Source organism: Neoarius graeffei, chromosome 1, assembly GCF_027579695.1.
Source record: "Neoarius graeffei isolate fNeoGra1 chromosome 1, fNeoGra1.pri, whole genome shotgun sequence".
Lineage (NCBI taxonomy): Eukaryota > Metazoa > Chordata > Actinopteri > Siluriformes > Ariidae > Neoarius > Neoarius graeffei.
In genome coordinates, this window is record NC_083569.1 from 121,952,358 (window position 1) to 122,024,446 (window position 72,089).

The 72,089-nt window shown below is 42.8% G+C and overlaps 1 protein-coding gene across 1 annotated transcript; it reads right to left on the minus strand.

The window, feature by feature from the left end:
• Positions 1 to 322: 322 nt before the first annotated feature.
• Positions 323 to 54,981, minus strand: abhd3 (abhydrolase domain containing 3, phospholipase). The gene is made up of 9 exons (XM_060916094.1): positions 54,661 to 54,981; positions 44,409 to 44,572; positions 21,937 to 22,119; positions 14,173 to 14,218; positions 10,972 to 11,084; positions 4,675 to 4,848; positions 3,220 to 3,268; positions 2,964 to 3,129; positions 323 to 1,140 (listed from the first exon to the last, which is right to left on the minus strand). The coding sequence occupies exons 1-9, from the start codon at positions 54,823 to 54,825 to the stop codon at positions 956 to 958; spliced, it is 1,245 nt and encodes a 414-aa protein (XP_060772077.1). The 5' UTR covers positions 54,826 to 54,981; the 3' UTR covers positions 323 to 955.
• Positions 54,982 to 72,089: the final 17,108 nt, after the last annotated feature.

The window sequence follows — 72,089 nt, forward strand, 5'->3', positions numbered from 1 at the left end:
CTTCAATTAAATCTTCATTGCTGTCAGTAATTAAAAGAATATTCTTGAGGAATTTCCCAAAATGCTGCTTACTGATAGATTTACGTTGGATTTTATACAGAAAATGGCTTTCAAATTTTTTTCTCATGGAGTACTTTCTTGATTAACCAATAAATAATTGATTATTATGTAAATGAGACATGGCTGCTTTTACCTCATTTACACAAATAAACCTCGAATGAAAATATGAATTTGTGAAGGAATTAAAATATTAAAGTAAGGACTTGTTACAATATTAGCAATCAGCTGAAGTGAAACTCTTACTACTGATTTTATTCGCCTGTAGCATCTCGCCCTCTGAGGTTTTTAATAAATCTTGAAAAGCCATGTACTATGGTCTGATATGTGATCTCAGGGCGTTTTCACACGTACAGTTCCTTTGTTCTGGTCTGAACCAACTGATGAGTTTGTAAACTTGAAGTGTTTTCCATTTGGTTTGGTTTTTTTTCACACGTACACCTTGTCCACCAACAGGGAACGGGTTCTTGACCCGGTTCTGTTCAGGATTCTTTGAACCTTGGTGCCAGCGAGCGAACCGGCCCATGTTTTCACCAGTTTTGATCAGAACCGTTGTAATCAAGAAGGCGTCATGAATGGAGGGCGCGGCACAATTCACAACAGTAGTAGTAAGATGGCGGTGTACATTGATCACCTCTGATCACCTGAATTAAGAGTCTCTCACACATACACACACACACACACACATACACACACGGGCATGTACGTATCTACATATCTCAACAAAGAAATAATAAAGAGTGAAAGAAATGGATGAAAGAAGAGGCCGAGTGATCTGAATCCACGAGCGATGTTGTGATCAGATAAACAACCAAAAGTCTTGATCAGAAAATGTAGCTGTTGTTGTTTTTTGCCCCTGGGTGTAGGGGGCACTGTAGCTAAGCGGGTTGTCGCTGTATTAGCTTGATAGGTCCATTAGCGTGCTTCCATTTTCAACAACCGCCTTGACGAACTGCCGAAAAACTCGGTCCATGTAGGTGCTGTGACGTGGCCAGAAGCCCTCCAAAAATCCAATATGGCCACCATGGCATGTGATGAGGAGCGCCAGATTTGGGTTCTGCTTCACTGCTTCAACAGGGATGGCTGTGAAACACAGAAATTAAGGTACACTGATAAAGTAGAGGTGATTTTATTTCCTATAACAGTATGTCCCCAAGTGTGTTATTCCTCTGATACCTCAGCAGTGAGACGTCAGAAGTCTTAAAGGGCTGATGACACGAACATGACTCTATGCAATTTCTTAAATAAACTATACAACATGGCAAACATGTTAGATTTCTGTTATAATTACGTGAAAAGAAGCTGTTGTTACGCAAATATCCAACTTTTAATTGCACAGCGCAAGAAAACTGGGTCCGTGGCTCGCGGCCATGTTGTGACGTCAGCGGAAGAACACGCTGCGGTTCACTGGCTGTTCTACTCATAGACATCCTATGGTTCTACTCTGGTTCTACTCAATGGAAATGGCGCATGAAAACGCCGGTGAACTCTCTAGTGCTAGCTCTTCCTCTTCTGGGAGTCTAGAAGTGTGTTGATCTCTTCCGAATAGAATCTATGATAGCCTACCCTCTTTACCCTTTGCCTCTCGTTGCTAGGCGGCAGTTACATGAAAGCCGCAAGCTTTCACAAGCAAATACATGACTGATATCACGCCGACTTTATGATTACATTTATGATTATCATGTAGAATCTATAGCTCTACGTACCTTTATCTTATGTCGTTTCACAACACATGTTCTGACAGGAGGACTGTCTTTGGATCCGGCGTAGCTACTAGTAGACCCCCTCCGGAATACTGCAGTGTTGCCAGATTGGGAGGTTTCCCGCCCAGTTGGGCAGTTTCAAGTGCATTTTGGTGGGTTTTGAACATATTTTGGGCTGGAAAACTTCAGCAGTATCTGGCAACAGATACTGCTGACGTTTTCCAGCCCAAAATATGTTCAAAACCCACCAAAAAATGCACTTGAAACCGCCCAACTGGGCGGGAAACCTCCCAATCTGGCAACACTGTGTAGGCACTGCTGATGGTAGTAACACACATTTGTGCTGAACTGCACACCCAAGAGATTCTTTTAAGCTGGGAAGGGTGTCAAAACAATCCAAATCGAAGTGTTCAGAGCACAGGACAGATGTTGGTGAGGGCTCCCACTTGTCACAAGTGCGCCTGACTTGCTTCACCCACTTCGCATGCAGCTCGGGATCTCTGGGAAACTTGAATAAACTTACCCCATCCTTGTGGGTTTTGGAGCAAAAGCCGTCAACACAACGCGAAGGCATAATAACTATATATATAATAATGTCTAATAAAAATACTAATAATGATAAACTGAACACCTGTCGCATCAACAACAAACTGGTAAGTTAGGAGGAAGGTTCTTTTGCTGACGTCATATAGCTCCTCCTCCTCATTCGTCTCCTGGGTGCTGCAGCCCCGTCAAATTTGCCCAAATAGCCACGTTTATCATCATAACTTGTAAAATAGGCGCCTTCGTGAATTAATATATGGATCATCGGGAATTACTTTTTATGTTATAAAACATTGCCAAAGATGTCAAAAACGCGTCATCAGCACTTTAAAGCTACAGCTTCACCTCTGACTGTTACACAGCACTGACACTGGAGACTCCTTCCATAAATGTTCCATAAACATCTCCTTAATTTATGAAAACATCACCATATCAACAATTACAGGGTTTTTTTCATCTGTTTGTGTTTAAGTGAGCTGTTGCTATAGAAACCATAACATCTTCAAATGAGCCCATTGATATAAACCTGTGCTACTGTCAGAGCTGCTGTTCTAGAAAACTAATCAACACCTTCTGACCAATCACAATCCACAATTCAAAAAAATGCCAAGGAAAGGCTTTGCATTTCAGACTCAAACGAGAGATTTGTCATTTCCTTACCGTGATTTGGTGAGAAAACATCGTCTGCTGCGTTGAGACACAACATGGGCACCTGCACAGACTTGAGCTTGTGGATGGGGCTGGCGTCTCTGTAGTAATCGTCGTTAGTCGGGTAGCCGAACATTTTTGACGTGAAACGTTCATCGAACTCTCGGATGGTTTTCGCCTGAAACACAGGGAGAAAATACCATGCTAAAAAGCATAGGATTGTTTGGTTTGATTATTTGCTGTACCGAGAAAGAAAAGCACATTTTACCTTCATCACATGGTCTATATCATAATTCCTTTCGAGAACAGGCCTGTGTCTGTAAAAAATATTAGCACTGTCAGAAGATAAGCTTTGCTATACTGATTATAAACTCTCGAGACACTCTACAGCTACAGAACATTCAGATTATTTCTGGTCTGAAGATTTAAAGCTAGCTAACTAATTAGCATCTGGAATCTCCATGATGAAGAATCAAAGGTACTATATGTAAGAACGTTCATTTGTCAAAGCTTGAGTTCATTTTCAAGCAGGAATTCGGATGAGCGGATTGTGCTCTGTATTACACAAAGCTAGGCTAAGATGATGATAATAATAATAATAATATTTGTGGGGCGGCACAGTGGTGTAGTGGTTAGCGCTGTCGCCTCACAGCAAGAAGGTCCGGGTTCGAGCCCCGTGGCCGGCAAGGGCCTTTCTGTGCGGAGTTTGCATGTTCTCCCCATGTCCGCGTGGGTTTCCTCCGGGTGCTCCGGTTTCCCCCACAGTCCAAAGACATGCAGGTTAGGTTGACTGGTGGCTCTAAATTGACCGTAGGTGTGAATGTGAGTGTGAATGGTTGTCTGTGTCTATGTGTCAGCCCTGTGATGACCTGGCGACTTGTCCAGGGTGTACCCCGCCTTTCACCCGTAGTCAGCTGGGATAGGATCCAGCTTGCCTGCGACCCTGTAGAACAGGATAAAGCAGCTAGAGATAATGAGATGAGATGAGATGAGATGAGATGAGATGAGGTGAGATAATAATAACTAGAAAGTGCATTCTCTGATGAGAAATGCGGAGTATTGTGCAGAAGCAGCTAACAGCTAAACAGCTAGCATGCATGCTAACGTTAACATGCTAACAGCAACCATGCTAACATGCTAATGCTAACATTCTAATGCTAAATGCTAATAGATGACATGCCACTATGCTAACATGCTAACAGCCAGCATGCTAAAATCCTAATAGCTAGCATGCTAACAGCAAGCATGCTAATATGCTAGTTCTAATATGCTAACACCTAACATGTTAACAGCTAGCATGATAACGTGCTCATGGCTAACATGTTGTGTATGTGTGTCCATGCACACGCACGTGTGTGTGTGTGTGACGGTGATTTGGCCTGAGGTGCCGTATGAAGTTTGGTGGATGTGTGGTTAAGTGTTACTGAGCAGAACTCTATTCATTTGAATGGGGCCAAAAATGAATGGAAGTGTATGGAGCAAAAAAGGGACGTGTGAAACCCATGGAAAAGATGATTGCAGATCTCAGATGAGGGGCTGGATATGTGGGGGGACTTGGCCTGAGACATCATGTGAAGTTTCATGAAGCTTGGTCATTCGGTTAAAAAAAAAGTTGGTTTGGGTCTCTATCTCGAAAACTGTGGGAGAAGAAACGGTCCAAAAATCTGGCAGAATAATAATAATAATAAAACAAAAGAAGAATACTAATAATCTTGAGGTGCACCGGTGTACGGAGGCCTGAAGGCAGCTGGTGAGGTAGGAGTTGAAAAGAAAGCGATCGAGAGGTTTCTCCAGGGAAGCGGTGCACTCAAATACGTCCCAGCCAGCTGAGAACACGACCACACCCTTCAGGCACGTAGCATGACCTTTACGCCCCAGATAGTTCGCCAGCATCATCCTGCAGAGAAACGACAACAATGTGAGTACGCTGAAAATCACAGAAACCAGTTCACAGAAATGCAGCTTATGTTTCATTCAAAAGATTTGTTCATTTTGTTCATTCTTTCAGTTGGCTAACACTTCTGAAAAGATCGATATGTTGTAGTTTGTTCGCCTGCAGTTAATTCCTTAAAATCACTCAACGACTTTTGTCGTTCAGTTGCCATTTTTGATTGACATGTCAGTGAGCCAGTCATTCTTCAGTTTTTGGCTGTGAGGAGTTGGGAGGAGCACAAGTGCTTTTAGACAGTAGAAAAACAAAGTGTCAGATGAATGAATCAGTGATCAGTACATTTATTCAGGTTGCCATCTCTCGAGTTACACTGTACGATTAAATTGCAAGTAAGTTTTTCAGTTCTAGCTGAGTGGCATTTAGTTAACTGTTAGCCATCATATAGTAAGATAATTTAGGCAGTTTTGCTTGAAAAATGATGCTCACTCCATTTAACAATTTTGTTCGCTAAATCTTTACTTATACACACACATCCTCTGTCCATTGACTAATGATGATGACTGCTTCATTAGGATGCACAGAAAAGCAGATGAGCTGCGAGGCCCATACCAGAGTGACAGAGTCACCCACAGCGGTGGCACGAATGGCCCAGCCGAGCCACCATGGAATGCCTGGCCTCATGAACTCTCGTGTACTATTCTTCTCTCCTAGACAAGCACCTTGCACGGTAAGGTAAGACAAATGATGTCGTGTCCCCATCATGTTGTCTCTCTGGACCTCCAGACCTGATGCCGAGTGGTGCACAAAAGTACCACAGACCTGACGGGTATGGAAGTTGCCCCGCAGTGACAACTGACTTGCTGAGTGATGCCATTTGCTGGCCATTTGAGTGGCTCTTCCGCATGCCATCAGGTGGTGCGCCATTGACCCTGTTGGGTTCATCTGCCACATTGCACCGAAAAGCGCCCTGTTGCCAGCGCCTTATTGGTGATGTACTATTTAACCCAAGACCGACTAGTGGCCTAGTGGTAGCGTGTCCGCCTCTCGATTGGGAGCTCGTGAGTTCTATTCACGGTCGGGTCATACCAAAGACCATCAAAAAATGGTACCCACTACAATCTGGCAAGGCATGCTGCAATACAGATGTGCATGGGGAGTTAAACTCTCGTGGTTACCAGAGGACTAGCCCCCCACTGTAACCCTAGCTATGTGAGAGGCCGAGGGCTATGGAAACGGAGATCGGCGCCGCCCGATGCGCCACCATACAGGTTGGGCCTGGTTAGTACTTGAGTGGGAGACTGCCTAGGAATACCAGGTACTGTAAGGCGTGGGAAGGACTTTAACTTTTTTTTTTTTTAACTATTTAACCCATAGCTGGAACCCAGGCAGGTGCTACCACTCCAGGTCAGAGCGGACCTGGGAGCAATGGTGATTAAGGGATAACTCCACTTTCCCCAATATTCAAGTCCTCCTGGACCTGAGACTCCCCACCGGTTGCAGTTTAAAATCAGACCCAGGATTAATATGGCAAATTGAACAGTCATAGTAGTATAAAATAATATCAAATATTAAAAATTATTTTTAAAAAATTATCACAAAGAAAAGTAATTTATGCATCAAATAAGAATGCCTTAAATTTGCCTTTAAAAGTGTCAATGGATAGAGTGTTTCTTATAGATAGATGTAAATTGTTCCACAACATAGGTGTATATATAGAAAATGCATGAGAACCATTGGGTCTTAGTACTAAACCCAAGTCTTGATTGACATCAGTTATCGTTAGCATTAGATCGTAGAACTCTGGCTTAAGTAGAGTGAGTGAATCAGCCAGGTACCCAGGTGCCATACCATTTAGGACCTTGTAAGTGGTCAGCAAAATCTTGTAGGTGATGCACTTGCGTACAGTGAAGAGCCTGTAGAATTGGTGTGATATGGTCAGACTTCTTAGATTTGGTGATGAGACGAGCGGAAGAGTTCTGAATACGCTGAAGTTTTGAAATATCCTTGTCTGGTAGACCATATAGGAGGCTGCTGCAGTAATCCAGTTCTGTGGCTATAAAGGCATGGATCAGTTTTTCTGTGCTCGGCAGGTCGAGATAGTTGCAGATACTCCTGATGTCCTTGAGCGCAAAGGATGCTTGATCCCCATCTTTATTCAACATCTAGTTTTATTTTTAAAGCCAAAAATAAACTTTGTTCGCCGATCACGGCAAGTGTCCTGTGCATTTTAATTCAAAATAAAACATTATAACAACAATTTATCCATTTTAAAAGTTGCAATATTGCTAAACCAGGCTTATCTGGGTGTGGCCATTTGCACTGAAATCGGAGATCTGCTTGTAATGTTTCTTCCACACTAGTACACCATTTCCCCTAGTAACACAGAGCCAATGACTCCGAAATTTTCTGTAATTTTTTTTCTGTAGTTTTCTGCGCAAACATGGAAAATGTTCCTGAAAAAAAAATTCAGCTGGATATATATGTTTGTACCAGAATATGAACCCATGGAGTAGGAAAAAAAAACAGTGAAGGTGATTCCAGAGACACCAGAAGTGATGAATTGCAGCCATTTCTCCACTTGTTCCTTCACAGTAATCTCCTTTATAGGATTGGGGATGGCAAAAAAAATTCCTTCTCCAATGTTGAGGCTTATTTTTGCACCCAAACGTTTGACACTCGGCATCTTCAGGGTTGTTTACAACAATTTAGAAGCGATGTATCCACTAGATCTCAGCCTCGGTAAGTCATGTAATGCGTAAGTGACATCACAATCTCGGATTCTCTCGTGTTATTTGTACTCAGAGCGTGATATCTGAATCTCGGAGACAGTCAGATGGCAGCGCACAGGGAGGTTTTATTTACAACCCCGATTCCAAAAAAGTTGGGACAAAGTACAAATTGTAAATAAAAACGGAATGCAATAATTTACAAATCTCAAAAACTGATATTGTATTCACAATAGAACATAGACAACATATCAAATGTTGAAAGTGAGACATTTTGAAATTTCATGCCAAATATTGGCTCATTTGAAATTTCATGACAGCAACACATCTCAAAAAAGTTGGGACAGGGGCAATAAGAGGCTGGAAAAGTTAAAGGTACAAAAAAAGAACAGCTGGAGGACCAAATTGCAACTCATTAGGTCAATTGGCAATAGGTCATTAACATGACTGGGCATAAAAAGAGCATCTTGGAGTGGCAGCGGCTCTCAGAAGTAAAGATGGGAAGAGGATCACCAATCCCCCTAATTCTGCGCCGACAAATAGTGGAGCAATATCAGAAAGGAGTTCGACAGTGTAAAACTGCAAAGAGTTTGAACATATCATCATCTACAGTGCATAATATCATCAAAAGATTCAGAGAATCTGGAAGAATCTCTGTGCGTAAGGGTCAAGGCCGGAAAACCATACTGGGTGCCCATGATCTTCGGGCCCTTAGACGGCACTGCATCACATACAGGCATGCTTCTGTATTGGAAATCACAAAATGGGCTCAGGAATATTTCCAGAGAACATTATCTGTGAACACAATTCACCGTGCCATCCGCCGTTGCCAGCTAAAACTCTATAGTTCAAAGAAGAAGCCGTATCTAAACATGATCCAGAAGCGCAGACGTCTTCTCTGGGCCAAGACTCATTTAAAATGGACTGTGGCAAAGTGGAAAACTGTTCTGTGGTCAGACGAATCAAAATTTGAAGTTCTTTATGGAAATCAGGGACGCCGTGTCATTCGGACTAAAGAGGAGAAGGACGACCCGAGTTGTTATCAGCGCTCAGTTCAGAAGCCTGCATCTCTGATGGTATGGGGTTGCATTAGTGCGTGTGGCATGGGCAGCTTACACATCTGGAAAGACACCATCAATGCTGAAAGGTATATCCAGGGTCTAGAGCAACATATGCTCCCATCCAGACGACGTCTCTTTCAGGGAAGACCTTGCATTTTCCAGCATGACAATGCCAAACCACATACTGCATCAATTACAGCATCATGGCTGCGTAGAAGAAGGGTCCGGGTACTGAACTGGCCAGCCTGCAGTCCAGATCTTTCACCCATAGAAAACATTTGGCGCATCATAAAACGGAAGATACGACAAAAAAGCCCTAAGACAGTTGAGCAACTAGAATCCTACATTAGACAAGAATGGGTTAACATTCCTATCCCTAAACTTGAGCAACTTGTCTCCTCAGTCCCCAGACGTTTACAGACTGTTGTAAAGAGAAAAGGGGATGTCTCTCAGTGGGAAACATGGCCTTGTCCCAACTTTTTTGAGATGTGTTGTCATGAAATTTAAAATCACCTAATTTTTCTCTTTAAATGATACATTTTCTCAGTTTAAACATTTGATATGTCATCTATGTTCTATTCTGAATAAAATATGGAATTTTGAAACTTCCACATCATTGCATTCCGTTTTTATTTACAATTTGTACTTTGTCCCAACTTTTTTGGAATCGGGGTTGTAAAAAGAAAGTCTGTACGCAGTATACAGGTACAAATATGAACAAATGAATAATGGAACATGTATGGATATTATCTGTCAGTATAAAGGAGTTTATTTTGGGAGGGGGGGTTGTTTGGCTTTAAGGCAAGACATGTCACTGCAGGTCACGTCAATCATTTTCTAGATGAATTGTATCTTGTCTTCTCAACATGTTGTCTCTTAAAATGTAGTAATAAAATATCAGAAGTCCACAGAAAAAGTATTCAGAGTGATGAAGAATGAAGAAGTGCATCTTTTTTTGTGCTCTATTTTTACTTTACATTACTATTCTCTGTTCTTCACTGTACAGCACTTTGGGGCGGCTCCTGTCGTTTATTAAATGTGCTTTAGAAATTGCTTACTTACTTAAGGCGGCCTCAGCCAAGCTGCACGCCTTGAAGACCAATCTCTGTGGCTGCTGCTTTATGTCCCGGGGCGCCCTCATGCCTGTGTTACCTTCTGGCTCTCCCCTTTTAGTTATGCTGTCATAGTTAGTTTTGCCAGAGTCCCTGCTTGCACTCAGCACAAAATGTATCCTGTTCCTACTTATCAGGTGACATTGGGCATACCTAACAACATCTCCCCCCCCCCCGAGTTACATCTCAATCCTGAGATCGAGATGCTGAACCTCTTCTGCTCCTCGGACCTGCCTGATCCATCCTGATGCCCTACGTCTGGTCAGAGTCTCATTGCATTGCTCCTGTGGAGGACGGCCCCATGAGGACAGTTGAAAGTCACACCTGGAGGACGCTCTGGACTCTTACAGTAATGCTTTTATGGCTGAGGACTACAGTTGACTTGCTAACTTTAGGACTGCAGTTGTCATGAACAGTTTTGCACTCAAGTTTCCATCAATGAAGAGTTTATAACATCAACGAAACTGACTTCATGTTAAAACTGTTAAAAATGTTATAATCACATTGTCTGTTATCACCCAAATGAGGATGGGTTCCCTTTTGAGTCTGGTTCCTCTCGAGGTTTCTTCCTCATGTCGTCTGAGGGAGTTGCCACCGTCACCACAGGCTTCATCATTGGGGATAGATTAGGGATAAAATTAGCTCATGTTTAAAGTCATTAAAATTCTGTAAAGCTGCTTTGCGAAAATGTGTATTGTTAAAAGCGCCGTACAAATAAACTTGACTTGAACTTGACTTGACTAAGGTGCTACTGATCCTGGAGAACTGGAATAGTTCAACTGCCTTCAGAAAAAGCAGGCTACAACATAAAAAAAAAAAAGAATAAATGTCCGCATATCAGCTACGTCTTGCCTTAGCCTCTTGCAGCACTCCATATTCCCTCCAGAAGTGCACTAAATAGATAATATAATGGGTTCCACACCCTGTGTGCTCTTATGGATGTCTAATTTGGGATTTAGCGCCCTGACTCCCTATAGAGGTGCACTACATCGCTGCATAGGTTATGAAATACACTCTTTATAGTGCACTTGGCGTCTAATTTGGGACTGAGCTCACTTATCCTAAACAGAAGGGCACGCCAGTGAAATAACAGCGACAGCACGAGTTGTAGTGTCAAAATTACGTCATTTGTATTGTATATTAATTGTTTTAAAGACTACGGCGTAATGTAGAACTGAGGAGTGTGTGTGTGTGTGTGTGTGTGTGTGTGTGTGTGTGATGTATCTTTACCCTCCCATAGAGACTCCAGCAGCCATGATGGGAGATGTTGGGTAAGTGTTATTGACGTGTTCAATCACTGTCTCCAGATCCTCCGTGTTCGCCGCACAGTACGTCCGGGGAGTCTGTAGAGTGCGCGTGCGCACACACACACACAAACACACACACATGGGACTGGCCTCAGTTCCAAAGCAAAACACTCCCAGTGGGATTACTTAGCATGTTATATTCACTCACACGCCTAACTACAGTTGTGTGTTCAGCTCCAAAGGACTGGAAGAATCCTGATCTTACACTCACTAATACACACCAACACACACTCCCATTTGGGCCTCATGAAGCATGTGTTAGTGAGACACGTCCTGCTTCTGGTGAGGGATAGTCCACTTTCTTTTAATTTTAGCTGGGCAGCTAATTAAACACACATGTTAACCATATTAAACACGTAGCTAGGTTTTGTTTTGCTGTGATACACACCAGCACTGTTGAGATCTGGATTGTCATTGGTCACAGGGATCTGTACAGCAGGACTTTAATACTCCATTAATAATAAAGATTTTAAAAATGTGTGCAATTAATAGTATATTCCACGAAATCGAGTCGTACATGAGTTGATAGGCGATGAGGTGCGCAGCACCGAGTTGTCTAATCCATGTACGACGAGATTGAGTGGAATAACTGTTTTATTCTATCCACATTCACTGGATTTTGAGAAACAGAGCACTTTTATTTTTACTTTTTTGCAAATTTGATCAATAAAACCTTTATACAGAATGTCTGACGAAATCATTTCCGCTTAGAAGGTAAACAAACCGGCGAAATGACAGGAGCAATTTTTGTGGAAAATGTGATAATAATAATTCTTGAAAAATCGAAAAAAGATATGTTCTTACCATCAAATACTTTTATTCCATATATATATATATATATTTGTATTTTTGGAGGTTGAGTTTTGTTTTCGAGTAGAGTTTTTATTTCGTCCTCGGTTGGTTTAGCAACACGTGCCGCCATTTTGTTTTTCTCTACTCATGGTATACAGTGGGGCAAAAAAGTATTTAGTCAGCCACCAATTGTGCAAGTTCTCCCACTTAAAAAGATGACAGAGGCCTGTAATTTTCATCATAGGTACACTTCAACTATGAGAGACAGAATGGGGGGAAAGAATCCAGGAAATCACATTGTAGGATTTTTAAAGAATTTATTTGCAAATTATGGTGGAAAATAAGTATTTGGTCAATAACAAAAGTTCATCTCAATACTTTGTTATATACCCTTTGTTGGCAACGTTTTCTGTAAGTCTTCACAAGGTTTTCACACACTGTTGCTGGTATTTTGGCCCATTCCTCCATGCAGATCTCCTCTAGAGCAGTGATGTTTTGGGGCTGTCGCTGGGCAACACGGACTTTCAACTCCCTCCAAAGATTTTCTATGGGGTTGAGATCTGGAGACTGGCTAGGCCACTCCAGGACCTTGAAATGCTTCGTACGAAGCCACTCCTTCGTTGCCCGGGCGGTATGTTTGGGATCATTGTCATGCTGAAAGACCCAGCCACGTTTCATCTTCAATGCCCTTGCTGATGGAAGGAGGTTTTCACTCAAAATCTCACGATACATGGCCCCATTCATTCTTTCCTTTACACGGATCAGTCGTCCTGGTCCCTTTGCAGAAAAACAGCCCCAAAGCATGATGTTTCCACCCCCATGCTTCACAGTAGGTATGGTGTTCTTTGGATGCAACTCAGCATTCTTTCTCCTCCAAACATGACAAGTTGAGTTTTTACCAAAAAGTTCTATTTAAGTTTCATCTGACCATATGACATTCTCCCAATCCTCTTCTGGATCATCCAAATGCTCTCTAGCAAACTTCAGATGGGCCTGGACATGTACTGGCTTAAGCAGGGGGACACGTCTGGCACTGCAGGATTTGAGTCCCTGGCGGTGTAGTGTGTTACTGATGGTAGCCTTTGTTACTTTGGTCCCAGCTCTCTGCAGGTCATTCACTAGGTCCCCCCATGTGGTTCTGGGATTTTTGCTCACCGTTCTTGTGATCATTTTGACCCCACGGGGTGAGATCTTGCGTGGAGCCCCAGATCGAGGGAGATTATCAGTGGTCTTGTATGTCTTCCATTTTCTAATAATTGCTCCCACAGTTGATTTCTTCACACCAAGCTGCTTACCTATTGCAGATTCAGTCTTCCCAGCCTGGTGCAGGTCTACAATTTTGTTTCTGGTGTCCTTTGACAGCTCTTTGGTCTTGGCCATAGTGGAGTTTGGAGTGTGACTGTTTGAGGTTGTGGACAGGTGTCTTTTATACTGATAACGAGTTCAAACAGGTGCCATTAATACAGGTAACGAGTGGAGGACAGAGGAGCCTCTTAAAGAAGAAATTACAGGTCTGTGAGAGCCAGAAATCTTGCTTGTTTGTAGGTGACCAAATACTTATTTTACCGAGGAATTTACCAATTAATTCATTAAAAATCCTACAATGTGATTTCCTGGATTCTTTCCCCCCATTCTGTCTCTCATAGTTGAAGTGTACCTATGATGAAAATTACAGGCCTCTCTCATCTTTTTAAGTGGGAGAACTTGCACAATTGGTGGCTGACTAAATACTTTTTTGCCCCACTGTATGAGCTGTTAGCCTAGTAGTAGAGTAGCCAATCAGAGCATGCGATTGTTCATATCCAGTAAATGTGGAGAGAATAAATGTTGATATGATGTGAAGAGATGCCTGTTTGTGTCACATTTGTGGAAGGCGTCTCCAGAGTCAGTGCTTTGTAACAGTTAAAGGTAAAGCTTGAAGGTTTAACTTTAAACTCTGCGCCATCTTCAGGATGGCTGCTTTTTTTTTGTATTAAGAGAGAGAAAAAAGAGGCTGATGACGGAACCACTGTTTATAGCTGCAATAACGTAAGTGAGAACATGTTTGATGAAAAATGTATGTTATTTTCATAAACAAATAAATCGTAATCGTTAGTAAGCTGCTGTAGTGCAAGAGCAATAAAACTGTCAGGGACGTGCTGTGATGGGGAAACAATCAGCTTTACGTAGCTAGCCGAGTTCTTATATTGTGTAATTAGCATCGGTATTTTGTTCAAATCAGTGAGGTGAAGCATTAAAGGAACACTAAATGTGTCTCTTGTGCTCTGTGTTTGGCAGCAAAACATGAAAATTCTAACCACAGACCCAGAGGAAGAGGAAGTTGTATTCTTACCAGCAGTTTCTCACCAGAGACGCCTCGGTTGTTGAACACAACACATCTGAAAAACATTGAGTCAGCATTCAAACATCTCCACAAAACCACACACACACACACACACACACACACACACACACACACACCTACGCTTTCCGGAAGTCTCCACCCTTTCTTCAAATGTTAAGACACAAATCTGCACATCTCATCAAGGTGAATGTGTGTGTGTATGTGTGTGTGTGTGTTTTCAAATTGAAAATGAGAAAACAGATATACACATATATATACAGTATATATACTCACTGGCCACTTTATTAGGAACACCCATCCATCCACCTGCTGTTTGATGCAGTTCTCTAATCAGCCGATCCCTTGAGAGCAGCATAATGCATCAAATCATGCAGATACAAATCAAGAGCTTCAATTAATCTTCACTTCAAACATCAGAACGGGAAAAACTGTGATCTCAAAGTGTGACTTTCTTTCACTGTGGTATGGGTGTTGGTTTGAGCCAGATGGACTGGTTTGAGTATTTCAGAAGCTGCTGATCTCCTGGGGTTTTCACACACAACAGTCTCTCGAGTTTACACAGAATGGTGCGGAAAACAAAAAAAAACATTGGGTGAGCGGCAGTTCTGTGGGTGGAAACAAACTCCTTGTTGATAAGAGAGAATCAGAGGGAAATGTCCAGATTGGTTTGAGCTTTTTGGCCAGGAAGGATAGAGTAACTCATATAATCACTCTTTACAACCGTGGTGAGCAGAAAAGCATCTCAGCATGCAACAGCAGAAGAACACATTGGGTTCCACTCCTGCAGCCAAGAACAGGGATCTGAGAATCAAGAACAAGTTCCTATTAAAGTGGCCGCTGAGTATATGTGTGTGCGTGTGCGTGTGTGTGTGTGATGAAAAACAAAGGAGAAATATGACAGTTTTTGTTATTATTTTAAAGGCATAAACTGTTAAATCTTTTTTTTTTTATTTTGAAACAAACAGTGAATAACAGAGCATGCAATTATTTGTTATTTATCATGAAGCTGGAGCAGATTATACAACCCCAATTCCACAAAAGCTAGGACACTGTGCAAAACATAAATTCTACTGAATACAATACAAAGACAAGATATTTAATGTTCAAACTGATAAACTTTGTTTTTGTTTTTTTTTGTAAATATACAAATTACACAGGGGCGGCACGGTGGTGTAGTGGTTAGCGCTGTCGCCTCACAGCAAGAAGGTCCGGGTTCGAGCCCCGTGGCCGGCGAGGGCCTTTCTGTGCAGAGTTTGCATGTTCTCCCTGTGTCTGCGTGGGTTTCCTCCGGGTGCTCCGGTTTCCCCCACAGTCCAAAGACATGCAGGTTAGGTTAACTGGTGACTCTAAAGTGAGTGTGAATGGTTGTCTGTTGCCTCTTTTCCACCAAATCAGTTCCAGGGCTGGTTCGGGGCCAGTGCTGGTGCTGGTTCACAACTCGTTCAACTTGCGAGCCAGCTGAGAACCAGTTTGCTTTTCCATCGCTCGCGGTGCTAAGGGAAGCCGCGTCATTACGTCGCTGTATACGTCAGTTACGTCGCTACGTTTGCATAAACCTTGGCGCGAATATCGAAGCAAAAACAACACGGAAGAAGCAGCAGCAATAATAATAATAATGGATGACTTCACGTTTGTACAGCTGCTGCTTCTTGTCACTTAAAAATGGCGATCTTTCACGGTCTTGTTATTGTTGTTGGTCTTAACAACTCCGCCCCCCCGCTGACATAAGCGGTTCTTTCCTCTGGCCCAGCAGAGAGTTGGTGCTAGCCTGGAACCGGTTTTTCTGGCCCCAGAGCCAGTTCTTTGTCAGTGGAAACAGAAAACCCGGTTCCAAACTAAGCACTGGCCCCGAACCAGCCCTGGAACTGCTTTGGTGGAAAAGGGGCATCTGTCTATGTGTCGGCCCTGTGATGACCTGGCGACTTGTCCAGGGTGTACCCCGCCTTTCGCCCGTAGTCAGCTGGGATAGGCTCCAGCTCGCCTGTGACCCTGTAGAACAGGATAAAGCGGCTAGAGATAATGAGATGAGATGACAAATTATACAGAAATAATAGCCCATCTCTAACTTGTCTTTTATTTCTAAGATTCTTGAGCGTATAGTGGCCCTGCAGCTCCAAGACCACCTTACATCATGTGGCTTGTGGGAAGAGTTTCAGTCTGGTTTTAGAGTGAAGCATAGTACTGAAACAGCCTTGGTCAAAGTGGTTAATGATCTACTTATTGCTGCAGACTCTGGCCATTTTAGCATTCTTTTATTACTGGACCTGACAGCTGCGTTGGACACGGTTTGTCATAATATACTGCTCACTCGATTTGAGACACTTTTGGGTATTACGGGCACTGCACTTTCTTGGTTTAGGTCATATCTCACGGGTAGGGAACAGTTTGTTACTATCGGTGATTTCCGGTCCCATAGTTTGCCCCTTGCTCATGGTGTACCACAAGGTTCTGTCCTAGGCCCCCTGCTCTTCACTATTTATACTCTCCCCCTTGGCCATATCCTCTGCCAGCATAATCTTCATTTCCACAGTTATGCTGATGATACACAAATTTACATCCACACCAAGCCCTCACATCCACTCCCACTTTCTGACCTGGCTGCCTGCCTTCATGACATTAGCAATTGAATGACTTGTAACTTTCTTAAACTCAACCATGATAAGACAGAAGCCATACTCATTGCCACTCCCACCCTCCTTAAAAAGATAAACCACTCTCAGTTCTCCATCCCAGGCTACTTTACCACCACCTCATCTGAAGTGAAGAACCTTGGTGTCATTATTGACTCATCACTGTTTTTTGAATCCCACATAAAACAGGTCACAAAAACAGCATTCTTTCATCTGAAAACCATCTCTAAACTCCGATCTTCTCTCACCCTTGCCACTGCAGAAACTCTCATCCATGCTTTCATAACCTCAAGACTGGACTATTGCAATGCCCTTCTTACTGGTCTTCCAGCCAAATCAATAAACAGATTACAACATATCCAGAACTCTGCAGCAAGACTTCTTACCCACACCAGACCATGGCAACACATCACGCCTGTCCTTCACCAACTCCACTGGCTTCCTGTTCAGTCACGCATTCAATTCAAAATCCTCCTACTCGTCTTTAAGGCACAGCATAATCTAGCACCCCCTTATCTCACTCATCTCCTCTCCCCATACCAGCCCACACGCACCCTACGCTCCACGGACACACACCTCCTTGTCACCCCCTCTACTCGTCTTCATTCCATGGGTGACAGGGCTTTCAGTGTAGCTGGGCCTAAACTCTGGAATTCTCTCCCCCTCTCATTGCGGCAGTGTACCTCTCTCTCTTCTTTTAAGGCACAATTAAAAACCCACCTTTTTACTCTTGCTTTTTCCTTTTAATAGATACTTTTTTTTTAAATCGGTTTTATTATTTTAGTGTCAGAATGGTCCAGCTATTTTATTGTTTTATGTTTTTTATTGATAGTTTACTTGTTATATATTTCTGTCTTGCTTCGTTTTATTCATCTTATTTTTCATTATTTCTAATTGTTTATAATTGCTTGATTTTATTTTTACACTTTTATTGTTAAGTGTCCTTGAGTACCCTGAAAGGCGCTTTAAATAAAATTTATTATTATTATTATTATTATTATTAGAAATATACAGAATGTGATGCCTGCAGCATCACAACCAAAAAGTTGTGACAGGGTGTGTTTCCCGCCGTGTTACATCACCTTTTCTTTTATAGGGTTATGCCGTCGGAACAAAAATTCTTCGTATATTCCAGGATATTCGAAGTGCATTCTAAAAATTCTGACTGCATTCTGAGTGCATTCCAAACATGGGGGCCCATTCTTGTGGCCGGCCCAAATGGTTTGCTCATGCTCAAAACATTCGAGGTGCATTCGAACGGCTTTGAAGTGTATTCTAACTGCATTCTGACTGCATTCTAAATATTCTTATAGCATTCCAACAGCATTTGAAACATTCTGATCACATTCGAGGGAAAAATCAAAATGGCAAGCCACTTCAAATCCTGCCAGAATGTCCCGAATGTGTCTCGAATGAGCCGGAATGCCGTCGGAATGAAAATTCTTCGTATGTTCCGGGATATTCGAAGTACATTCTTAGTATTCGAACTGCATTCTCTTTGAATTCTTAGATGTTCGAAACATATTCGGCGGCTATTCCGGGAGTGTTCTGACTGCATTTGAGGTGAGTTCGTACAGCATTCGAGGCACCTTCCGACCAGACTTCGGGTGGTATTCAGGCAGCAATCAAACCGCACTCGTACAGCATTCGAAGTGCATTCTTAATATTCTTACTGCATTCTAACAGCATTCTAGGTATTCCTACTGTGTTCCAACTACATTTGAACTGCATTTGAAAGCTAATACACTAATAATGTGCAAGAATCATTCGAGGTGGATTCGAAGCACATTCTAAGTATTCGAACGGCATTCTTGCAAAGCTGTAAGAATGTTGGTCAGTTTGAAATTCCTGCCCGAATATGGCACAAATTTTGAAAAAATTTTCATCCCGGCTGGTTCTGCTTGATTCCTGCTAATTCCGAATACGTGTGACGGGGCCTTAACAACACTCAGTAAGTGTTTGGGAACTGAGGACACTAACTGTTAAAGAGTTGAAAGTAAAATTCTTTCCCATTCTTGTTTGATACACGACTTCAGTTGCTCAACAATCCAGGCTCTACGTGGTCATTTTTTGCATTTCATAACGCGCCACACATTTTCAATAGGAGGCAGGCAGGCCAGTTTAGTGCCTGCACTCTTTTACGACTGTATCATTTTACTAACATTGCATTCCGTTTTTATTTATATTTTACACAGCATCCCAACTTTTTTGGGATCAGGGTTGTATAAAGTGCACAGAGGTCAACATTCGCGTCATTTATAGGGTGACCAGATTTCCCTAGTCTGAAACCGAGACACTTTTGTGCGCGACCATGCTCGTGCACGCACACCTTTTTTTTTTACGTAAACGTGACACTCAGAGAGGTGCTCTTATCATTTTGTTGAAGCTCACATTTATCAACATCTCACATGAAATAAAACAAACAGGCATTTTGTTATCTAGTAGCATAGTGGTATACAGATCAGTTAAATTATGGTCAGACAACAGATGTTGTAATGGCTGAGAATAGGCCAGGCTATGTCCATAGGCCAAATTTAAACGGATTTATTTCACCTGTTTGTGAGAACACCAAGAAGAATGCATATGCACATGTAGGCTATATCTCTAAAATTGTATGCACTATAGCATGAACTTAAAAAGTAGATATGTGACCTCAACATAGCCTCGGTCAGAATCAACTTTACTAACCATTCCCCACAACTGAATGAATAAAGCAAGAAGATGTGGACAAAAGTGAACACTTTAATGGAAGGTGCAACAAGCTGTTCAACACAGCAATATGGCCAAACTGTCAGAATGGTGTGTTAAACAGAAACAAAAAAGAGACAAGTGATTTGAGAATATACACTACGGAAGCCGAGAGAGGCCCTTCATATAATCCTTTTTTTTATTCACCTTGTTATCCCGAGATAACGACATAATTAATTCAGGATCTCGAGAAAACAACACAACTAATTCGAGATCTCGAGAAAACAAAACCGTTATTCCGAGATCTCGAGAAAACAAAACTGTTATTTCGAGATATCGAGTAAACAGCTGAGAAATGGTTCATTCAGGTGCGCCAAGAGACTTGTGATATGCTGACTTTGGGGCTATTTCTCATTCTGTATAGACGCAACTTTGGTCATTAGAATGTCTGGAATAATCGATCACCTAATAAGGCAATATTTTGATCAGGGGTTGACACAGGGAGAGATTGCATTAAGTCTTTTAATAAGGGATCATTTCAAAATTAGTCCGCGGCACCTCCGCCGAAGACTGGCCCGGCTTCGTCTCTACCGACGGAGATACAGTGATCCAGCTGAGATCATGAAATAATTGTTTTGTTTTCTCAAGATCACGGAATAATTGTTTTGTTTTCTCGAGATCTCTAATTAGTTGTGTTGTTTTCTCGAGATCCTGAATTAATTATGTCGTTATCTCGGGATAACAAGGTGAATAAAAAAAGATTATATGAAGGGCCTCTCGCGGCTTCCGTAAATATCCACTCAAACAAAACAGCAGTAAAGGAGGAGAGGGGCGACAGCCCGAGGAAAGCCCCCACAGGAGCGCACAGCATTTGCAGCATAGGCTACCCAACTCAGTACAAGAACAAAGCACTTACAGTGTGTGCAGTCGGCTTCATGCGCATTGTTCTGCACCTCTCGGAGGAAGGGGTAGGTGCCCTGTAAACCTTTGGAAAAGGTACATTTTCTTTTCGGCATAATTGCTGCGGCATTACTGCTGCTAGCTGCTAGACAAAGAACATTCGCGCCAGTTAATGTTTATTTTATTGTTGCATGGCAACACGTTCTGTTGTCTGGAATAATGTGGCTAAATAAACACCCATGCCACAGGGCCAGGGGGCAGTAACCAGGAAAGTTTCCGATTCCTGTCAATTCATCAAAATATATAGTAAATGCAGACATTTCTCCGCTAATGATTCCCACGCTGCTCAGTCGCAAACGTCGCGAGTGGCGAAAACCGGGACATATCCGTGTCCCGACAGACTTTTGTCGGGACTCGGGACACACAACCCCAAATCGGGACTGTCCCGGTAAAACCGGGACGTCTGGTCACCCTAGTCATTTAGCATGTGTGTTTCTTTGCTGCAGTATGAAGTCGAGTGTTAATCCATTAAGCACTGCTGACAGACTCCAGCTACAAGATGCTGAGTGGACATGAACCACCACCCCATAAGTCAAAAATCCCTCTGTCTGTGTGTTAATCATGGTGTGTGAAGGGCAGTACTGCTCTGAGAAAAGAGCTGATCTAGTACACTGCTCTGTCTCTCTCTCTCTTTATCTTTATCATTAATAAAGCAGTAAAATAATTAATATTAATACTGTTCATCAGTTCTTCATGAATCAATACAGAAAAGCACTCATGTCTGAACACAATATACATGCAAATAATAGAAACTGAACTTTGTTAAACAAAAGCGTACATTTTGTCCACAGCAACATGCGAGACACCAAAAAACTAGGTTGCTCCTCCATATGCAACCCAGAACCCTTTCTTGGAATCTGAGACCCCTATATTTGGAAGAGAACCCTATTAATATCAGTAGTTTGGAGTTTGTACCACACCCTTACCCAGTTAATACACACTCTTAGAAAATAAAGGGTTCTTGAAGCGTTCTAAAGGGGAATAAATAATAAAGTGCTTTCACAGTCATAACGTAGGGCAATATAAACACACAGTAAATACAAGAGAGGTGGTTTATATTGCAGTGTATTCTTAGATGAAAAAAAAACAGGCCAAGTTCAGACATGAATTAAAAAGTGGCTTTACGTACATTGAAGAAAATGTGACGAAGTGCCCTAATGGCTACCTTTCAAATGGAAAAAAAAAATTGTTATGCAATGATTTTCCCTTACGTGTGAGAAAATGTGATGACGTGCCCACTAGGGTACCCTTCCAAATGATGCAGTGCCCTATAGGCTCTCATAGAAATGAGGAAATGAGATGAAGTGCCCTATAGGTGAGGAAATGTCTCCTAGGTGCCTCTAGAGTAGAAAAACATGCCCTCCTGGTACCACTAGTTTTTTAGCCCACAGTGGGTAGGAGGTGCCCGTTTCATTTTCCTGCCCCTTAGACTGGCTGTGTCTACCCCTGGGGTCGGTGTTCGGCTGTAACCCACCTGTATCCGAGCTCTCGGCTCTGCTGCACCATGTGCAGGATGTAGGACTCGCGGCTGGTTCCAGTCAAGCCGGGTAGGAGCAGGACAGTGGGGCGAGTGGACGAGTCAGGGTGAGAGAGGCTGTCTTCATTATCAAACCAGTCCAGAGATATCTGACCTCCATCTGGTGCTCTGATAAGCTCACTGCCACCCACACACACACACACACACACACACACACACATTTTTATGTAACACAGTGCAAATCTGCCACACAGAATATTCATCACGGAAGATACCGTGTTACATAAAACAGCCTTCTCGTTTGCGCTGAGCATCGAACCCTGATCTGTATGGAACCTTGAAAACACACAAAATAGCTCAGCTGAATATTTCTTAATTATCAAACCCAAATGAGTCAATCGGGACCCTGCCTGAATCTTTGAACTCTGCATTCATAACTCATTCCCAGATAATTACAATAAGCACAAATAAGAGTAAACATAAGTGTTCAACTGTGTCTGGAAATTTGCTTTAAAGCTGAGTTAATCATGGTAGAAATATTTAGCTTGAAACAAATGCAAAATAGGGGCGGCACGGTGGTGTAGTGGTTAGCGCTGTCGCCTCACAGCAAGAAGGTCCGGGTTCGAGCCCCGTGGCCGGCGAGGGCCTTTCTGTGCGGAGTTTGCATGTTCTCCCCGTGTCCGCGTGGGTTTCCTCCGGGTGCTCCGGTTTCCCCCACAGTCCAAAGACATGCAGGTTAGGTTAATCATGGTAGAAATATTTAAAATAGAAAAGATGTGAATGGTTGTCTGTGTCTATGTGTCAGCCCTGTGATGACCTGGCGACTTGTCCAGGGTGTACCCCGCCTTTCGCCCGTAGTCAGCTGGGATAGGATCCAGCTTGCCTGCGACCCTGTAGAACAGGATAAAGCGGCTAGAGATAATGAGATGAGATGAGAAATGCAAAATAAATTTTCATATTCTGGAATTAGACATTGCCTTCGGCTCTATGAAAGGATCATGAGCGTCATGACAAGACGAACAGCTTGCCACTGCTGTCACTGGCACCGTAAACATATTTTCCACTGACTCACTCAGAAGAGGTGTGATCTCAGCTCATTCCTGGTTTAGGAATGATTTTCTTTGATTGAAATGCCTGAGAGAAGGGCAGGAGGATATTGCACACATGATTACTTCCTTAACCCTGTTTAACGGCTTAGAGTTTGTCTCCATCTCTGAAGGTTTGGAAGGCTGTGTTCCAAATCGAGTGTTGTCTTGCTCAACATCCAGACAGTGGCTTTTTTTTTTTGTACTATTAAAAGTGGAACACGCCAGCTCTAGAAATTCATCAGGAAAAAAAAAGATACACAAAACACGAGACTCCCGAGTGGCATAGCTGTCTAAAGTTTTGACCTGGAATACAAGAAAACAGAATTATCCCTGCTTTCTGAGTGGAGAAGGACGGCCTTGTTTCTCATCCTCATCCACTGCCACTAACATCATCACATCTGTCACTTCAGTTGCCCTAAGACATCTCACAAGCAGCATCTTTTGCACTTAATCCCCACAAAAAGGCCATTCATTCTGTCATTAGAAAGACATTGCAGAAATATGTCTGAAAATTATGTCATGAATCTATCTATCTATCTATCTATCTATCTATCTATCTATCTATCTATCTATCTATCTATCTATCTATCTATCTATCTATCTATCCTACCACTGCTATGCTGATGACACCCAACTGTTTCTCTCTTTTCTTCCTTCTGACACACAGATCTCTGCTCACATCTCTGCTTGCTTGCATGACATCCAGAGCTGGATGGACAACCATCACCTGAAGCAAGGCAAAGCAAGGCAAGGCAAGGCAAGGCAAGTTTATTTATATAGCACATTTCATACACAATGGCAGTTCAATGTGCTTTACAGAAGTAAAAACAAAAACAGTAAACAATAGAGAAATAAAATTACATAAAATAATTTTATTTTTATTCTAAAACAATTAATTAAAAGAATTAAAAGAAAATAATAAGAATTAAATAATAGTAGAAATAAAATAATAAAATGAAGTAGAAGTTCAAATAGGAGGAGAAAAAAAAGAAACCAGCAGAATAGAATAAAGAATAAAATAGAATAAAGTTAAAATTAAAGTAAATTTAAAACATGCAGAGAAAGTAAAGATTATAAAAAAACGTAAAGAAGACAATATTAATTATTTAACAGAAAGCATCTGAAAACAGCTTGGTCTTTAGTCTAGATTTGAAGCTGCCAACAGCAGGAGCATTTTTGATGTCCTCTGGGAGTTGGTTCCATAGCTGCACTGCATAGTAGCTAAAAGCTGCTTCACCATACTTTGTTTTAACAACAGGTTTTAATAGTAAATTTTGCTGTTGCGATCTGGTAGATCTGATTGGGTTAGGCCGCTGCAACATATCAGAGAGGTAATTGGGCCCTGTACCATTTAGAGATTTGTACACCAGCAGCAATGCTTTAAAGTCAATTCTGTAGCTTACTGGAAGCCAGTGAAGGGACCTTAGAATTGGAGTAATGTGCTCTGTTCTTTTTGTTCGTGTGAGAACCCTAGCCGCTGCATTTTGAACCAGCTGAAGTCGTTTGATGGTCTTTTTTGGCAGGCCTGTGAAAAGGCCATTGCAGTAATCAACCCTACTAGAGATGAAGGCATGTATTAGTTTTTCCAGATCATTTTTTGACATAAGTCCTCTTAGTTTGGAAATGTTTTTTAGGTGATAAAATGCCGTTTTAGTGATTGCTTTCATGTGACTGTCAAAGTTTAGCTCACTGTCAATGAAAACACCAAGATTTTTAACCATTTCTTTAGTTTTAATCCCTTTTGTTTCTGATTCAAGCACAATCCATCCTCTCAACCCCTGAATATAGTCATCTCCCTGGGGGACATCTCTAGTGGCCCTTTTCCACTACCCTTTTTCAGCTCACTTCAGCTCGCTTCAGCTCACTTCAGCCCGACACGGCTCGCGTTTCGACTACCAAAAACCAGCACGACTCAGCTCGTTTCAGCCCTGCTTAGCCCCTAAAACTCGCACCGTTTTGGGGTAGGGCTGAAGCGAGCCAAACCGTGCTGACTGAGGCTGGGGGCGTGAGCAGACACTCCCCTGTGCACTGATTGGTGAGGAGGAGTGTCCTCACATGCCCACACACGCCCCGCGAGCGCGCTGGGATCTGTAAACACCGCAAACCCGGAAGAAGAAGAATTACGAATTACGAGAATTTCTGAAGCCTTATGCGCCTCGCCTCATCTATACGCTCTTGCCAGTATCTGTTGGCGTTGTCGGTGACAACAAGCCACAGCACCAAGACCAGCAACACTAACGACTCCATGTCCTCCATGTTTATTGTTTACTATTCGGGTCGTGAGACTACCGCTTAAAAGCTCACTGAATCAGTGACATACAGAGCATCGTGGACGAGTTCGCGGAGCGCAAGGCTCGTCGTATGCCCTTCAAATAATGTGCGCAGTAGGCTATTGATGTTTTATTATGAGCCATGTACAGTATGTCGCCGAATGTTTTTTTTTGTTTCTGAGTTACATGTTCGTTTGAAGGACTTAATGTACAAAATAACATAGTTGCACCCCGGAGTGTTGAAATTGGTAAACACAGTGCATTCAGTGAGGTTTGCACCGCCCTCCTTTTATTTCTGACTCTTCCTGTCACCGCTGCAACCTCTGAGCGCTCATTCGTATGCCCTTCAAATAATGTGCGCAGTATAGGCTATTGATGTTTTATTATGAGCCATGTACAGTATCCTAATGTTTTTTGTTTCTGAGTTACATGTTCGTTTGAAGGACTTGATGTACTAAATAACATAGTTGCACCCGGTAGTGTTGAAATTGGTAAACACCGCAGTTGCGGACATTTTGTAGCCTAAAATGATGTTATGATAAGCTTTAATAAAGGGCCCGGTCATTTGCCCCGCCCCCGGCCCGGCTCTGACTTGTTCCGCCACTGTCACTGATGTCACTGTTTGCGCTGCTTAACGACATCACATGACGTCCACCCACTTTCGCTAACTCCACCCAATGTGTCCACCCACTTCCAGCCAGCACGGTTCAGCGCGGTTGTAATCGAAATGCAACTCCAACAGCCCCGCTCAGCTCGACTCAGCTCGACTCGGCACGGCACGGCTCAGCCGCGTTTGTAGTGGAAAAGCGGCATAGGTCTCCTTCACCCAGTACGAAGAACCTAGGGGTTGTGTTCGATGACAAACTCCCCTCTTCAGCAAACACCACTGCAGTGACCCGGACGTGTAGATTCCTCCTCTAAAACATCCGGAGGATCCGCCCTTTTCTTACAACCTACTCTACTCAGCTCCTGGTCCAAGCACTGATCCTCTACCGCTTGGACTACTGTAACTCTCTCCTTGCTAGCCTTCCAGATTCTGCCATCAGACCCCTGCAGCTCATCCAGAATGCTGCAGCTTGCCTGGTCTACAACCTCCCTCGTTCTTCCCATGTCACCCCTCTGCTGACCAATGTGCACTGGCTACCTATCACAGCTCGCATCAAATTTAAGGCATTGATGCTAGCTTACCAGGCTCTCAAGGGGTTAGGGCCAGCATACCTCCAGAGTCTGTTCCACCCCTACATGCCAGCCAGATCCCTACACTCTGCTACTACTGGTCGCCTGGCCCCTCCTCCTCTCTGCTCCTGCCCAGCCACTCAAGACTGCTGTCTGTCCTGGCTCTCTGTTGGTGGAAGGACCTTCCAATTGAGGTCAAAACTGCCAATTCCCTGACCACCTTCAAGTGCAGACTAAAAACTCACCCCGTCAGACTGCACCTCTCCCCTTCTTCCCTACCCACTGTGTAACTGCATATCAGTCTAGACCAACCCAGGCTGTGTACAGTCTAGCCTGAGGTTAACTGTTTTGAGTTCTCTATTTAGTTGTCTGTTATATGGGTGGTTTGTTTCCTTGGCTGCTTGAGTATTGATACTTCAACAGAATATTTACCATACGTATTGCTGTCATGTATTCAGTTGGCACTAGAACTTTCTTGTCTAGAAGTTCAGCACTTTGTATACCTGACTTTTGCACTCGTTGTATGTTGTTCTGGATAAGAATGTCTGCTAAATACCATGTAACTTAAGGTAATGTAATGCAATGTACACCAAATCAATATACTTAGTTCTGGTGTCATCACAACTAGTGCCACCAGAAGTCACGTTGAATGGAGTTGGCAATGAAAGCGTAATTAAAGTGCAATTAATGTGTCACATGATCTATATATTATATAAATACACCTTTTTCTTCCAGAGACTGTTTAGAATGTACCTAAGCAAGTCGGACGCCCCCAGCACTGCCACCAACTCGTCTATTCCTTTTTACTCATGTGGACACCTGAAATACCCTTAAAATATACTTCAAACATGAAGTAAGCTTTCAAGAAACACTATTTCAGACATTTGACCTTGCTGTGGCCTTGGCCCTGTTTGGATCAATTCCAAAATCTAATCAGTTAATCTGCTGCTCACAGTAATAATTCCAAATACGTAAATCCTATAAACATTCAACCTCTCATCCTTGAGATATTGTGCGAATGGGAATCTTACATAGATAAACCGAGAATGTGAAAATATCATGTTTTAACCACTTCGTGGAGGAGACATAACAAACAGCATCAGCTATCAAAACGAGTCCAGGATAAGGTTCTGGAAAAGTACCAAACAGGATTATAATCCATTTGATGGAATCATCCACACAGTGAAGCATGGTGGTGGTTGCATGATGTCATGGGAATGTTTTATCATCATCATCAGGGACTGGGAAAGCGGTCACGGTTGAGGGTGAGATAGGTGGAGAGAAATATAGGGCAATGTTAGAAGAAATTCTTTTCCAGTCTGTGAGAGACTTGAGACTGGGGGGGGGGGGGGGGGTCATTTTCCAGAGACATTAAGCATTCTGCAAAAGCTACACTGGAGTGGTTCAACACCAACAACCTCCAAGGAGCTCAAGCACTTTTTCCCCAATAAGAATAGGCAACAATATCAGGACCCAGATGTGCAAAGCTAATAGAGACAAATCACAGCTGTAACTGCTGACAAAGGCGGTTCTCCCAAGTATTGGCTCAGGTTTGTGACTCGTCGGCTGTCCACCACTAGCAATGATGACTGTTTCATTAGGATGCACAGAAACGCAGATGCGCTGCGAGGCCCACACCAGAGTGACTTTCCTATTCTCCTCTCCTAATGAAGTGCCTTGCACAGTAAGGAAAGACAAGCGATATCATGCCCCATCGTGTTGTCTCTCTGGACCTCCAGATCTGATGCCAAGTGGTGCACAAAAGTACCACAGACCACAGGGTACGGAAGTTGTCCCGCAGTGACAACTGACTTGCCAAGTGATGCCATCCATTGGCCATTTAAGTGGCTCTTCCACATCCCATCTTGTGGTGCGCCATTGACCCTGTTGGGTTCATCTGCCACATTGCACCAAAAAGCACCTCGCTGTCAGTGCATTATTGGTGATGTACTATTTAACCCATAGCTGGAACCCAGGCAGGTGCTACCAATCCAGGTCAGAGCAGACCTGGGAGCAATGGTGATTAAGGGGTAACTCCACTTTCCCCAATACTCAATACTTACACAACCAACAAATTCCTGCATTTCTGTTTAATTAACAGTTGGGTCACTGTCAAATGTTTTGGTAAATCTGATGATGAAAATCTGAACAATGTCCATTTTATTTTCAAGTTATAAAGTGTAGAAAAGTGCAAGGGGGTCAAATTTTATGCAAGGTGCCGTTTATGACTAGTGCAGCATGCTACAACACGCTGAGTGAAACTAAACGAAGAGGTGAAAGAGAGAGTGTACAGAGTGTTATATCTAGCCTATCCCAGCCAAAGCGTTGCTGTTGTTCAGTTTTTCTCAAGGGCATAAACACATCAGGCTTTATTGAGTCTAGATTAAACACTGGGGATTTAAAGGACTTGTACATGTTACCCATCAGATATTTGAGTTGTGAAATTGACCAAAATATGAATCTCGTTACAGTGTCCAGTCTTTAATATGCTGGCTTTAATGTAAAATCTTTGATTCCCGAAGCAGGAAGGTTTATTTCATCGTAGTGTGCAATTTGTTCCAATATCTAATGACCATTATAAGAAGTAAGGGATAACACACAACAGGCCGTGCTTTAAAGGGCGAGTCATCGTTTCTAGAGAAACGTTGTTGATATTTGAACTCAACCCCCAAACCAATAGACCCCTTCGCAGTAAACGTCATTCATACGTAAGCGGAAATTGCGCGCGCAGCCTGGACCCAAAAAAGACTCAGAGATGCCTAGTTGTTGTGTTGTCGGGTGTCAGAATCGTAGCAGTGATGGGGTTAAAATGTTCAGAATCCAGCAGGATCTCACCCATTCCAAAAAAATCGCCGACGTCTATGGCTACAAGCCATCAAACGTGTAGACTGGGATGAAAGCACCATCAAAAATGCGCGGGTTTGCAGCGCCCACTTCATCACAGGTAAGATCAGGCTATTTATTAAATCTTTCTTTTTTATTCTTTCTAGTCTTCGTTTATTGATGTAGCAAAATACTTTGGTAACGTTTGTCTGATTAGCTGGGTCATAGTTACACAATGTAATGAATATTGTTAGCATGTTAACTTAACTTTGCATGCAGTTTTGTTTGTAGGAGAGGTCTCGCTTGACTCAAGCAGTCCAGATTTTGTGCCATCATTATTTGTGTCTGCCGAAAATCACAATTTTAAAGCAAGGATGGAAAGGTAAAATTGTGTGCCCTCACTCTAAATGCCAACTTACGCTGACTGCTCTAACCTAGCTCCCGCCCCGTTCAGTTTCATTTCTGCTCTCTGCCTCTCGCTTTTTACGCAGCTCTGATTTCTCTTAGCTGCACTCTTTACACTATCATTCCTTTCATGCCATCACCTCCTGCAAATTGCTGTTTAGTGTTGGTATTTGCTGTTGTAGCTAAAGCCACATTGCCATCACATCACTGGCATCATTTGATTAAAACAAAATGAATATGAATGTCCCATTGTTAATCAAGTTGTACATGCCCGCACATAACATAATCATATGCGTCTAAAGACTTGTAGGCACGAAGTTTTTCGTGGGTGTACACTGAAGTCTTGTCAATAAGGTACGAGTATATATCTGGCCATTGTATACCAGGGAACTTACTAACATCGTCCGTCCACTCTTTTATTAAATGCGGATCCGGTAGGCGATGTCCACTAGTTAGAGTTAACTTATTTATGTAGCATTCTCGATCTTGTAACGACAATTGTTTTGCATAATCTGACAGCTCATAATGCCGGTCTATGGGCAGCGCCATTGTTTCTGGGTCCAGGCTGCGCGCGCATCCTGGCAACGGTCGGTTTGTTTACAAACATGCGAAGGGGTCTATACACACCGCCCTTCAGTGCTACTTCAGAAGCTCCGCCCCAGGTCCATGGATGTGTATTGCTAAGGCAATGACATTAACAATGACAACCCCATCTCCCCTCCCTCCTGCCTTCCCTCTATCCTGTGTACAAGCACAAATGTCCTGCCCCCCCGCTGCTGATTGTTTGGAATAGTGTTGTGTGGCTTGGTCCAAGCCTAAACAAGCCGCTCGCGGACTGTGAAGCAATATTCGCTGAATTTGACAAAAAGTGTATGAGATTAGAATCAATGACTGCACCTTTAATAGGAAAATAATCCATGACAAGTTGGCGTGATCCAGCCCAGAGTTACTGTTACCACCCTCGCATTGATTATTTTCCGATAACAGCGTTTTATTCCTCTTATACCACACTGATTTCTGAACCATTCCAGGTTTCGATTTGTTAAAGAACAACACATGAGGCTTTTTATCCATTTAAAGTTACATTTAATGTTGCGGAATGTTGGCAAAGCAAGGTTATCACTTACTTTATAGCAGCTATTTCACAGTTATTCCACGAAATCAAGTCGTACATGAGCTGATAGCTGACAAGGCACATCGCACCGAGTTGGCTATAATCCATGTACGACGAGATTGAGTGAGTGGAATAACTGTTTTATTCTATCCACATTCACTGGATTTTGAGAAACAGAGCATTTTTATTTTAATTTTTTGCAAATTCAATAAATAAAAACTTTATACAAAACATGTGACAAAATAATTTCCACATAAAATGTAAACAAACCGGCGAAATGACAGGAGCAATTTGTGAAAAATGCAATAATAATAATAATAATACTTGAAAAATAAAAAAGATACGTTCTTCCCATCAAATACTTTTATTCCATATTTTGTTGCTTTTTTTGTATTTTTTGGGGTTTTGTTTTCAAGTAGAGTTTTTATTTCATCCTCAGTTGGTTCAGCAACACGCTCCGCCATTTTGTTTTTCTCTACTCATGATATATGAGCTGATAGCATAGTAGTAGAGTAGCCAATCAGAGCGCATGATTGGTCATATCCAGTGAATGTGAGAATAAAATGTTACATTATATTGCCAAAAGTATTCGCTCACCTGCCTTGAGCTTAAGTGACATCCCATTCCTAATCCATAGGGTTCAATATGACGTCGGTCCACCCTTGGCAGCTAGAACAGCTTCAACTCTTCTGGGAAGGCTGTCCACAAGGTTTAGGAGTGTGTTTATGGGAATTTTTGACCATTCTTTCAGAAGCGCATTTGTGAGGTCGCACACTGATGTGGACGAGAAGGCCTGGCTCTCAGTCTCCGCTCTAATTCATCCCAAAGGTGTTCTATCGGGTTGAGGTCAGGACTCTGTGCAGGCCAGTCAAGTTCATCCACACCAGACTCTGTCATCCATGTCTTTATGGACCTTGCTTTGTGCACTGGTGCACAGTCATGTTGGAAGAGGAAGGGGCCAGCTCCAAACTGTTCCCACAAAGTTGGGAGCATGGAATTGTCCAAAATGTCTTGGTATGCTGAAGCATTCAGAGTTCCTTTCACTGGGACTAAGTGGCTAAACCCAGCTCCTGAAAAACAACCCCACACCATAATCCCCCCTCCACCAAACTTTATACTTGGCACAATACAGTCAGACAAGTACCGTTCTCCTGGCAACTGCCAAACCCAGACTCGTCCATCAGATTGCCAGATGGAGAAGTCCGATTTGTCACTCCAGAGAATGCGTCTCCACTGCTCTAGAGTCCAGTGGCGGCGTGCTTTACACCACTGCATCCGACGCTTTGCATTGCACTTGGTGATGTATGGCTTGGATGCAGCTGCTCGACCATGGAAACCCATTCCATGAAGCTCTCTGCGCACTGTTCTTGAGCTAATCTGAAGGCCACATGAAGTATGGAGGTCTGTAGTGATTGACTCTGCAGAAAGTTGGCGACCTCTTCGCACTATGCGCATCAGCATCCGCTAACCCCGCTCCGTCAGTTTACGTGGCCTACCACTTCGTGGCTGAGTTGCTGTCGTTCCCAAACACTTCCATTTTCTTATAACACAGCTTATAACACTTCCATTTTCTTATAACACAGTTCTTATAACGAGGAAATTTCACGACTGGATTTGTTGCACAGGTGGCATCCTATCACAGTTCCACGCTGGAATTCACTGAGCTCCTGAGAGCGACCCATTCTTTCACAAATGTTTGTAAAAACAGTCTGCATGCCTAGGTGCTTCACTCACACTCACGATCCGTTTTTACGTCCTTTATCCTCAATGCAGAGGGTTGGACGGCGCATGGTTCGTCAGAGTTCTCCAACGCCTTCTGTCTTGGGTGTCGGTTGAACTTAGACCAAGCCCTTTAAGGTCACTTTCCACACACTCCCTCCATGACTTCTGTGGCCTCCCTTTCCTTCTGTTGCCATCAACACTGAAGTTGTAAACGCGATTTATTATTGAACTGCTTGATTTTATACACCTGTGGCCATGGAAGTGATTGGAACACCTGATTCCGATAATTTGGATGGGTGAGCGAATACTTTTGGCAATATAGTGTATATAGTCATTCCTTCACCAGCCTCTTTTTTTCCTCTTCACGTTAATAAGACAACAAAATCGTAGCTTGTCATCTTTTGTTACCAAGAAATTGCATTGAATTTCTCTTGACAGAAAACTTCACCATATCAACAATTACATGTTTTCCAATGTGTTTATTATTAGTCGAGGGTCTGCCATGAATGAGAAGTTACTATGGAAACGATAACGTATTATTTAAGCACAGATAAAGAACGAGCGAGAGAGAGAGAGAGAGAGCTATCTGGCACAGCCTCGGTCCAACCTGCACTGAGCTCTTACATCATCAGTCTTTCCCCCGCCTCCCTCTCTCCCTTCCTCCTGCCTTCACTCCGTCGCTGTTCCTGACTGTGCAGAACAGTGTCTCCATCTCAGTCTGGGACTGCAGCCAGATTGGACACAGAAATACCCATCACAACGTTTGCAAACGCAAGGCACAAAACATCAACCTTTCACCATCCGCCATATTTCACCACCCATTGTTTGTTGATGGAAGGCTCTGTGTGCCCTTTGTTGTTGATTTCTGCAGGCTCAGACAGTCTTACTTAATCAATACACACTCTGCAGTTTTATATAAGCATGAGTGGACCAGATTGGGTTTGCTCTCTACACTATCCTCGAATGAGTGTGTAATTTCAGAGCAGGTATTGAATACGCAGTCTGAGGTCAGCCTTTGTTCTCCTCTTCCTTCTACGATCATCTCTCTCTCTCTCTCTCTCTCTCTCTGTCATTCACACACACACACACAAAGAGGAAATGCTAATTACAACTGTACATCAGCATTTCAATTCCACTTCTAGAACAATCATCCTCCAAGAGAACTCACTGTACGACAAAATAGGAACAACTTCTCGATTACGGCGGCATTCGGGCGACCTGGTGGTTATTTCTCAATTTATATATTTCAATGTCTTTGCATCTTAAAATGAGTGACACACAGAGAAATCAAATGAATCACACTGCCGTGGCACATTAACAAGTGAAAATATCTTCAATATAATTCTATTTAGGGGCGGCATGGTGGTGTAGTGGTTAGCGCTGTCGCCTCACAGCAAGAAGGTCCGGGTTCGAGCCCCGTGGCCGGCGAGGGCCTTTCTGTGCGGAGTTTGCATGGTGTCCGCGTGGGTTTCCTCCGGGTGCTCCGGTTTCCTCCACAGTCCAAAGACATGCAGGTTAGGTTAACTGGTGACTCTAAATTGAGCGTAGGTGTGAATGTGAGTGTGAATGGTTGTCTGTGTCTATGTGTCAGCCCTGTGATGACCTGGCGACTTGTCCAGGGTGTACCCCGCCTTTCGCCCGTAGTCAGCTGGGATAGGCTCCAGCTTGCCTGCGACCCTGTAGAACAGGATAAAGCGGCTAGAGATAATGAGATGAGATAATTCTCTTTATTTTTTAGCATTTCAAAAAAAAAAACACATTAAAAGAAACCAAATATAAGATGAGTAAACGTCTTTCTAGACATGTTGTACTCAATTCAAACTTGAAATAGTCTTGTTCTATTGGTAGATAGTAGGCGTGTAGCAATTTATCCCATGAGGATGAAGATAAATAAATTGCGATACAAATCCACGATTCGAATCAATGACATAAAAAATGAATGGTGATTATTATCAGGCTGCGTAATCTTAGTTTTTCCAAGCTGTAATTGCATTGTCTAGACAACAAAGGGTGTAATAATATACAATAGCGGGAACATGTGTGACTTCACTGTAGGTGGAAGTAATGCAGCTCTAATGCCGCAAAAATGGATAAATAAACATGTAAAATGTGAAAGAGCTGTTGTGTAAGTGTGTACAAATAGATTTAACAAGAAATCAGAGCTCTCTCTCTTTTTACAGACTGGTGAAAGATAAAGAAAAGAGAAACAAATGGAGGCAGAACAAATGTTTATAAAGTTTTATTCAGAAAAGGCCCATTTGTTATTATCTTTTTTAATTTTTAATAAAAGGAATATTTTAGTTAATAGACGGTTATATTTTACTCCAATCTTTACAAATGTGAGTTAATAGTTATTGGTTTTTATATGAATTAACAAAATAAATATTTAAGTTGATAAATAATAGGAAAATAAATGCAGCAAATTTTTTGGTCATTAAATTTTCATTGTTTTTTTTTTTTCAAAAAGTTTGTGGAAAAATCAAATCATGAACCCAATATCATGAATTGAACTGAATTGTGAATTGGGTGAAACATTCCATTCCTAGTGGATAGAGATAGAAATATTTTAGATAATTGTACTAATTTTAAGCATTTACTGTATTTTTTAAAAAAAGAAAATGATAGGCTAACAGAACAAGAAAATTCCATCCATCCATTATCCGTAACCACTTATCCTGTACAGGGTTGCAGGCAAGCTGGAGCCTATCCCAGCTGACTACGGGCGAAAGGCGGGGTACACCCTGGACAAGTCGCCAGGTCATCACAGGGCTGACACATAGACACAGACAACCATTCACACTCACATTCACACCTACGCTCAATTTAGAGTCACCAGTTAACCTAACCTGCATGTCTTTGGACTGTGGGGGAAACCGGAGCACCTGGAGGAAACCCACGCGGACACGGGGAGAACATGCAAACTCCGCACAGAAAGGCCCTCGCCGGCCACGGGGCTCGAACCCGGACCTTCTTGCTGTGAGACGACAGCGCTAACCACTACACCACCATGCACTGGAACAAGAAAACTGAAAGTTGAAATTGAAATGAGTAAAAAAATTAGAAGAATAGATTTAATCATCTCATATTTGGGCTATTGTAAACTTCTAACAGGAAATACTTGATAAATGTTGACTAGTGTTGTAGGACTCAAAAGGTGCAGGCTATCTGCTGGTACCTTGTATAGTGAAGGCTACATCAGGGGGCGGAGCCTTTTCTTACAAAGCCCCACAGTTATGGAACAGCCTTCCAAGTAGTGTTCGGGAATCAGACAGTCTCAGTGTTTAAGTCTCGGCTGAAGACATATCTGTTTAGTCAAGCCTTGTGTTAATGGTGTTTATGAGGTAAAGGTGTAGATCTGGAGGGTCCTCAGACAGAGTGTTTTGGTAAACTGGGATGTATGGATGCTGTCAGTCCCCACTCGCTTGCTCACTTGAGTTTGTTGACGGTGTAGTGGCTGCTGCTTTATGTCCCGGGGCTCCCTCATGCCTGTGTTACCTTCTGGCTCTCCCCTTTTAGTTATGCTGTCATAGTTAGTTTTGCCGGAGTCCCTGCTTGTGCTCAGTGCAAAATGTATACAGTTCTTACTTATTCAGGTGACATTGGGCATACCTAACAACCTGTTTTCTCTCGCTTTCTCTTTTTCTCCCCCTTCCCCTCTCTGTCTGTCCCTCTGAGTTACATGTCAATCCTGAGATTGAGATGCTGAACCTCTTCTGCTCCTCGGACCTGCCTGATCCATCCTGATGCCCTACGTCTGGTTGGGGTCTCATTACATCGCTCCTGTAGAGGACGGCCCCATATGGACAGTCGAAAGTCACACCTGGAGGACGCTCTGGACTCTTACAGTAATGCTTTTATGGCTGAGGACTACAGTTGACTTGCTAACTTTAGGACTGCAGTTGTCATGAACAGTTTTGCACTCAAGTTTCCATCAATGAAGAGTTTATAACATCAACGAAACTGTCCTCATGTTAAAACTGTTAAATATGTTATAATCACGTTGCCTGTTATCACCCAAATAAGGATGGGTTCCGTTTTGAGTCTGGTTCCTCTCGAGGTTTCTTCCTCATGTCATCTGAGGGAAATTTTCCTTGCCATCATCGCCACAGGCTTGCTCATTGGGGATAGAGCTGGGATAAAATTGGCTCATGTTTAAAGTCATTAAAATTCTGTCAAGCTGCTTTGCGACAATGTCTATTGTTAAAAGCGCTATAAAAATAAACTTGACTTGACTCGAGTCCGGTCTCAGGACCGTTTTTTGAAGGTCTCGGCCCCATCTCGGAATCGAGTGCATTTTTACTCTGCCTTGTCTCAGTCTCATACATACAGGATTCTGGATTTTATTTCAAGACCCATCAAAACCACAGCTGTGGGGATTTCACTAACTTGCCTGTGTGTTGTCTGATTTATTTGTTAACATTGTTACTGTGATTGGATGGAAAATGTCCTGCTTCAAATGCAACCAATAACGCAACTCATTACTAATTTGAAATTTTCATTACTGTTCATGGCTGTCGCCTCTCCCCCACATCTTTCACTGGTTCTGGTCTTGACTCGATCTCGCCCTGCCTTGGTCTTGGTCTTGACTCAACCGCTCAAAGTCTTCGTCTTGTCTCGGTCTCGATACACTCTCGTCTTGGTCATGACTTGGTCTTGGTTTAGGGGGTCCTGACTCCAACACTAATGTTGACTATACTGTTGTTGTAACTGTCATACATGTCAACCTATACGGAATGTCCGTATTTTATACGGATTTGATTCAATAAATGTCGTATACGGGCGTATAAATAAAGTTATACGGATTCTTTAAAAAAACTTCAATATTTATTTAGAGCTATAATCAATTCCCATGATGATAAAAGAGCGCATAACATTTACAAACGTACTGTACACCACAGACAGCCAGTAAAGAGTCTTATGAAATCGCGCGTTATCTTGTGGTAGCGAGACTTCGTTCCACTTTTGATCATGCGCACACCGCATTGCGAGAATCCCGCCAACTGTGAAGTCATAGACATATAAACATAGACGCCGCCTTCTGCGTAGAATCATACGTCATCCTCGCCACCATATCGGATGTGGCAAAGTGGAGATTCTTCAACCGTCTCTGGTATAGCGTCTAGACAGTAGCCGAGAATAAAGATGCCTCATTCATGTGCTGCGTTTAACTGTACCAACAGGTTTACCGTCCAAACGAGATCACATGGGATTACCTTTCACAGGTGAGACTGGAAAAATACTTTTCATTGTATTTGTTCATTATAACGTAATTTTACGAACAGATTTTCCTGACTTTGTGGCTAATATGAAGTCTCGCGCATAATAGCCGCTCGGTGAAACCTGTCTCCAAACAACGAAGTATTTCCTTCGTAACTACGCTGATAACACTTTGTGTTTTTGTCGAACATTGGAGCTTTGTATTCATTCTGAAGGTTTATTGTTATTAATATTGAATAAAAAGTAACTGGGATATATCATTGTTAATTATCATTTAAATTTTTAGGTAAATTATTTTAATTTGCATCTTATACGGATTTTGGAGGTTGGTTATACAGGTCTGATTGACCAAAGGTTGACATGTATGAACTGTAGCGCTGTGACGTGAATCTAGCATGAGCCCTAAAGACAATTCTCAAAATGAATGCTATCTGCAGTCAGCTCGTGGTTAAACATATCGAGACTCTAACCAGACTCTTTTACATGTGACGTGAGGACACGACACTATTCTCATATACAGCGAGATATCTTAATTTTTTCTCATTGCAGAGAAAAAAACACATACCTTCTTCACTAGCCCTACATCATGTTAGCTCCCACTTTTAATCCTCATTAGTGAGGTTTCTGGAATGACACATGGGCCTGGGTGACACGCTGGAGCTCACTATTCAATGTGAAGCTAATTATTTATTAGTTCTGTTCATTTTTTTTTTCATTTAAAGAAAGTACACAGTTGACACGGTGGTGGAACACCGTGTATTCGCAAGTGGTGTGGTGTATCAGGCAGGCGATAGCAGATCTGTTTTTTTTTCCCGAACAACTCAATACTGCTTCTGCCTTCTTGGTACAGAATCAGGATCTATTTCACACGAGTTTCACACACACACACACACTGTGGATGACATCACCACACACAAAGTCATCTCTTTCAGGTCACTCAAACACAGACGACCTTGTGTTACAGCAACGGACGAGCTTCAGTCCTTCAGAGCAGCATGGACACGGCCGCTAATCGGACCTCAGCCAGATAAATAAGTTTTATTCCCCTCTGACTTCACTGTAGACATGAACTCCAAAGATCTCTGCATTGATCACTAATCTCAATAAATGCAATCCAGGCAACAGGCTAACTCCTCAGTCAGCTCATTCCTCAGTGATTAATGAGCTAAATAAACTGCCGATAAAGGTCTCAGAGTACCACGATGGCTGCATGCCAAAACAACCAACTGGTAAAAATGCGATAATGACGCATCGTTACATCATGACATTCTTGCAAACTGCACAAAAATGAAAGGAAAAAATTTACAATCTGAAAGCTGCTTAATGAGCGACCGTAAATCTGAAGGAGAATGCTCCAAGCTGTGAGTGGATAAACCCCTCGCACAAAAAGCCCTTTTTCCGTCTTGAGTATGAGTTCTGAAGATTAACCTTTGGGTAATAAAGAACATCCAGGGAACAAAAGATCTGCCTCAGGAATTTACTCATGAAACTCACATCTATAAATCACTCACGGCAGCTACAGTTTCCTGTTTTCCGTCCTACAGGAAGCAACACTGAAATTCCTGAAGTCATATTGCATTAAACCACAGCGTTGTCTCGAATCTGATTGGTTTTATGGTGATTAATTTTCTATAGCAGCAGCACTCACAGGTTCATATTAATGCGTTCGTTCTAATACATTACCGTTTCTATAGTAACAGCTCATTCACGGGGACTTGTATGACGGACACACCACAGAAATGAATCAAAAATACCGTGTGTAATTATTTTGTGTAAGAAAACCATTTATTTAACGTTTTTGGAAGGAGTATCCAATGTCAGCGTCAGCACTTTGTAACAGTCAGAGGTGAAGCTTTAAGTTTTCCAACATTTTCAGCAGAGAGAAGTTTGTGGCGTCACTGCAGTTTCTTAGTAACATGACAAGCTGTGGGGGTTTATTTTGTTTTTGTTTTATTAACTGCAAGAGAGAGAACAGGGACTGACTGAGTGCAAACAGCTTCATTTAGTTCTGAATTTCAAGTCAACATTATTTTCACAAGTTACATTTCCAAGAAACATGATAAAAAGACAGAATAAAAATGGGCCTAATACAGAACCCTGTTAGACTCCATATTGCAGTTTCTATAGATTCTCTGTTTTTAACCTCTTTATTTTGGTCTCCGCTATCAAGCGACAGAACAAGAACCAGGGCACACTTCTTCCAAGACTCACAAAGCCACAGCTTGACAAATTACTGCTCATGTGCACACACTTATTGGACAACAGTATCAAGCAAATTCTGCACACACATACAGTGAATATAAAAAGTCTACACCCCCTGTTAATATTGAGGGTTGCTGTGAAGTAAAAACTGAAACTGAGAAGTCATGTCAGATCTTTTTTAGTGCTGTCAAAAATGTCGCGTTATTAACGCGTTAACTTGACTCAATTTTAACGGCGATAATTTTTTTATCGCGAGATTAACGCTCTGTGACATGATGTAGGTTTTTCATAAGCTTTTGAAACTGCCAGGAACTTGGAACAGAGACTTTGCTTAGAAAAACGATAGCAGCTAGACTGTAATGCCACGCCCCGCACAGCCAGAGTCCTCTGCCCTCCCCCGAAGAGCCACAGTGCTCAGCTTAGGTTTCGTTTTCCCATCAGCGGCTCCAGCCCGACTTTGCAGTGGCTGTGACAAGACGTGTTATGCTCTGCAATAAAAAAAAAACAGTTCGAACACTGGTTGTACCAATGCCGATATTTTCGGGGGGTCCCTTTTTTCCCTTGGGGGGTGCTTGCGCTTTTCTCAGAGCGCGGATCTCCATCGCACGCTCACTTCGGATATGCAAATGCTTCCCGTTACACACGATTGCTATGTCAATAAACATCATTTTGCCAATATTTTAGAGACCTCCCAACATTTCCCAAATCATGTTTTCAAGGGATCTCATGTCTGTTTCAGGGGATCTCGGATCCCCCGTGTACCCCCGTAGTTCGAACGGTGAGCAAGCCCATTCACTTTTTTATGCTGATAAGAGAATTACAATGGTTTTTCATGTGACAAAAATGTGCGATAAAATTGTGATTAATCGCGAGTTAACTATGACAGTCGCGACATTAATCGCGATTAAATATTTTAATCGCTTGACAGCACTAATCTTTTTCTAGCTTTAATGTAATATAGCAACCAACAACATTCAAGTGAAAAAATTGAAACATTTTAAGAGGGGAAAAAAAAAACATACAGTAATCATTTTGAATAAGTGTGCACACCCTTCTAAAATTGGGCACGTGACTATGCTCAGAAAGAATCAATCACATTCAAACTCATGTTCAGAAGTAATTATCATACACCATTCATCACTGATGGTAATCTGATTCAGTTAAAGTCCTTCCCATGCTGTAAGGCACATTGGGAGGTGCCGATCTCCGTTTCAGTAGCCCTCTGCCTCTCACCTATTACATAGCTAGAGTTACAGTGGGGAGCTGGTCCTCCGGTAACCATAAGAGTTTGACTACCTATTCACAGCCACGGGCGATTGCTCTAAGACAACGAGGGAGGCTCAGCCTCCTCTAAAAATGACGAACATCGTGTAGGATGAATTGCGCTAGGCTTATGTTATAGCCGACCTTATAACATTGCTATTTCAGATCCAGAATCATAGAAATATATGTGCTCAACCCAACTACAGTGCGAAATCATTCCCTTATAACTTTCCCCAGTTCGCCTAATGTGCGCGTGAGTTTTTCCCCCTCGTGACAGCGCGATGCAGCCCAGCCTCAGTGCACTTCAATGGCATTTGGGAGCTATGCGCTTTTCAATATCAAAATGCAAGACGATTATTGGACAAATACTGCGAAAATGCCCACCCACGGACTCCCACGGACTCCCAGCCTCACAGTGGGAGGGACATGGCAAAGCTTTCCGCGAGGAGACTGGTGATTGGTGAAAGCGGATGGATATTTTCTTTGATTGACAGCTCGTTTCAAATATAGACAGGCAGCGGTGAATTTCAGTTCAGTCCCATGTGGATTTGCAAGTGCTGTGGTGTATTGTAAGAGATCAGCTTACATTTCGATTTCATTCATTACATACGGTTTCTACCAGCTTTTTTAGTTTGTATATATTTTCATTGTAAATAAAGTGTAAATATAGTGTTGTCAAGTTTGCTATCTTAGTTCCAGAAATGTCGTTTATTTGAGTGACTGAACTTGAACTTGAGGGGGCTAGTCAGCTAGCAAGAAAGCTGCGCACGGATGCCAAGCATTGCTGATTTAATTTTGGCGAAGCCATTTGCCAGTCTTCCTTTCGAGGAAAAAATTTAAATTAAAGAGCAGGGTAGACCAACGCCTCAAATTGACTTGGTGAAAAAGGTAGGGAATAATACTCGTTCCTTTCAGCTCTCCTGGTACGAGAAAGTGAATTGGCTAACAGCAAGTGCAGTGACAAGGAAAATGTATTGTTGGCCATGCCTCTTGATTAAACCCGGATCCGTGATTTGGTCAAATGTGGGCTGGTGACCCACATCACCAACAGTAAATAGGCTACTTTAGTAATATGTCATGGATGGACCAAAAATATAGAATCTATTTAAAATGTTTATGCTGAGTATATTATATTGGAATATATATTTCTCTGGATATGAATTAAACACAGCTACAATTTGGAAAACATTTTTAAACAAAAACACAGCCGAGAACATTTCACACTACAGACCTGGATTAAAAGTGAAGGGTTATCAAAATTGTCAATAAAACATTTCTCAGTCAAAATAAGTAAAATATAGGGAAAGTGTCATTGAATGAAATGTGTGGCACCCAGCTCTATGTTTGGCTCCCCAAGGTCAGTGCTTGTGCCTATTCCAGAACACTCTGCTGTTACTGCTGAGGTTCCTGACAAAGAGCTGCTTTCAGTAATGATCAATTTTTAAACAACATGCCACATGCCACAATTTTAAAATATAAAATGTTAAAATATACCCCCCCAACACCACCATCATGTATATTGGACAGTAGGCTAATGGGCCAAAAGAACCTGTTATTTCACAGTTTGTGACCCTGCCAACAATCAGCCAGATCAGAGGCAAGAGTATGGGCAAAATTGATGTGTTTTTTCTTTTTTCTTTTAAAATCTGGAAATATCGTAACTGACCAGCCTCCCCTGTTTGAAAGACTACCAGCCGCCACTGTTCACAGCATGCCTTGCCAGATGGCAAGAGGTACCATTTTTGTGATGGTCTTTGGTATGAACCAACCACAAGTAGAGCTCACGATTTCCCGGTCAAGAGGTGAACACGCTAACCACTAGCCCAGCTCACAGTGTAAATCTAATTAACCCCAAGTAATAATGGTCAACTTTTTCTATGGTATTTTCGAGACATCTTCTTGGTTTCATCTGACTGCTCAGGTCCATGGTCCTCAAAGAGCTTACAAAGCATGTACAGAACCTCCCTGTCAAAAGGAATCAATCAGGAGAGGGGTACAAAAGAACTTCCTAAACATTGTATGTAGCATGGAACCTTGTCAAGGCAGTCAACAACAAGTGGAGAAAATGGGACACAACCGAGACATTACCAAATACTGAGACAAGAAGACATTTCAAGAATCAAGAAGGCTGCCAAGAGACCTACAGTAATGTTAAAGGTGCTGCAGGAACATCTGGCATGTACTGGTCACTCCCTGCACGTGACAACAATCTCTCATATTCTTCGCATGTCTGGGTTATGGGGTGGGGGGGGGTGAGACAAAAGCCCTTTCTCACAAACAAACAAGTCCTAAATCACCCCAAAATATGTGGCCATATATCTTCTGGTCTGATAAGAGTAAGGTGGAACTTATTGGACATAATTCTAAAAGATTTGTTAGGTGCAAAAACAAGGCAGTTTATCACCCAGAGAACACCATGCCTCCAATGAACTATGGTGGTGGCATCATCATGCTATTATGTTGTTTCACTTCATCTGGGACTGAGGCTCTGGTAAATATAGAAGGAATCATGGATTCCAGCAAATACTAATCTCTTTTGGCACAAATCAAGATGTGCTAAGTTGGTAGACTTTTACCCAAAACTAGAAGGACACTCAGTAGAGTGCATACCTCCAACAAGCCACATATTTGAATTTGCATCAAAAACTAATCAGTTGTTCCTTGGCCCATGACTCACCTTTCCTCCAAATTTCATCAAAATCCGGCCACTATTTTTTGAATTATGTTGGGAACAGACAAACAAATAGAGGCAAAAATATAACCTCCTCCAACGAAGCTAGCGGAGGTAAAGAGTGAGTGCTGAATTCCAAGCAAAAGGTGCTTTGACAAAGTATTAAGAGATGTGTACACTTGCGCAACCAGGACATTGTAAGTTTTATCGTTCTGCAATATCACGTTAAAGTTTAAAAAATCGTTTTCACAAAACCCTGCTGTTTTAGCAGGGATATGTAGACTTTTATATCCACTGTGTACTACCTGACCCAGAGAGAGGGAAGTAAACTATTCTTCCACCCAGTGAGGACTCCTGACCACTGCTGGCACCACTGGGAAAACTTACATGGCTGCCCGCAACACAGGAACCACTAAGACAAAATGGGTAAGAGTTTGTTCCTGACATAAAGACCATGGCCCATGGCTCATGAATAATTCACAGTTTTGCTACTTTAATATATGAATGAAAAGCTTTACTTCCTGTAGGAGACCCAGGGCTTAGCAGTGACGAATGGCCGGAGGAGAGTTTGTATCCGACTCTCCCAGCACCAGAAAGGAGGATAATACGTCTCCGTCACCACAGGGCAATACTCCTTCAGAAACTCATAAAACTTCTTCCCTCCAGATACAAGCTTTGGTTTCTGCAAGACAGAGAGAGAAACATCACTCTTCAGCTCAAACAATAAAATGATAAAGATGTCTTCCTAAACGCCTACATTTACAAAATCGAACATAAATATTAGGGAGTTTTCTAGCTAACAAAAGCAGATAATTGCATTTCGCAGAGGCTTTCAAAAGTTTGGTCTAAGGTCTGGTTTGTGGATAGCAAAGGTCTGTGTATGTTCACATCTGCCATTGCTGTGTGAAAACAAAAATATTTTCATGAGCTTATAAGCTTGCATTGTCTCTGTGCTTTCGGAATTACCTTTCATATACAAGTGCTCCAGTATTGCAGGTAGCGCTGTTCAAATTTCACTACATTTTCCATGACTATAGTTTGCTTACTGCAAAGTGTCAACATTATAAACTCCAGAGGTGCAGCAGGTAGCATGTGAGACCATTAAATAACTTGAGGATTGAAGATTAGCATGAGCAAGTTTAGCATCATAGTAAAACCTATCTCATTCATCTCATCTCATTATCTCTAGCCGCTTTATCCTTCTACAGGGTCGCAGGCAAGCTGGAGCCTATCCCAGCTGACTACGGGCAAAAGGCGGGGTACACCCTGGACAAGTCGCCAGGTCAGTAAAACCTATGCAATTACTGAAATGATACTTGTCCTCGAATGTGCTTGTCTGTGTGCAACACATCAGACATTTGCTCTGCAGTTCTGTCATACTGTTTGCGTCAGTTGAAAATCATCTATGCATGAAGTATCCAGCAGTTTTATGTGTCACTGTGACCACACACAACCACCCCATCACTGGACAATAAAAGTAATGTGATGTCGGGGCAGTTCTGATGATGCTACAGATAACTCATTAAGCTGGAGCAGCATGGGCTTGAATTCTATCTGCCATCAGACCCCTGCTACTCATCCAGAACACTGCAGCCCACCTGGTCTTCAAACTCCCTTGTTCCTCCCACATCAGCTCTCTGCCTGATGCCCTTCACTGGATACCTGTTGCAGCTCACATCAAATTTAAGACATGTTTTGGTGCTAGTTTACCAGGCAGTCAAGGGGTTAGGTCCAATATACCACCAGAGTCTGATCCGACCCTACACGCCAGCCAGATCCCTACCCTCTGCTGCTACTGGTTGCCTGGCTCCTCCTCCTTTCTGGTCCTGCCCAGCCCACTCAAGACTGTTGTCTTTGCTGGCTTCCCATTGATGGAATGACTTTCCCATTGAGGTCAGAACTGCTGACTCCCTGACCACCCTCAATCAATCAAATCAATCAAAGTCCTTCCCATGCCATGTGGCGCATAGGGCAGCACCGATCTCCGTTTCTGTCGCCCTCAGCCTCTCGCCTATTAAATAGCTAGGGTTACAGTGGGGGGCTAGTCCTCTGGTAACTGCGAGAGTTTGACTCCCTACTCGCATCTGTATTGCAGCGTGCCTTGCCAGACGGCAGTAGGTACCATTTTTATGATGGTCTTTGGTATGACCCGACCGTGAGTAGAACTCGCGATCTCCCATTCAAGAGGTGGACACACTAACCACTAGGCCACCCGGTGGCCACCCTCAAGCACAGACTGAAGTCTCACCTCTTCAGGCTGCACCTATCTCATGCTTCCATGCCCAATATGTAATTGTGTTTTGGTCTAGACCAACCCAGTCTGTGGACTGTCTAGCCTGGTTATGATGACTCAGTGTTAGCCTTTTTGGGGGGGGGGGGTATTTTTCTCTATTTAGTTGTACTTTGTCACCTCATTTGTATGGTTGGTTCATTTCCTTGGCTGTTTGCTGAGTGTTCCTGGGTGAGCACATCTATGAAGACCTGTCCTGGAGCAACAACACCACATCACTGGCCAAAAAAGCGCAACAGCGTCTGTACTTCCTCCGCAAACTGAGGAGAGCAAAAGCCCCGGCCGCCATCATGCACACATTCTACAGAGGCACCATCGAGAACATCCTGACCAGCTGCATCACCGTGTGGTACGGCGCCTGCACCGTGTCCTGCTGCAAGACTCTGCAGTGCATCGTGAGAGCAGCTGAGAGGATCATTGGTGTCTCTCTTCCTTCTCTAACGGATATCCATAACTCCTGCCTCACCCGCAAAGCCATCAGGATTGCAGGTGACCCCACCCACCCATCTCACAGCCTCTTCAGCCTGCTGCCGTCGGGGAGGAGACTGCGGAGTCTCCGAGCCAAAACCAGCAGGCTCAAGAACAGTTTCTTTCACCAAGCGGTCAGGAGGCTCAACTCCCTCCCTGTTCTGCCCCTCCTCCCTCCTCTGCCCCCTGCCACAGATTCTGCCCGCACACCCCCCTGCCCCCCCTTCAGCATCTGACATGCCACCCTCACAGTTTCCCCCCCAACACACACACACACACATGCTCTCAACCTTCATTAATACACTGAACTCAGGGACTGCACATCTCACTTTACCTCACTCATTTGCACTATTCCGCACTACCTCACCTTAACAGCTATTAGTTTATTGTTTATACTGCTTATTTCATGTTTACCTGCTCTACCTCAAGTGCCCTTGACTGTTTATTTGCTCCAATTTATGTGTGTGTGTGTGTGTGTGTGATATATATATATATATATATATATATATATATATATATATATATATATATATATATATATGAGTGTTTATGTCTAGTTCTTATCTAGTGTTTATACTGTTTGTATTGTTTATTTAGTCTATGTCTAGTTTATTTAGTCTATGTCTAGTTCTTATCTAGAGTGTTTATACTGTTTGTATTGTTTATTTCAATTATTCTATTTTTTATTTATTGCATTGCCTGTTTGCACCGTGGGTCAAAGAGGACTGAAATTTCATCTGTGCTGTCTGTCGAGCATGTATAGCATATTTGACAATAAAGTTGACTTGACTTGACTTAATACTTCAACAGATTATTACACTAGGTGTTATGCAGTCACTTGTTCAATTGGCACTAGAACTTTCTTGTCTAGAAGTTCAGCACTTCTTGTACCTGACTTTTGCACGTGTTGTAATTTGGTCTGGGTAAGAGCGTCTGATAAATGCCTGTAATGTCATGTAAGGTAATGAATTGTGATTATTTATTTATTTAGCTTTTGCCATAGGAAGATCTATATATATAAAGCTAGCACCTCGCACTTTGTTTAGATTCTTTAGCAGAAGCAGACTGAATAAATACACAAATTTAAAAAATAACTCAAGAGACATCTTCAGAGAGGGCGGCACGGTGGTGTAGTGGTTAGCACTGTCACCTCACAGCAAGAAGGTTCTGGGTTTGAGCCCAGTGGCTGGCGAGGGCCTTTCTGTGTGGAGTTTACATTTTCTCCCCGTGTCAGCATGGGTTTCCTCCGGGTGCTCTGGTTTCCCCCATAGTTCAAAGACATGCAGTTAGGTTAACACGGGGTGGCCTTGGGCTGAAGTGCCCTTGAGCAAGGTACTTAACCCCTGACTGCTCCCCAGGCATGGCCGTAACTACCATTGAGGACGCCGAGGTCATGTCCTCGGTATTTTTTTCAGAAATTTAAAATTGGTCTACGCTGAATTCGAGCAGTGATCAATGTAAAACGCAGCGTCCATATCCACATGTCATCTGTATTTCCCCCCAATAAAATTCACATTTGTCTAATGTCATCTGAAATCTCTCAGCCTCTATCTCTATCATTGGCGTGTCTAACGCAGCGTCACGCGACGTAGCCTATACTAGTGTCGGCCGGGGAAGTTGGGTTTTGGATAAAACAGGCAGGGTGTAGTCTACGCTCTATCACATATGCCTACCTAACCTAACGTAGGCTAATAGTCACATGATAGGGTGACCATTCGTCCGGATATCGTCCGGACAGTCCGGTTTTAGAGCCGTCTGTCTGGATGTCTGTCACGCGTCCTCACTTTTTACATTTTGTCCTCATTTCGGACCCTCAGCCGCCACCGTTGCATCAATCGTCACAAATCCCCGCCCATTATTTACACTTGCTATTCTGCGATGACATACAGGCAAAGATAGCCTACAGGGGTTTCTCGTATACAAACATTCGCGCTGCGCGCGCAGCTGATGTAGCCTCTGCAGCCTCTGATTGGCTGGAAGCTGCTGTCACTCAGAAGCTGCGCTCACGCGATTCACTGATTTTTGCTCCTCCGAGCTGCGCGCGCAGTGCAAATGTTTGTACGGAAAAACCTATGAATGTTGGCACGCATGCTGTTGAACAATACTCATGCCGAAACGAAAGACATCCTTTAAAAATGCTTGGTGCTTAGAGCATCGTTTTGTCGGCAAGAGCCAAAAAGGAGAACACTTCGCCTTCTGCAAGCTCTGTCGCATTGACATTGATGTGGGGAGCAGAGGGAAAGGGGCGATAGACAGACACGCGGACACAGACCACCACAGATCATGTTTTTCTTTTTGATATTTTTTTGGATGAGCATAAATGAACACAACGATGTTTTGTTTTTAGTTTAGTTCCTGTGGATAAGCCAAGGCCAGTATAGTAGGCTAAATGACAGTAGGCCTACATGTTTCTTGACTCATTCTTCGATTTTTCTTTTTTTTTTTCTTTTTGATGGTCATTTTCAGAAGTGAATAAATATGTTGGGCTATGGCATGGCAAAGACTGTTTTTTCAGTGTCTATAGATGGACACAACTCTTTACAGTGACTTTACAGTAATGTTTTGTTTCTTGTTGACATGGTCTTGACCATCATTTTCCACATTTCTCTTTTTGATAGGTGTTCCAAGTTAATAAATATATATTGACTTCATACGTTTTTTTATAAGTTTTTCTTACCCCCCCCCCGTAACACAACGGTGTCCTAACTTTAGGGCCTTTGTCCTCACTTTTGGACACAAGTGTCCTAACTTACAGACTCATGTCGGTGGTCACCCTAGTAGTCTACGCTCTACACTCTAAAAAATAATGGGGCCAGTACCGGTTCTTCAGAGCGATGCCATAGAAGAACCTTTTTCAGGGCTTCAAAGAACCGTTCATGCAACAGTTCTTTAAAGAACCAATCTCATCTCATCTCATTATCTGTAGCCGCTTTATCCTGTTCTACAGGGTCGCAGGCGAGCTGGAGCCTATCCCAGCTGACTACGGGCGAAAGGCGGGGTTCACCCTGGACAAGTCGCCAGGTCATCACAGGGCTGACACATAGACACAGACAACCATTCACACTCACATTCACACCTACGCTCAATTTAGAGTCACCAGTTAACCTAACCTGCATGTCTTTGGACTGTGGGGGAAACCGGAGCACCCGGAGGAAACCCACGCGGACACGGGGAGAACATGCAAACTCCGCACAGAAAGGCCCTCGCCGGCCACGGGGCTCGAACCCAGGACCTTCTTGCTGTGAGGTGGCAGTGCTAACCACTACACCACCGTGCCACCCTCTTTAAAGAACCATTTAAACCATTTGTTTGAGCAGTGAAGACAGATTTGTGTAAACATAGCCTATGTGCATTGACCAGCAAATGGTAAGAGAATGCCAGGCTCTGAAGAACCATTTCCAATGTGAAGAACCTTTCGCATAATGTAATGGTTCATCACAGAGTTTTGACTCTCCATGGAACCATCCAGAGATTTGAAGAACCACTGAAGCACCTTTATTTTTTTAGAGTGTATCACATATGCCTACCTAACCTAACGTAGGCTAATAGTCACATCGCATTATAGAGCTTTACCTGAGTGCAAAATGAAAATGTTGCAACAAACTAAATTAAGGTTTGACAGCCAACAGAAGAGCAGGGAAAGAGAAGGAGGGAAGGTGAGAAAATATTGTCAGTGCAGTGGCAGACCGTTCAGCGGTGTCATGCTGTCAGCCATGCTTGACCTCGGTATTTGAAAAATCCTGGTTACGGCCCTGTCCCCAGGTGCTGTAGTATGGCTGCCCACTGCTCTGGGTGTTTGTGTGTGTGTGTGTGTGTGTGTGTGTTCACTGCTTCAGATGGGTTAAATGCAGAGGATGAATCTCACTGTGCTTGAAGTGTGCATGTGACAGGTTTTTTCTTCATCTTAATGTGGCCCCACTGGTGCCACCCTGTGGCTCTGCAGGGGGAAACGGTGTAAAAGACAACTATCTCTATGGTAGCCTTCAACTTGGACAGTTTATCTCATGCTGAGATAAGACGACATGAATTCAGGCCAATTTTGGCAAATTTCCAGTGACAGGCCTGAATTTGGGAGCAACAAATGGACCTCGTTATGTAAGAATATCAAAGAACAGCAATGTGGCCTCACAACACCCTGCCGAAAAGTGTTTTCTGTATTTTTTGTATTTTCTCACCTAGTTTGACAACTCCTATGATATGTACCTTAATAACCATGATTGACCATTTTTAACCCTCCTCCCAAACAAAACGCAATGAAATGAACGATGAGTGGTCAGGGTCAAACTTGTAATGTTGCCAGTCTCCCAACCAAGACAGAGCAAGAACGTATTGCACTATGATTGCCTAATCTGACATGGTGACCATCATGAAAAACAAGATATTGTGTAGTTTGAACACAATGCTTGTGATGATCATTCAGAGTGTCCATGATTAGGTCACTGCACTATTTTTTAGCTGTTTTTCTTCACTGGAGTTATAAACTACTGATGGCTCAGAGGGATTCCTCTAAAGAAGTCGACTTTAAACAATATTTTAGTGGTTTGCCTCACAATGCACTGCTGCTCTCATGTTATACTGTTCCAACACTGTTCCTAATCTATCTAAATGTTGTCTAGGGTTAATTATGTTGAGTAAGCACTGTTTGAGTTGAATTAACACTTATAGTGTCTAATTAACACTGGAGGGGTTGATGCAAGCGTGTTGGTGCTATTACCTCACCAACTTTATTGGAGAAGGTTATGTTTTTGTTTCCATTTGTTTGTCTGTTCCCAACATACCTCAAAAAATAGTGAACGGATTTTGATGAAATTTGGAGGAAAGGTGAGCCATGGGTCAAGGGACAACTGATTACATTTTGATGCAAATCCAGATATGTGGCTTGGTGGAGTTATGTGCTCTACCTTCTAGTTTTAATACTGCAGCCAGTTTAATTGAACAATGAACCAGTTTTAATTAAGCACTATTGGTGTTCACTGAACACTTCAGTTCCATAGCTGTTGTGGCTGCTGATTTGACACTGTAAGAGTAAGCTTTATTCAACACTGGAGTGTTCAGTATTCAATTACCACTGTGCTAATGAAATACTGTGTAAACAAAAGTGAACAATTTGCCTCAATGATGAACCGAAAACCATTTTGGTGGTCAGGTGCTGAAGAGCCCGTGAAATAACCTCAGACAGTTGGGTCTGATGTCCCAACCCACTGTCCAGTAAAGCGGCCATTGCAGTAATCAGACTTGAGCAAATGGTGCTGCTTTAATTCACTGCTGCTTTTGGCCGTTCTTCACCTGTAGACCTCTGCCTAACTTACAAACACAAACCTTTTTATCCTGGGAGACGACTGAGCCAGTATGAGTTCGATTTTGCTTTTTATCCATATTTATATCACTGTGGCAAGGCAGGGTGATCCTGGTAGTAGTGCCCCCTTTCTTTTACCAGTCTAGTGGTTCTAGATCTCTGAGACCTCTAGGGTGATTTATCCTCTCCCTAGCTAGGAGGTGTTGAGTTTGACTCGCCTGGAAGTTCACCCTCCTTCCACCATGACGAGGACATCAGGACTATGAGGGAGCTATTATTATTATTATTATATCCATCCATCCATTATCTGTAACCGCTTATCCTGTGCAGGGTCGCAGGCAAGCTGGAGCCTATCCCAGCTGACTATGGGTGAGAGACCCTGGACAAGTCGCCAGGTCATCGCAGGGCTGACACATAGACACAGACAACCATTCACACTCACATTCACACCTACGGTCAATTTAGAGTCACCAGTTAACCTAACCTGCATGTCTTTGGACTGTGGGGGAAACCGGAGCACCCGGAGGAAACCCACGCGGACACGGGGAGAACATGCAAACTCCACACAGAAAGGCCCTCGCCGGCCACGGGGCTCAAACCCGGACCTTCTTGCTGTGAGGCGACAGCGCTAACCACTACACCACCGTATTATTATTATTAGTAGTAGTAGTAGTAGTAGTAGTATTCAATTGTAAATATGTAAATTGATACAATGGCGTTCAGGACAGACAGCCAATCAGCAACTTGTGAGGAAGCAATCTGATTCTTTTTAATCAGATTACTGAAGTGATGTATACTGTCAGTGAAGGCGACCCAGAGAACAATTTTTGGCTCCCAGAACGTTCCAGGAATGTTATTTCTTAGTTACTGAAACTTTCTTGGGCGGCACGGTGGTGTAGTGGTTAGTGCTGTCGCCTCACAGCAAGAAGGTCCTGGGTTCGAGCCCCGGGGCCGGCGAGGGCCTTTCTGTGCAGAGTTTGCATGTTCTCCCCGTGTCCGCGTGGGTTTCCTCTGGGTGCTCTGGTTTCCCCCACAGTCCAAAGACATGCAGGTTAGGTTAACTGGTGACTCTAAATTGACCGTAGGTGTGAATGTGAGTGTGAATGGTTGTCTATGTGTCAGCCCTGTGATGACCTGGCGACTTGTCCAGGGTGTACCCCGCCTTTCGCCCGTAGTCAGCTGGGATAGGCTCCTGCGACCCTGTAGAAGGATAAAGCGGCTAGAGATAATGAGATGAGATGAATGAAACTTTCTTTGAAGGTTTATTTGTTTGTCCTGTGGTTTGCCAGAGAAGTTTGTTTGACCTCAATATAACGTTAGCTTTTGGTTGCATGTTTTGGTTTATGGAACATTCTGTTAACATTTGTAATGGAGGAACCTTTTGGAGGACTTTTGAAAAACGTTCCTGTTTGGTTGTATGAACATTCCCTTAACCAATGCAGTACAAGAAACCTTTGGAAAACTTTATGATGGTGTCCCAGTTAGGTTTTCTGGACGTTATAGGAATGTTCCTGTAACTACAGTATGACAGAAATTAGATAAATTGTCTCATCTCATCTCATTATCTCTAGCTGCTTTATCCTGTTCTACAGGGTCGCAGGCGAGCTGGAGCCTATCCCAGCCGACTACGGGCGAAAGGCGGGGTACACCCTGGACAAGTCGCCAGGTCATCACAGGGCTGACACATAGACACAGACAACCATTCACACTCACATTCACACCTACGGTCAATTTAGAGTCACCAGTTAACCTAACCTGCATGTCTTTGGACTGTGGGGGAAACCGGAGCACCCGGAGGAAACCCACGCGGACACGGGGAGAACATGCAAACTCCGCACAGAAAGGCCCTTGCCGGCCACGGCGACTTGTCCAGGGTGTACCCTGCCTTTCGCCCATAGTCAGCTGGGATAGGCTCCAGCTTGCCTGCGACCCTGTAGAAGGATAAAGCGGCTAGAGATAATGAGATGAGATAATAATAATAATAATAATAATAATAATAATAATTCAGCTGAAGTCCGGAAAACGAAAAGGTGAAGCTACTTTGGGATACCAAAATTCAGACAGACAAGGTTTCAGAACAACAGACCAGATGTTGTAGTGGTGGAAAAAGAAAACATCTGTGCTATCACCCATAGACGTCGCCTGCCCTTTTGAGACACTGATAAAAGGCAAAGAAACAGAAAAGCTAAATGAACTGAAGCGTGAAATAAAGAGGATTTTTGGCGTTGCAAGAACATTCTCATTCTTCCCATCATTCACAGGGGAACTTGGCACGGTGAGGGCGACCTTCTCAGGTTGGCTGAAGAAAACTGAGTTGAGCACGAACTTGAGCACGAAGCAGAAAGCTTGTCTTCTGGGATCAGCGAGGATCATAAGAAAGGTGCTGGATACCTCAGGTCATGGGAAATGACTGGATATCCAGCAAAAGCAAACTCTAGCAGTTAACATCAAACGCTGAGATATGGCGGAATAATAATAATAATAATAATAATAATAATGCCTGTGGGACCCCGGTGGGGGGGGGGGGGGGGGGGTGCAGACCGTCCTGTCCTGTATCGCTGGCGGAGGAGATTGCTGCGCGTGCGGCGCCGGTGGCTGATGCCCCATCATTAAGCCAAGCCGCGCGCGCTGTCTAACGGGTTCTGACCTTGGTGCGTGTCACGCGCATGAACCGAACGCATCCCACAGTCACCCTGAAGGCTCCTCCGGGTGTTACCTTGGCAACAGACGTCCAGTAGTAGCAGGCATAGGCGGCACCGAAGCCGAACGCAAGCGCCAGCCCGACCCCGGAGCCGAGGAAGCCACCGACCCGAACCTGGTTCTCCAGATACACCGACAGCTCCTTGGTTAACACCTGCAGGTTAAGATCCAGTGACATCATGATGGGGCTTTGCCTTCTCCTTCTCCTTATTCTTTCTTTCTTTCTTTCTTTCTTTCTGATCTCTTTGATCTATTTATAAGCTCGTCTTGGTCTTGCAGCGCGTGCGTCAGTCAGCCCGGTGCGTTGCGGCAGAGCGCGCGCCGGCTCGAGCGCGCGCCTCGGTTTTCTCCGCGTCCGTGTGAGGCGCAGTGGAGAGGAGGAGCGCCGAAGTCTCGCGAGATCTCCAGAAAAGAACGCAGTGTCTCCATGTTACCATGGAGAGTGGAATACAGTGGTGCTTGAAAGTTTGTGAACCCTTTAGAATTTTCTATATTTCTGCATAAATATGACCTAAAACGTCATCAGATTTTCACACAAGTCCTAAAAGTAGATAAAGAGAACCCAGTTAAACAAATGAGACAAAAATATTATACTTGGTCATTTATTTATTGAGGAAAATGATCCAATATTACATTCTTGTGAGTGGCAAAAGTATGTGAACCTTTGTTTTCAGTATCTGGTGTGACCCCCTTGTGCAGCAATAACTGCAACTAAACGTTTGCGGTAACTGTTGATCAGTCCTGCACACCGGCTTGGAGGAATTTTAGCCCGTTCCTCTGTACAGAACAGCTTCAACTCTGGGATGTTGGTGGGTTTCCTCACATGAACTGCTCGCTTCAGGTCCTTCCACAACATTTCCATTGGATTAAGGTCAGGACTTTGACTTGGCCATTCCAAAACATTAACTTTATTCTTCTTTAACCATTCTTTGGTAGAACGACTTGTGTGCTTAGGGTCGTTGTCTTGCTGCATGACCCACCTTCTCTTGAGATTCAGTTCATGGACAGATGTCCTGACATTTTCCTTTAGAATTCGCTGGTATAATTCAGAATTCATTGTTCCATCAATGATGAAAAGCCATCCTGGCCTAGATGCAGCAAAACACGTCCAAACCATGACACTACCACCACCATGTTTCACAGATGGGATAAGGTTCTTATGCTGGAATGCAGTGTTTTCCTTTCTCCAAACATAACGCTTCTCATTTAAGCCAAAAAGTTCTATTTTGGTCTCATCCATCCACAAACCATTTTTCCAATAGCCTTCTGGCTTGTCCACATGATCTTTAGCAAACTGCAGAGGAGCAGCAATGTTCTTTTTGGAGAGCAGTAGCTTTCTCCTTGCAACCCTGACATGCACACCATTGTTGTTCAGTGTTCTCCTGATGATGGACTCATGAACATTAACATTAGCCAATGTGAGAGAGGCCTTCAGTTGCTTAAAAGTTACCCTGGGGTCCTTTGTGATCTTGCTGACTATTACATGCCTTGCTCTTAGAGCGATCTTTGTTGGTCAACCACTTCTGGGGAGGGTAACAATGGTCTTGAATTTCCTCCATTTGTACACAATCTGTCTGACTGTGGATTGGTGGAGTCCAAACTCTTTAGAGATGGTTTTGTAACCTTTTCCAGCCTGACGAGCATCAACAACGCTTTTTCTGAGGTCCTCAGAAATCTCCTTTGTTCGTGCCATGATACACTTCCACAAACATGTGTTGTGAGGATCAGACTTTGATAGATCCCTGTTCTTTAAATAAAACAGGGTGCCCAATCACACCTGATTGTCATCCTATTGATTGAAAACACCTGACTCTAATTTCACCTTCAAATTAACTGCTAATCCTAGAGGTTCACATACTTTTGCCACCCACAGATATGTAATCTTGGATCATTTTCCTCAATAAATAAATGACCAAGTATAATATTTTTGTCTCATTCGTTTAACTGGGTTCTCTTTATCTACTTTTAGGACTTGTGTGAAAATCTAATGATGTTTTAGGTCATATTTATGCAGAAATATAGAAAATTCTAAAGGGTTCACAAACTTTCAAGCACCACTGTATATTATTATTATTATTATTATTATTATTATTATTATTATTATTATTATTTAGAGCTATATTTTATGCACATCAGAAACATGTCTGAGCTCTGTGTGTGTGTGTGTGTGTGTGTGTGTGTGTGTGTGTGTGTGTGTGTGTGTGTGCTGTAACATTTGTTAAGCCTTATTGTTTAACATGTCAGAGGCAGTGCTGTGGTGTAAGAGGAATAAAACATAATAATAATAATAATCAGATGATGATGATATGAACAGTAGCACTCACGTGTTCAATAGAAGTGCAGAAGATTGACGGAGCATTGAATTAATGAAAGCAGGGCTGTTGTTTGTTTTTTTCACAGGATGTAAATGATGATGATGAGATTATTTCGTAAATAATGCTCAAAATACAAGTATAGTGCACATTAAAATACATGGATAGCACAATAAAGTGTAAACACTTATTTCCATTGTATGATGGAAATAAGTGATTTAATAATACACTACCGTTCAAAAGTTTGGGGTCACCCAGACAATTTTGTGTTTTCACACTTTTATTTACCACCATAAGTTGTAAAACGAATAGAAAATATAGTCAAGACATTTTTCTGGCCATTTTGAGCATTTAATCGACCCCACAAATGTGATGCTCCAGAAACTCAATCTGCTCAAAGGAAGGTCAGTTTTATAGCTTCTCTAAAGAGCTCAACTGTTTTCAGCTGTGCTAACATGATTGTACAAGGGTTTTCTAATCATCCATTAGCCTTCTGAGGCAATGAGCAAACACATTGTACCATTAGAACACTGGAGTGAGAGTTGCTGGAAATGGGCCTCTATACACCTATGGAGATATTGCACCAAAAACCAGACATTTGCAGCTAGAATAGTCATTTACCACATTAGCAATGTATAGAGTGGATTTCTGATTAGTTTAAAGTGATCTTCATTGAAAAGAACAGTGCTTTTCTTTCAAAAATAAGGACATTTCAAAGTGACCCCAAACTTTTGAACGGTAGTGTAAATGATGATCTTCTTCTTCTTTTGGCTGCTCCCGATTAGGGGTCGCCATGTACAGTAGCAGATCTTTCAAGTCAAGTCAACTTTATTGTCAAATATGCTATACATGCTCGACATAGAGCACAGATGAAATTTCAGTCCTCTCTGACCCACGGTGCAAACAGGCAATGCAATAAATAAAAATAGAATAACTGAAATAAACAATATAAACAGTATAAATGCTCTAGATAAGAAATAGATATAGACTAAACACTCACAGGTATACACACACACACATATAAATTGGAGCAAAGGGACATAAAATAAACAGTCAAGGGCACTTGAGGTATAGCAGGTAAACATGAAATAAGCAGTATAAACAATAAACTAATAGCTGTTAAGGTGAGGTAGTGCGGAATAGTGCAAATGAGCGAGGTAAAGTGAAATGTGCAGTCCCTGAGTTCCTGAGTTCGGTGTGTGAATGAATGTTGACAGTATGTATGTGTGTGTGTGTGTGTGTGTGTGTGTGTGTGTGTGTGTGTGTGTGTGTGTGTGTTGGGGGGGGGACTGTGAGGGTGACATGATGTCAGATGCTGAAGGGGGGTCAGGGGGGTGTACGGGCAGAATCTGTGGCCATGGCCGTAACTACCATTGAGGACACCGAGGTCATGTCCTCGGTATTTTTTTCAGAAATTTAAAATTGGTCTACGCTGAATTCGAGCAGTGATCAATGTAAAACGCAGCGTCCACATGTCATCTGTATTTCCCCCCAATAAAATTCACATTTGTCTAATGTCATCTGAAATCTCTCAGCCTCTATCTCTATCGTTGCCGTGTCTAACGCAGCGTCACGCGACATAGCCTATAGAGTGCTTCGAGGTCAGCACGAACCCAGCGGCGGCCATATTGGAAGTCAAAGGTCGCTGTGTCAGTGCATTGTTATTGTTCAGCAAAGCAAAAAGGGGTGACAAGGCCGAATACGTGTGTCATTGTTGGCTGTAGTAGCCGGGGGGAAAAGGGTGGCAAAAGCTTCCACAGACTCCCTAAAGTCGTGACTAACCAGGGAATTGCAGCACAGGAGAAAAGCGAGCGGAGGAGATGACAGTGGCTGGCTGCCATTAACCGATCAAATTTAGGACAACTTGACTGTATCCGGATTTGTTCTGATCACTTTGTGACAGGTAGGTTAAATTGTCTTGAATTTCATAGTTACTAAAATAAATGTGATACAGACTATTATCTTTTCTATGTACTTTCAGCAATGATTAATGGATATATTTGTCACATTAGGTAGCTTATGTCTACTGCAGTGCATTGTTGCATCAAATGGCATTTAAGATCTAGGCCTAGTAATGTTTATGTCCACATGCTGTTAGTACAAGTTACATACTAGGCCTACATTTTATTCACTGACTAAAATAATTGATAATAATTATAATAGTTTTTCAAACATTATTTAGATTTTGGCTTCCATACTCTTGTAGTTCTGGAAATCCTTTAGTTCACAAAATGGACTTGGGTGAAACACTAGATAGTTCACAAGATCGATGTATGTCACATGCGGCAACAAGCTGGGGTCAGCTTTCCATTCCTTCTCACTAACAGTGTATGGATCTACATTCCCAATGAAACGTACCTTCTCAGCATAACGCTCCCGTGCCTGCTTATCCAAACTTTCACAGTAGTGCTCCATCACTTCAGATGTCTAAATTCTTAAAAAATCCAAGCTTCTAAGCCCTCTAACGCAGAAACGAATCGGTGAATGTGTACTCTATGATGTGTACTCTATGCGCGCTCTGGAGCGAGTGACTTCCAAGATGGCCACGCCGACCGCATGGTTACTATTTTTAGCATCATCTCGGAGCACTCTATACTAGTGTCGGCCGGGGAAGTTGGGTTTTGGATAAAACAGGCAGGGTGTAGTATAGGGTGACCATTCATCCGGATTTCGTCCGGACAGTCCGGTTTTAGAGCCATCTGTCCGGACATCTGTCACGCGTCCTCACTTTTTACATTTTGTCCTCATTTCGGACCCTCAGCCGTCACCGTTGCATCAACCGTCACAAATCCCCGCCCATTATTTACACTTGCTATTCTGCGATGACATACAGGCAAAGATAGCCTACAGGGATTTCTCGTATACAAACATTGGTGCTGCGCATGCAGCTGATGGAGCCTCTGCAACCTCTGATTGGCTGGAAGCTGCTGTCACTCAGAAGCTGCGCTCACGCGATTCACTGATTTTTGCTCCTCCGAGCTGCGCGCGCAGTGCGAATGTTTGTACGGAAAAACCTATGAATGTTGGCACGCATGCTGTTGAACAATACTCATGCCAAAACGAAAGACATCCTTTAAAAATGCTTGGTGCTTAGAGCATCGTTTTGTCGGCAAGAGCCAAAAAGGAGAACACTTCGCCTTCTGCAAGCCCTGCCGCATTGACATTGATGTGGGGAGCAGAGGGAAAGGTGCGATAGACTAGCCTGGGCCCGCCCATCCTAAGCGTGACGCAACACGAGGGCCTGTTGCGAGCTTAGTCTGGCCAGGCAAGTTATCTCCAGCTCTTCCAAGCTCCCGAAAAATCGGGAGCCAATCAACTTTGAGCATCTCCAACGGCCCTGGGTAGAGGCGTGTTCAAGGGACTGACGTAGTAGAACTGCGACCGGAAGCCATAGATTGTTTACAGAATCTATGCCGGAAGCGCTTCATTCACGCTTCCGTATCTATTACGCATAGATGCTGTATTGAAAGCATTCAACGGGAAGTTCTCATTGAAAACGGAGCAAAGAGCAGCCCTGGAGGTATTTATTGAAAGGAAGGACGTTTTCGCCTTGCTCCCGACCGGCTTCGGTAAGAGTTTAATCTACCAGTTAGCCCCGTCGCGTCGCATACGTCAGAGGAAAGAGTGATGTGATTGGTTTAAGCTTCGTCACAGCCTTTTCTGGCTTCGACCAGTAGCAAACTGAGGCATTTCAGGGAGGCGGGTCAACCACGGGCTCTGGGAAACGGTTGGGCTTAATATCTTGGCCAGACCAATAGCTCGGAGAGCTTTGTCGCTTTAGCCAGGCTAGCGATAGACAGACACGCGGACACAGACCGCCACAGATCATGTTTTTCTTTTTGATATTTTTTTGGATGAGCATAAATGAACACAACAATGTTTTGTTTTTAGTTTAGTTCCTGTGGATAAGCCAAGGCCAGTATAGTAGGCTAAATGACAGTAGGCCTACATGTTTCTTGACTCATTTTTCGATTTTTCTTTTTTTTTTCTTTTTGATGGTCATTTTCAGAAGTGAATAAATATGTTGGCCTATGGCATGGCAAAGACTGTTTTTTCAGTGTCTATAGATGGACACAACTCTTTACAGTGACTTTACAGTGATGTTTTGTTTCTTGTTGACATGGTCTTGACCATCATTTTCCACATTTCTCTTTTTGATAGGTGTTCCAAGTTAATAAATATATATTGACTTCATACATTTTTTTATAAGTTTTTCTTACCCCCCCGTAACACGACGGTGTCCTAACTTTAGGGCCTTTGTGCTCACTTTTGGACACAAGTGTCCTAACTTACAGACTCATGTCGGTGGTCACCCTAGTAGTCTACGCTCTATCACATATGCCTACCTAACCTAACGTAGGCTAATAGTCACACCGCATTATAGAGCTTTACCTGAGTGCAAAATGAAAACGTTGCAACAAACTAAATTAAGATTTGGACAGCCAACAGAAGAGCAGGGAAAGAGAAGGAGGGAAAGTGAGAAAATATTGTCAGTGCAGTGGCAGACCGTTCAGCGGTGTCATGCTGTCAGCCATGCTTGACCTCGGTATTTGAAAAATCCTGGTTACGGCCCTGTCTGTGGCAGGGGGCAGAGGGGGGAGGAGGGGCAAAATAGGGAGGGAGTTGAGCCTCCTGACGGCCTGGTGAAAGAAACTGTCCTTGAGCCTGCTGGTTTTGGCCTGGAGACTCCGCAGTCTCCTCCCCAATGGCAGCAGGCTGAAGAGGCTGTGAGATGGGTGGGTGGGGTCACCTGCAATCCTGATGGCTTTGCAGGTGAGGTGGGAGTTATAGATATCCATAAGAGAAGGGGGAGAGACACCAATTATCCTCTCAGCTGCTCTCACGATGTGCTGCAGAGTCTTGCAGCAGGACACGGTGCAGGCGCCGTACCACACAGTGATGCAGCTGGTCAGGATGTTCTCGATGGTGCCTCTGTAGAAACTGTGCATGATGAGGGCCGGGACTCTTGCTCTCCTCAGTTTGCGGAGGAAGTACAGATGCTGTTGGGCTTTTTTGGCCAGTGATGCGGTGTTGTTGCTCCAGGAGAGGTCTTTAGAGATGTGCACACCCAGAAACTTGGTGCTGCTCACCCTCTCCACTGCAGCACCATCGATAGTTAGTGGAGCATGCTGGGTGTGTGCTCTCCTGAAGTCCACAACAATATCCTTCGTCTTCTCCTTGCACCACATGGCCAAGCGGCTCACCTCACTCCTGTAGATTGTCTCATAGCCATTGTTGATGAGACCCACCACAGTTGTGTCGTCCACAAATTTAATGAAGAGGTTGGAGCTGGATGTTGGTGTGCAGTCGTGGGTCAGCAGAGTGAAAAGGAGGGGGCTCAGCACACATCCTTGGGGGGCCCCCGTGTTCAATGTGATGGTGCTGGAGGAGTTGCTGCTGACCCGTACAGCCTGTGGTCTCCCCATCAGGAAGTCCAGCAACCAGTTGCACAGGAAGGTGTTGAGTCCCAGCTGGTCCAGTTTATGAATGAGCTGCTGAGGAATGATTGTGTTGAATGCTGAGCTAAAGTCTATGAACAGCATTCTGACGTAGGAGTCTTTTGTCTCCAGGTGGGTGAGGGCTGAGTGGAGGGCAGTGGAGATGGCGTCATCAGTTGAATGGTTGGACTGATATGCAAATTGGAAAGGGTCCAGGGCAGGGGGGAGGGCAGACTTGATATGCCGCATGACTAACCGCTTGAAGCACTTCATGAGAATGGGAGTGAGTGCGACCGGGCAGTAGTCATTGAAGCAGGAGAGAGACGGCTCTTCGGGACCGGGATGATGGTGGTGGCTTTGAGGCACATGGGGACAACAGCCTGGCTCAACGAGATGTTGAAGATGTCTGTAAAGACATCTGTGAGCTCCTCGGCACAGTCTCTCAGGACACGACCAGGAATGTTATCAGGACCCAGGGCTTTCAGTGCATTTGTCATCCTGAGAGCTCTCCTCACGCTGTCTGGGGACAGCGTCAACACCTGGTCGCTGGGAGGTAGTGGGGTCTTCTGTGCCATGGTGCTGTTGTCTGCCTCAAAGTGAGCGAAGAAGTCATTCAACTGATTCAGCAGAGAGGTGGAGTTATCACAGGTCTGCAGTGAGGGCTTGTAGTCTGTTATGGTCTGAATCCCCCGCCACAGGTTCCTGGTGTCTCTGCTGTCGTTGAAGTAGTCAGCAATGTTCCTGGAATGCTGTCTCTTGGCCACCCTGATGCCTCGTGACAGGCTGGCCCTAGCTGTCCTCAGGCCCACCTCATCCCCAGCTCTGAAGGTGGCGTTCCTAGCCCTCAGGAGCCTGTGGACTTCCTCTGTCAGCCATGGCTTCTGATTGGCCCGAATGGAGATGGTTCTGGTAACTGTAACGTCGTCCATGCACTTCCTCATGTAGGCAGTGACGGTCTCCGTGTACTCCTGGAGATCTGTAGTGTTGTTGTAGGTGGCCGCCTGTCTGAACATGCTCCAGTCAGTGGTGGAAAAACAGTCCTGGAGTGCCTGAGGACCCCTCTGGCCACACACGTACCTGCTTTGTAGCTGGTTTGGTGACTTTAACCAGTGGCCTGTATGCTGGCATTAGCATAACAGTGGAGTGATCTGAGGCCCCAAGGTGGGGGAGGGGGAGGGCTTTGTAGGCGCCTCTATGCATGGTGTAAACACTGTCCAGAGTATTTTTTTATTATTTCTTTATTTAGCCAGGATTGTCCCATTGAGACTAAGTGTCTCTTCTGCCAGGGAGTCCTGGTCAAAATGGCAGCCAACAAAAAATTCCAGACACAGACAAACACATTAACACATAATAAAGAAAATAAACTTACATAAAACACAGTGGCAACTAAAAGTTTTGTGGAGTAACTCTAAAAGCAATGACATTCCTCAGTGTATACAGTATTAATTGCTCTCCTAAAAATCTCTAATGAAGGCAGAGAGTCCATACTCAATGTATTCTGCAACTCATTCCAGAGATGTGGAGCAAAAAAAGAAAAGCCTGTTTTCCCTAATTCAGTACGAGGGGTGGGAGACTGTAGTAATAACTTGTGTGAGGAACCTGTACTATATGAAGAAGTGCAAAGAGTCAGAAGATTACAAATCTAATGGGGAAGTTTGCCCAACAATGCCTTAGCAATAAAAAGTAACGTGCAATTTCCATCTTAAATACAAAGATGGCCATTGAACTTTAGAGTATAGATCACAGTGGTGAGTTCTTGAGGGGCCCCTGTTACAAACCGCAATGCAGAATGATAAACTGCATCCAGCTTCTTGAGGAAACATAAAGGTGCATGCATATAAATTGTATCACCATAGTCCAACACTGAGAGAAAAGTACTCTGGACCAGCCTTTTCCTTGTTAAAAATGAGAAGCATTTTTTTAAACGAAAATAAAAACCAACATTGGGTCTTAGCTTTCTTAAAAGATTATTGATATGTACTTCAAATGTGAGCTTTTGGTCAAGCCAAATGCCAAGATATTTGTAGGACGTAACCCTCTCCAAGAAGGTACCATCAGGCTTGCTCATTGGGGATAGATTAGGGATAAAATTAGCTCATGTTTTAAGTCGTTCAAATTCTGTAAAGCTGCTTTGCGACAATGTTTATTGTTAAAAGCGCTGTACAAATAAACTTGATTTGATTTGATTTGAAGTGTTGTTAAGTTACCATCAGGACATGATCTTGACTATGTGAAAATCATATACTTAGTTTTATTTGTATTTAATGCTAATTTTAACTGCAACAATGCATTTTGAATGGATATGAAGGCAGTTTGTAAAGAATCCAGGGCGTCTTGCACTGAGGAACCAACAGTGTATAAGATGGTATCATCAGCATACAGATGTACTTTGGCTGGATTTAGGCCTTTATCTATATCATTAATATACAAAGAAAACAGGATTGGGCCAAGAACTGACCCTTGAGGGACACCTGCTTTTATGGTAAGTAAGGGTGACTGATAGTTCTCTATGGCAACACACTGTGTCCTGCCTACTAAATAATTAGAAAACCATTGTAACACTGGATTACTAAAACCTACTGCCTTTAGTCTATGCAACAGTATTTTAAAGTCAACTGTATCAAACGCCTTGAATAGGTCAACAAAAAGTGCACAACAGGATTTTTTAGTGTCCAAGGCAGAAATAAAATCATTTAAAACAGATGTTACAGCAGTTATAGTGCTATGACCTTGTCTGAAGCCTGACTGAGTTGAACTTAATATATTATTTTCAGCTAAGTAGTGTTTTATTTGATCACTGACAAGAGATTCAAACACTTTAGCTAAAGTTGACAACCTAGAAATGGGCCGGTAGTTATCTAAGATAGACGGGTCACCCCCTTTTAAAAGTGGTAGTACTTGAGCCGACTTCCAAGATTCTGGGATAGACCCACTTGTTAAACTAAGGTTAAAAATAGCAGCAATGGTATCAGAAATTAAAAGTGCGGCAGTTTTATAAAAGAATGGTTCAATTTGATCAGGACCTGCTGATTTTTTACAATCCAAGTTTGTCAATGCCTTGTGTACCTGTGAGGTGGAGATATGAGTAAAATAAAAAGGACAAATGTTAGATGAAGTACATATGTGGTCAGTGTTTGTTACAGCAGTACTGGTCTGAGTCATAACCCCTGCATTTATAAAATGTTCATTAAAAGCATTCACAATGTTTTGTTTCCCTGTAATTTCCCCCTTGCTACATGTAAGAGAGTTTGGAAGGGTAGGTGGCGTAATTGTACCTTCAGTAGATTTGATCAGCTTCCAAAACTTTTTAGGATCATTTACATTTTCATTTATCATTTCAAGGTAATAACCACTTTTTGCGTTCTTCACTAATCTTGTGCAGTGGTTTCTAAGAGTCCTGTAGTCCAACCACAGCTTGGGGTCATTATGTTTCTTAGCATTTGCCCAAGCCCTGTCCCTTTCTCTAATGGCCACAGCAATGTTATCTTTAAACCAAGGATTGTTTTTACCACTTATTCTAAAAGATCTCATTGGGGCATGTTTGTTAATTAAAAAAAGAAAAGTTGATTTAAAAAAGTCCTAAGCCTGTTCAACATCAGTCATATTGCACACATAATGCAAATCACTATGAAAAACATCGTGCAGGAAAGCCTGTTCATTGAAATGTTTGTAGTCCCGTTTGAAGACATATCTTGGAATAGTTTCTGGAGGCTTACAATTCCTGACACAAGCAATTGTGCAATGGTCACTGATATCATTACAAAATATACCAACAGCAGTATATTTATGCGGGGTGTTTGTAAGAATGACATCTAACAGAGTCGACTTGTTCATGTCCTTTATATTAATGCGAGTGGGCGCATGCATTAATTGCGTGAGGTGGAGCGTGTCGCAAATGTCCTTAAGTGCGTTTGATGTTGTGGACAACCAGTCCCAGTTTAAATCTCAATTTAAATCTAGCCGCTGCATTTTGAATCAGCTGAAGTCGTTTGATGGTCTTTTTTGGCAGGCCTGTGAAAAGGCCATTGCAGTAATCAACCCTACTAGAGATGAAGGCATGTATAAGTTTTTCCAGATCATTTTTTGACATAAGTCCTCTTAGTTTGGAAATGTTTTTTAGGTGATAAAATGTCATTTTAGTGATTGCTTTCATGTGACTGTCAAAGTTTAGCTCGCTGTCAATGAAAACACCAAGATTTTTAACCATTTCTTTTGTTTTAATCCCCTTTGTGTCAAGAATAGTGGTAATCCTGAGTCTTTCATCTTTTTTCCAAATAGAATTACTTCTGTTTTATCTGTGTTCAGCTGAAGAAAATTTTGTGACATCCAGTTGTTGATTTGGTCGATACACTGGTAGAGACATTCAAGGGGGGCATAGTCATTAGGTGATAGAGCAAAATAAATTTGGGTGTCATCTGCATAGCAGTGATACAAAATTGAGTTGTTCTTGATAATTTGTCCAAGTGGGAGCATATAAAGGTTGAATAGTAATGGTCCAAGGATCGACCCCTGGGAGACACCACAGGTCAAGGACATTGATGTTGAGGTACAATTTCCCATGGTAACAAAGAAGCTTCTATCTTTTAAGTATGATTTTAACCAATCGATAACTTTACCAGTCAACCCAACCCAGTGTTCAAGTCGATATAGCAGTATGTTGTGATCAACAGTATCAAAAGCTGCACTGAGGTCCAGTAACACCAGGACCGATGTTTTGCCTGCATCAGTATTAAGACGTATGTCATTTATAACTTTAATCAGCGCTGTTTCAGTGCTATGACTGGCACGAAATCCTGACCGAAAGTTATCAAAACAGCTGTTTGATATCAAGAAGGCAGTTAATTGATTGAAGACAATTTTTTCAAGGATTTTCCCAATGAATGGTAGATTTGATATTGACCTGTAGTTGTTTAATACTGAAGCATCCAGATTATTCTTTTTAAGTAGGGGCTTTACAACGGCTTTTTTCAGGGACACAGGAACAATGCCAGTCTCTAGGGATGTATTTATGATCTGAAGCACATCTGTAATTATGAGGTGAAGAACAGACTTAAAAAAGTTGGTGGGCAGAATGTCCAATTCAGATGTTGAGGAACTGAGATTTTGTACAGTTTTTTCAAGAGTCTCATAATCAATCAAACAAAATTCTGACATTGTGTTGAAGTTATCTGTCTGTGTCACTGGTGATTGCAGCTTTTCAATTATTTGCAACTGAGATATATTATGAGCAATATTCTGCCATATTTTATCAAGTTTACCTTTGAAGAAGGATGCAAACTCATTGCATTTATTAACTGAGAGAAGTTCAGGTGCTAATTGTGGTGGGGCATTAGTTAGCTTCTCTACTGTTGAAAATAGCACATGGGCATTGTTCATATTCCTGTTGATGATGCTGGAGAAGAAAGACTGTCTTGCTTTACAAATTTCATAATTATATTTACAAAGCATCTCTTTATGGATTTGATAATGGATGGGAAGTTTAGATTTGTGCCATTTTCTTTCAGTCTTCCTACATTCTCTCTTTAGCAATTTAACAGCTGGGTATTGCTTCCATGGTGCTTTCTGCTTGTCATTGACTCTTGATTTTGAATGGAGCAATATCATCCATAATTTGGGTCATATTTAAATTAAAAATTTCCAGTAAATCATCTACAGAGTCTGACATTTTAGTTGAGATCCGAGAGAGAGCTTGCTCAAAGAGAGCGCTTGTGTTGTCGTTTATGACTCTCCTACCTATAGTCGTTGAGCTGTTCTGAATGTGAGGAGACATAGAAACATCAGAGAAAACACAGAAATGATTAGATAAGGCTAGGTCAACAACAGTAGTAGAAACAGTAAGACCCTTTGTGATAACGAGGTCAAGGGTATGACCACGAGAGTGGGTCGGCCCCTGTACATGTTGTACTAGGTTGAAGTTGTCAATAAGTGCGAGTAGTTCTCTGGCATAAGTGTTTTCAGGATTATCTACATGCAAGTTAAAATCCCCAGATATAATAAGACAGTCAAACTCTAAGCAAATGACTGACAACAGTTCACCAAACTCTTCCAGAAAAACTTTGGCTGAATGTCTATTTGTCTTTGGCTAAAGGCCTGTAAATAGTTAATAATATGTTAGGAGAGCATGTAACAAGTGCGCACAAGTGTTCAAAGGATGTAAAATCACCAAGTGAGGATTGTTTACATTGAAAAGAGGCTTTGAATATATTTGCGATCCCTCCACCTTTCCCCTGTCGAGTAGCATTCATGAAATTGGGAGGTAGCACTATTTGCTTGATCCAGCCAAGTTTCAGTTGGAAGCAAAAAATCAAGATTGTGTTTGCAAATAAGATCATTAATTAAAAATGACTTGTTTGAAAGTGATCTAACGTTCAGAAGAGCTAGCTTTACAGAAAGTCTAGAAGTAATATCCACTTGGGCACTCTGATGTTGTTTTGAAACAGGAAGGAGACTAGACTGGTTTACCCCCTGGGTTAAATATGCTCTATGTTTTCTATTTCTTATCAACACAGGAATAGAGAATGGCATAGGCATACTGGGTCCCAGCTTGTTTTCAAAACTACACCCAATGCAGGGACCCACAGCACATCATACAAGACTCTCTGTATGTTCCATGAGGTTGGGAGGGGGAAGGATTGGAGATGTCATGTATTTTTTAGACGGTGAAAAAGATTGGTAGCCAGCTGAAAGTCCTGGGCGAACACAGTTCAGTCTGTTGGTTGATTTTTGATGAACTGGGTACACTGCTTGTCGCGAATGATTTGGGCTGGAAAAAGAGTGCAGCCATTGGCAGCAGTCTCTGCATACTTTTAGGGAAATCCATGCAGGGGGGAGACGGAGATGGTACAATAAAGTCAGAAGAGCGAGACTTTGGTGAGGTCTATAGTGGAGCAATATCAGAAAGGAGTTTGACAGTGTAAAATTGCAAAGACTTTGAACATATCATTATCTACAGTGCATAAAATCATCAAAAGATTCAGAGAATCTGGAAGAATCTCTGTGTGTAAGGGTCAAGGCCAGAAAACCATACTGGGTGCCCATGATCTTCGGGCCCTTAGACGGCACTGCATCACATACAGGCATGCTTCTGTATTGGAAATCACAAAATGGGCTCAGGAATATTTCCAGAGAACATTATCTGTGAACACAATTCACCGTGCCATCCGCCGTTGCCAGCTAAAACTCTATAGTTCAAAGAAGCCGCCGTATCTAAACATGATCCAGAAGTGCAGACGTCTTCTCTGGGCCAAGGCTCATTTAAAATGGACTGTGGCAAAGTGGAAAACTGTTCTGTGGTCAGACGAATCAAAATTTGAAGTTCTTTATGGAAATCAGGGACGCCGTGTCATTCGGACTAAAGAGGAAAAGGACGACCCGAGTTGTTATCAGCGCTCAGTTCAGAAGCCTGCATCTCTGATGGTATGGGGTTGCATTAGTGCGTGTGGCATGGGCAGCTTACACATCTGGAAAGACACCATCAATGCTGAAAGGTATATCCAGGTTCTAGAGCAACATATGCTCCCATCCAGACGACGTCTCTTTCAGGGAAGACCTTGCATTTTCCAACATGACAATGCCAAACCACATACTGCATCAATTACAGCATCATGGCTGCGTAGAAGAAGGGTCCGGGTACTGAACTGGCCAGCCTGCAGTCCAGATCTTTCACCCATAGAAAACATTTGGCGCATCATAAAACGGAAGATACGACAAAAAAGACCTAAGACAGTTGAGCAACTAGAATCCTACATTAGACAAGAATGGGTTAACATTCCTATCCCTAAACTTGAGCAACTTGTCTCCTCAGTCCCCAGACGTTTACAGACTGTTGTAAAGAGAAAAGGGGATGTCTCACAGTGGGAAACATGGCCTTGTCCCAACTTTTTTGAGATGTGTTGGTGTCATGAAATTTAAAATCACCTAATTTTTCTCTTTAAATGATACATTTTCTCAGATTAAACATTTGATATGTCATCTATGTTCTATTCTGAATAAAATATGGAATTTTGAAACTTCCACATCATTGCATTCCGTTTTTATTTACAATTTGTACTTTGTCCCAACTTTTTTGGAATCGGGGTTGTAATAAATCAATAATAAATGATCATAATAAATGAAATAAATGATGCCATGGACTCTGTAATGAATGAAGGATTAAAGATGATTCCCTCACAGCAGTGTAACTCCTGCACAGTGATATGTTCTGTGTTAAAGGGCAAACCTTTGACAGATCTCATCCTCCTACAGCTTTCGGGTGGATGTGGTTCAAAATGAAACTCGGTGCACTCTTATTAAGGGAAACCCTGTGCGTGCAGGAAACTGAAGGTGAAAGATGATGAGGATGGAAAGATTATTATCAAGAACATGCAATTCAAGAAACGTGGTCTGAGAGCTAACAGTCTGAAATGTTGCATAGTGAAAGAAAGGTGAGAGAGAGAGATGGGATAGATAAGTTGCTATAAGCCCCATTATTTATGTGAAGATGATGGACATGGATGCACACAATCGACAGAACCAGTCAAAAGTTTGTACACCCCTACTCTACTCATTCATAGGTTTTCTCTGTTGTGACTATTTTCTATGTTGGAGAACATCAAGACTATGAAATAACATATGGAACGTATACCAATCAGCCATAATGTGAATGTGAATGTGGACGTTATCCACTTTATTACTGGTGTGCAAGGTGTTAAAAGGTTGTGCACGTCTGTGATGTGTATGATGTATGAGGTGAAACGATATCGCTGTGTGATAACAGAGTGTGATGGGCTTTCAAACATGCAACACCTCTGTGTTCTACTTTTGAGGCTTTTTGTTTCCTGTTACTATGGGAAGTCCACGAATGTACTATATACAGTGGATATAAAAAGTGTACACACCCCATTAAAATGATCGGTTTTTCTGATGTAAAAAAAAAAGAGGCCACAATAAATCATTTCAAAACTTTTCCCAGCTTTAATGTGACCTATAACCTGTACAATTCAATTGAAAAACAAATAAATATGTTTCGGGGGGAAAAACATAAAAAATAAAAAATGTACAATAAGCTGGTTGTATAAGTGTGCACACCTTTAACCTAATACTTTCTTGAAGCACCTTTTGATTTAATTACAGCATTCAGTCTTTTTGGGTCAGAGTCTATCAGCCTGCCACATCTAGACTCGGCATTATTTGCCCACTCTTCCTTGCAAAATCGCTCCAAATCTGTCAGATTGCGAGGGCGTCTCTTGTGCACAGCCCTCTTCGGGTCACCCCACAGATTTTCAATTGGATTTAGGTCTGGGCTCTGGCTGGGCCGTTCCAAAACTTTTTTGGGGTCATTGTCATGCTGAAAGATGAAGTTCCTCTTCATCTTCAGCTTTCTAGCAGACACCTGAAGGTTTTGGGCCAAAATTGACTGGTATTTAGAACTGTTCATAATTCCCTCCACCTTGACTAAAGCCCCTGTTCCAGCTGAAGAAAAACAACCCCAAAACATGATGTTTCCACCACCATGCTTCACCGTGGATATGGGGTTCTTTTGGTGATGTGCAGTGTTGTTTTTGTGCCAAACATACCTTTGGAATTGTGGCCAAAAAGTTCAATCTTGGTTTCATCAGTCCATAACACATTTTCCTGCATGCTTTTAGGAGAGTTGATGTATTTTTTGTAAAATTTAGCCAGGCCTGGATGTTTTTCTTTGACCCTACTCCATAATC

Excerpts from the sequence above, each read along its gene's own strand:
- abhd3 (XM_060916094.1), bottom strand. The coding sequence starts at position 54,825 with ATGATGTCACTGGATCTTAACCTGCAGGTGTTAACCAAGGAGCTGTCG. Across the intron at positions 11,085-14,172 it reads TCTCTGGTGAGAAACTGCTG|ACTCCCCGGACGTACTGTGC; the intron begins GTAAGAATACAA and ends CGCACTCTACAG. Across the intron at positions 3,269-4,674 it reads CTTCAGGCCTCCGTACACCG|ACACAGGCCTGTTCTCGAAA; the intron begins GTGCACCTCAAG and ends TATTTTTTACAG.